This window comes from Myotis brandtii, unplaced genomic scaffold (assembly GCF_000412655.1).
Source record: "Myotis brandtii unplaced genomic scaffold, ASM41265v1 scaffold79, whole genome shotgun sequence".
Classification (NCBI taxonomy): Eukaryota; Metazoa; Chordata; class Mammalia; order Chiroptera; family Vespertilionidae; genus Myotis; species Myotis brandtii.
Window position 1 is genome coordinate 4,400,646 of NW_005371173.1, and position 72,089 is coordinate 4,472,734.

Sequence of the window (72,089 nt, forward strand, 5' to 3'; positions counted from 1 at the left end):
TTTAGTAAAAAAGAAGCTATGAAATGTAGAATTGGAAAAAAACAACAACCATGCATAGATAGACTGATGTTCAGAACTTGGCCAATGGTTTTTCTCAGGGTGGTGAGATAATGGGTGAGTAGAGGTTAAAACAAAATATTTGTCTTTTTAGTCTTTTCCAAATTTTCTGCATTAAGCATTCATCCAGAAAATTAAGCACACCTCTGTGACCTGCCTTAAATCCTCTTTTATTCAAACTACTGGCGTGGCCTCAGCTGCCCGCAGGTGGAACCCTACCATGCCTTGCTCTTCTCTGAGAGCAGAGAATATAGAACCTTAGCACTCCATAAGGGAACCCTTAACCAGTGGGGGTGGAGCCATTAGATAAATCCTCTAACCCGCTCTCCCTCAGGTGCACAAATGCCAACAGGAATTTTTAGGGCCCCTCAGCAAGTCCAAGTAACTGACCACTGCTGTCCACATTGGTGACCTGATCATGGTCGCACTTGGACACCAGCACAAGAATCAACTTTGGCATCAGCCTTTTCTCCTGTTTCACTCTCCCCAGTCCCTCTCTCCTTCTTCCAAATAAAGTTTCTTCTGCATGTTAATAAACTCATCTTAGTCTCAGATTTTGCCTTTGTGGGCACCCAAGCTAAGATATGCATATATTAATTTCATCACAGTAAAATGCAATAATACTAAAACCATTTGATACAATTGTCATACAAATAAAATTAAAGTCTCAAAGCTCTAAAGCACATAGATAACAATGGCACCGGCATCAGAGGTTTTTTAAGTGGGATTCTTTTATCGTGTAGACTTTTGAAGCCACAGAAAAACTTACACAACATTTTGCTCCTGAACTAGTTTCAAACTATTCCTTAGATTATGTAGAAACCAGGTCTGCACTGCTTCTTGAAATGGTGTGGAGATTGGTGAGCACATGAGACCTCCTCTCACCTCACAGAGGAGCCACTGCCTGTAGTTTTAGTCTCCAGATGTCTACCCACTGAATAGCTTGTAGGTATTGGAGTGCTAATAAAGACACAGCTCACACAGGCACTGGATGGAACAACATTGTATTCACAGAGTGAAGGCACAGAGCAAGACTGGCTTCAGCAGGGTGCTGGTCCCCATGACCAGCAGGTCTCACCTCACGGCCAGTGCAGGGAGATGTTCTGCATACACCCCTCTTGTGCTACAGGCACAGGACCTCAGTCCCGTCACACGGAGAATAGATATGAATGGGGTCAGCCAGCTGCCATATGACACACACACTTAAGCAGAACAAAGAAATGCATATCCAGCCCAGTACACACACAAATATTCCCAAAGGCATATGCTCATCACAGGCTGTGGGGCTCTTTATCTCTATAATGAAATGTTCTGGGCATATTTGAATGCAACCATGCAGGGGCTGGAAAGTGCATGCATGTCACTGCCCTTCCCAAAAAGGATTCTGTGGTTTAAACCATGACATAAACAGGACGCAATCCCACAGCAGCCATGAAATAAAACTGGCCTTTAGGCTTTATAATCTGTCTAGGTGAACCTTTTTGTATAGGTCAGTGGAGTTATTTTTTCACAAGAGTACTACTTTATGGGATTAGAAAGTTCTATTCTTTTTCTAATGACCTCCTCCTTTCTGGCAAACCTTGATAACCTAATTCAGTAGTGCACAAAAGAGGCACAGGATTTACCATTAAAATTGATTAATGGCAGTCATTTCCCACGTCCTAGGGAAAATTAAATTTATAGATATCATCTTTTCCATTTTAAATATTTCTGCGACAACTTTGGCCTGAACCTCTGGCACCTGGTATCATCAGTCCCTACTAGAATATAGTATCTGTGGTATCTGATTTAATGCAACCAGATATTTATTATACTATATACTGATTACCTTTTGATGCTCTTCAAAAATGTCATTTCTTTGTGTGGCTATGCCACCTGAAATTGGTTGAAACACTATCCTATTAGAGCATATTTTAGCTGCTGTTCATTCTATTTAGCTTCCTAAATATCTGCGTGAGTATTTTGCCCCAGTACTAATGGGAATAAAAACGGTGGGCTAGAATCTGGCCAAGATTTATCTTCAAGCCTTCTGACATAGAAACATCAATGATGGGAGAGAATCATTGATTGGCTATGTCCTGCATGCCTCACACTGGGAATTGAGCCTGCGACCAGGTTGTGTGCACTGACCAGGAATCGAACCTCCCGGTTCATAGGTAGATGCTCAACCACTGAGCCACCACAGCCAGGCAAGCCTTCTGACTTTGAATCCTATTGTGTTTCCTCTTGTTTCCTCTAGCACAGCGGTTCTCAACCTCTGGGTCACGACCCCTTTGGAGGTCGAACGACCCTTTCACAGGGGTCGCCTAAGACCATCGGAAAACACATATATAATTACATATTGTTTTGTGATTAATCACTATGCTTTAATTATGTTCAATTTGTAACAATGAAAATACATCCTGCATATCAGATATTTACATTATGATTCATAATAGTAGCAAAATTACAGTTATGAAGTAGCAACGAAAATAATTTTATGGTTGGGGGTCACCACAACATGAGGAACTATATTAAAGGGTCGCAGCATTAGGAAGATTGAGAACCACTGCTTTAGTTGGAGCTCTAGAGAAAGATCTAGAGAGGAGCTGGCATTCTTGGGATGCAGCCCCACCATCTTCAAGTCAACCCTCTGAGCCTAGTCGTGATGGCCTCTTTCATAATCAGGTAATTATTAAAAGTGATGAAATCATGATACAGTGCAAATTGAAGGGTAAATTCTGCAGCAAAAACTTACTTCAAGAGATGAACTGATGCATTTGGGTGAGAAGCTGTCTGTCTTAAGAAGCTTGAGGTTATGCAGGAATGATACATCACAGAACTCGAGAAATCTTGAGGCAGGAATTGTCCAACTGAATGAGCTATGTGGAATAGGTATTCTTCAAGAGAGCAAACCAACCAGTCATGTATCTAAGGGATTATGAAAACAAGTAAGGGGGCAAGTGGACTCTTATTCATAAATACTGCAAGCGCTTCAGTGATTTGTGCTCTGGAAGCATCCTGCACGTAATTTTTCATTACAGCTAGAGCCCTTTCTTCAAGTCAAATTCCAGAGGAAGATCCAGCCAGAGCCATTCTTTCTGAATTGAGAGTGTGGAAAACTGAAGGCCCTGTCATGGTTAATTTTATGTGTCAACTTGACCCATAGAGTGCTCAGAGATTTGATTAAACGTTATTTCTGGATGTGTCTGTAGAGCTGTTTCTATATGAGAGTAACATTTGAATTGGTAGACTGAATAAAGCAAATTGTTCTCCCAGATGTGGGTGGGCCTCATCTAATCCACTGAAGGCCTGAACAGAACAAAAAGTGGAGAAACGGAGTCTCTTTGTGTCAGACTGTCTTCAAACCAAAGACAAGCTGTCTTTTCCTGCCTTCAGTCTCAGACACACATTAAAACTTGGACACTCAGCTCTGTTGGCTTTCAGCTCTTCAAACTCAGGCTGAAACGATATCATTGGCCTTCCTGAGTCTCCAGCTTGCTGACTACAGATCTTTGGACTTCTTAGCCCCCATAACCATGTGAGCTAATTCCTTATAATAAATCATTATCATATTTGCTCTATTTTTTTCTGGAGAACTCAGACCAATACATCCCCTTAATCTCCCTCCCAATTTCCTCCCCATTTATCCTCTCCAGGAGCTAGTATGAGTGCATTTAGGCAGATTTCTGGATAGAAAATCTAGCTCAAAATGTGATAAATTCCTAGAATATATACCAGTCCTTCATGTCAGAGCAGCCTCTGGCATGAGGATTACACTAGGATTTACTGATCTTGGCTCATATATCTTCCTGGATTGTCTTTGACCACATGTCAACCCTGGAAATTATTTACATCCCCAGAGTTTAGACTAATCCCCAGTTTTCTTCCTTTCATTGCCACACTGCTTATTCACCTGTCAGATGGCAACTATATTTCTTTTAGCTCCAAGGAGTCTACTTGCTTTGAACCTCCTGTGTAGATTACAGGGTCTGAGAATCTTAATTTCTGGGAATTCCACAGACTCCTTTTAACCATTGGTGAAATCTAACCACAGCTTTTCAATATAGTCTGTCTTTTATGTTTCTTTAAATCTGAACTATCACTAAGTAAACATAAAGAGAGAGAAAATGAGTCCACAGCACAATTTCCCCAGTGTCAGTCTCCAAGGATAAACTCAGATTGTCCCTATAAAGTTCAGAACCCAGAGGTGTAGAGGAATAATTTCCTACTTTTATGGGTAATATTAGTGATTGGAAAGGGAGGGTTGGACCCTGTTGTCAAACCAGAACCCTGGGCATCAATCTGACTCCTCCCTACCTCTTGTACCCTGCATGTAAGCCATCACAAGGTGCTGCCAGTTCCACCTCCTAAATATCTCCCCAATTCCCCTACTTTTATCTGTTTCCATTGTCACTGCAGGGAAGTCACACCTCACTTAGGGATTAGGTTCTAAACAGTTGAGGCTAATGTAAGTCATGTATAGTTATGGTTACCCTTGAGAATATCTCAGGAAGGTGCCTCAGAGGAGACAGACATACTGTTTCTTAGCAAATCCAAGAGTTAGTTTTCCCTCTAGTGTTGGAGCAGATTTCTGTTTCTTCAGTTGAGCACTAAGAGAAGACATTGATTTATATTTAGGGGCCATATTGGGTGTAAATATATACACATATGAAGGCTAGAATAACATTTAGCATGTTGAGATGCCTGATTTGGGACTTTCTCTGGGACACACACTCCTTTTATGGATGGTGGAGTGGAATGGCTAGCATTACTTAAAGTGCTCTTTCTCTATGTCTTTTTCTTTCTCCATTAACTCCTCTCACTTTGTCACTTAGAACACATAATTGAATTCCAATAAACATAACAAAACTCCTCTGCGTTTAGTTTAGGGTACCAACACCTTTTGTCTGAATTATAATGACAGTCTTCTAACTAGACTCTCATCCTCCAATATTATTCTTCTCTCCTCCATTCACTACCTTCCTGAGGAATTCTGCTACATTGTAGTAGAATGGTAGCTCAAAAGCACAGATTTGATCATGACTCACCCTTATTTCCCTGTATAAAATTTTCCAACTGAACTGGTTGCACTCTCTAAAATGGCAATACTTTCCCTTGCCTTTGGGCCTTTGCACATGCCCTATGTTTCCACCTTTGCCTGGCTAACTTATCTTTGTTCTTAATATAGCAACTTAGACATCATCTCCTCTGGGATCTTCCTTGTATATCTATAGCACTACCACTTCCCTGCTGGCTAAGCCTTTACATTTTTAAACCACAGTTAGCAGTTCAAGGTCCCCAGTTAAAGCAATTATCCCAATTAAAGCAATTACTTTACATTTTCAACACTTTAAGGAAAGTGAGAGACTTAGAAGCAATTTTGTTACATGAGACCATGCTGTTAATATATTTTCCTATAATACCAGCTAATTTACAGGTCAACAATAACAATAATTATTATTATTGCAACATCAATAAGAACAAATATTGATGTTTATTATATATATGCCAGGCATTCTTATAAGCTACTTATACTTACATATAATAAATATATTCATATATATTTTTTTGAATATGCACAGAATTGCTATTACATTTTCATATAACAAACGGAGAAACCTGGGTCGCAGTGAGACAAGTTAACCTGCTTTGCAAAGACAGAGAAACATGCATTCTGCAATTCAGTAAATCCAACACAGCCAGTCTTTCTTCCAGTGTTGGAACAAACTGGAGAAACCAGGATCCAAGCCTAAAAAGTCTGTTTCAAGAACTTTCTAACTCATGTGCTTGCACTCAGCTCCTCTCACTTGGTTAGACTAACTTCTGGTACAGACTTAAGTTTGCCATTCTTTCCAGCTGACAGTTACCCACTCCATTTGCTAGCTGCTCAATGGAAATTCATGCTGCCTTGAACAGAAAAATATTTTTTAAAGCCTTACCCTTGAAAGACATTAAACAAGCATGAATCAATTGCTCCATATGCCCATCCTTATCATTACTGTTTACCATAACCAGGGACCCTTTACTACAACAGTCTCTCTTTAAAAATTTTTTTTGTTGAATTCCACCCACAAACGATGCTAAACATTACCCTGGTCTCCCCTGATCCAGGCATTATACTATTTGTATTCATTAAGACAGAATAAGGTTTGTTTTTTCCATATTTATCACCAGTTTGACTTTCATAGCTGAGGCTTACTCTGCTATCAGCAAAATTCCTGGTCTCCTTTGGAAGTTTTCAAAGAGAAAATCCAAGAACACAAATGAATTCTGGCAGCCAGAAGTCCTTAATTTAGTGTGCAGGTTTCAGTGAGATGAGAGGAGCTGTATTTTAGGATAAAACAATTAGATAACCCTGAATTAAAACTATGGTGCACTCATCACATTCTTTTCGTGGATTCATGTGCAATGTAAATGTAGTTGACATGATTCAATTAAATATTAAACTCCTGATGGCCAAAGCTAATCAAATAATAAAATATAATATGCCAGTCATATTTACAAAAGTTGTGCAGAGCCATTGACCCTGAAAAGGACATCTTACCTCTAATTGTGCATTATGGGCAATGTGGCCCCTGCGAATCATAAAGAATAATCATTAAAATGCTAAAATAAGATTATGAGTTCAACAAAAGGTAGGGGCTCTTTATTCTGTTTTATGAGTAAAGACAAGGAGCATAAATGGGAACAAACTATAGCATCATTTTATGGTCTGTTGTGTGGCTCCAACTTTTGGACCCTTACTTATGACCAAATATCTGTAATTCCTTGCACATCTGAACAATCTCATTAAGGAGAAAGGTGTCATGCATTCCTCTCTGGATTTTTCTGCTGAAGTAAGTAGAAGTCTTTAGCTTAAGAAGAATATGATATGCATATCCATAATCTCTTCAATTTCACACCCCTGCAAACTGCTCACATTGGTTGGAAACCACCAGTATCAGCCAAAGTTTGAGATGTGCCTCCCAGGTGCAATGACACATGCTGCTATGTATAAGGATGTCTTATAGGCCATTTCTCTCCAGCACTCTGCCACAAACATGCCTCAAGGAAAAGAGAAATCTGGCAGCAAACAGTCACCTTCTGGAGTCTGCCTAATGTTATGCCTGGGTTTGTATACAAAGAAAGACCTTATAGCTTTTCTCAGAAGTGTGGTCTGCCTTTGGCTTATACTTCTTCATTGGAGGAGACTTTCTTTGGTTCCCTTGCATTCTTCCTATGATCTTAGATTCAAAAAGAATAAAGTTCTAAAATTTGGAACAATAAATCCTTCCCATCTTTCAGATTTGGCTGAAATCTAACCTCTCTATCCCCTAAGCTCCTGATTATTATACACTCCCATTGACCTGCTGTTGTTTGTACTCTGTTAGAGCCTTATTCATTTTTCATGTGTTTGTATCTTATCTTTTCAACTAGACCACAACCTCCTTGAAGGCAAAGACTGTCTTCTACAGTTAGGCATCCCCACAGTCTCTAAACTCAGCACCTTACACATCATAGGCACCTGGTTTTTACCTTTAATGGTTAACTTATCAGGAAGAGTCACTGTTTGACCATAAGTATAAGTTCCAAATTAGAGCCACGGTGCCTTAGATTAGTGCACATCGCTCACCTAGGGAAGTTCTTAAAATGTGGCTCTGGCACAGCTGATGTGGCTCAGTTGGTTGAGTGTGGTCCCATGCACCAGGTCACAGTAGATTCCTGGTCGGGGCACATGCCTGGGTTATGGGCTTGCTCCCCAGTAGGAGGTGTGCAAAGGCAGCCAATGGATGTTTCTCACTCATCAATATTTCTATCTCCCTCTCTCTTCCTCTCTCTGAAATCAATGAAAACACATTTTTTAAATGTGGCTTCTGATTCCTAGGACTGTGCATTAATAACTACCCGGGACTCGGGGACTGTGCATTTATAACTACCCGGGACTCGGGGACTGTGCATTTATAACTACCAGGGACTCGGGGACTGTGCATTTATAACTACCAGGGAGTGCTAATGCCATCAGTTAGGAGATCTCACTGTGAGGAGCAAGATCTTAGACATGAAGAAAACTAGACATGAATAAGTCATTGGGGAATTATTTCTTAGCTTTTGCTGCTTTTGCTGAGGCAGATGTAGATCATATTTCTGGTTAATTTGATTCTACCCAGGTTAGAGACTTTCAGAAATGTTCAATAACCAATTAACAGTCGTCTAGACCATAATAATAGCTAGTGTGGCAGGGTAATTACTGAGGTACTGATGTACTGATTTTCCCCTTTATTTCTCATTCATTTGTTCTGAGCAGGTAGTCGAGCCCATTCAAATTCTTTGTTTCAGAGATTCAGAGATGCCTAAAGACAGGTGGGTTTTTTTATTTGTTTTGTTTTGTTTTTCTGTCTCTTTTGAAATCTGAGTGATTGAAAAGATCATAGTAGGCATTCTTTGGGAGAGAAGAGGAAAAAAGGAAACAGGGGAAACTTGTCCCCAAGCCTGGGAAGGAGAGGGAGATTTGTGTATTTAATTAATTTAAGAGCTACTTGGAAGTGTGCAGAACACCTGCAAGATGCAATGGGCAGGCTGGGTGCCCGGCGCTGGGCTCCCACGCTGCCATGAGCCTATGCTGTGGATGGCATGGAAGCCACAGATTTCCGGGAATATTTGGACCCCAGTAATGGGCATCTTAATAGCAGCCTGGGTGGACTGATGCTTGGAAGGGTCTCCAATGCTTTGTCACTATATAACTTCTCACACCCCCTACCATCACACAAATGCACCAAATTCATTAATCAATTAAAAATGTAAAAGAGAGGCCTAACTGGTTTGGCTCAGTGGATAGAGCATCAGCCTGCAGACTGAAAGGTCCCAGGTTTGATTCCAGTCAAGGGCATGTACCTGGGTTGCCGGCACATCCCCAGAAGGAGGTGTGCAGGAGGCAGCTGATCGATGTTTCTCTCTCATCGATGTTTCTAACTCTCTATCCCTCTCCCTTCCTGTCTGTAAAAAAATCAATAAAATATATTTTTAAAAAATGTAAAAGAGAAAAAAGAGAAGAGGAATCACAATAGTGATTTGCAATAAATTTTTTTTCAACCTAGAAGATGGAGTTTGGAACTGGGTTTAATTTTACTTTAAAGAAATAAATCAAGAAGCTAGTTCTCGCTTAACCACGTGTGTGAAGATTCAAACTTGATGAAACATCTAGTAAGTGATAATTTAAAAGTGAAATTAAACCATGTCACCCCCTCACACACATACCTGTCCCAGCTCTCTACCCACCTATGGCTTCCTATCCCATTTAGAATAAAATCCAAATTCCTTTCCAATTCCTTTCCATAAACTAAACACTCTACAGTACATTATCACTGTCCAGGATGGTAGCCATTGGACACATGTGGCTACTGGGCACTTAAAATGTGGCTGGTCTGAATTGAGATATGCGGTAAAAAGAAAATGCCTGCCAGGTTTCAAAGATTTAATACAAGAAAAAAAAGAAGGAAAGAAAGAAATACGTACATGTCTGGTTAATATCATTATAGGATTATGTGTTGAAATGATATGTTGGGCTAATTTCACATTTCTTTTTTCTTTTAAAAAATGTAGCTGCGAGACATTACAAATATAGCTCACATTTTACTTCTGTTGGACCACACTCTAACCAAGGAACTGCCCTCACAAGACCTCACTTCCCTGCTCTCCCTCCACAGTATCCCAGCCTCACTGAGCCTTGGGGTCCCCCAGGCTACAAGGAGCCTGGCCACAAAGGCCTGGTGCCTGCATCGTTGGCTCTGTCCAGAAGCTGTCCCCCTCTACCCTCATACTGCTTGGCTTTCTCTTTCAATTTCATTCGGCTAAGACTGCTGAAATGTTAGTTCTTCAGGGAGGCATTTCCTTACTATCCTATCTATGCCACTTCATCCTTCTCTGTGCCCTCTAACCTGCTTTGCTTTTTTTACATGGCACCAGTTGACTCGTTTGTCCATTGCCTGTCTTTCCCCACTGGGATGTGAGTCCCTCCTCTGTTTCCTTCACTGACACACCCCCAGGTGTGATAAATAAATAGTTATCATATTTATTTATCATATAAATATTTACGATACATATTTATTGAATGATTGAATGAACAGTTACTCAAAGTGAGCACTTGCTATAGACTAGTGATTTTGCAGAAAGCATTGCATACTGTTTTTGTATTTGTCACAGTATGGGTATAAGTAAATACTATTATAATCCTAATTTTACACAGGCTAAAAATCAAGTCTTAAAAGAGTTCATTTTAAAAGCTTAGTGTGTTCCCAGTTTACATATACTTGTTTACTTAATCCTAAGAGGTGGGTACCATTTTGTCTATTTTTACAGGAAAGGAAACTGAGGCACAGGAGTTTTAGTAACTTGCCTAAGGCCTTGCAGTACGCCAGTGGCAGGAAATAGAGCCAGGAGAGTCTTGTCAGCAGGCCTGGACTTTGGGAATAAAGCGTTAATTTTTCTTCCTGTTGTCACTCTTTCCTCTTTAAACACCTACTGATGAATGATGAAAATTCTAGAAATTAACACACTTCAATCTATTACTGTCTTTTAAAAAACTTTTGAATGTGCTCCATATTGTCTAAAAGGATCAAGTCCTTTTAAGTTCATCCTTTCAATGTCCTTTAATGTTATTCCCAGTTAGGGCTAACTTGTTTGTCAAGCCTTATCTCCCATCACCAACACATCTGACCTTTTTCTGCAATCTGGCTGCTTTACTCACTGCAAGAAAAACATCATTTGTATGTTCCCACCTTTGCACTATTACTTTTGACATCCACTTCTTGATGTACATTTTACATTCTTTAACACACATTAACTCATATCAAACTCATCATTTCTCAGTCTGAAATGTTATCATTCCCATAAGCACCTATACCAGTGGTCGGCAAACTGCGGCTTGTGAGCCACATGCGGCTCTTTGGCCCCTTGAGTGTGGCCACGAAGTTTCAATCACACTGTACTTGCGTGCCCGCATGTGGTATTTTGTGGAAGAGCCACACTCAAGGGGCCGCAGTTTGCCAACCACTGACCTATACCAAGCAGAGTTTGTGTAACTCACTCATGAAATATCTCCTTAGATTCAACTGAGATTTCTTGCACTGGGTGGTAATTCCTGTTCCATTGCCAAGTATCTCTCCTGGAGCCACACACCAAATGAGGGTTCCAATAAACATAATTTGGGGATTACCTATATTAATAGATAGACCCCAATATCAGAAGAATTTCAAAATCAAAGGCCATATCTAAATTTAAGAAATTGGCATATTTTTACCTCACATGTACTTTTATTTTGTTGGTAATTTATTCATGAAATGTTCCCCTTCTCCCCCCACTACTTTCTGTAACAAGATTGGAATCCCAGCAACCCTATTAAGGATTTGCTTTTCTTCTCTATTCTAACAGAACTGAAAATAATTGGTGGGTTTTCTATAGAATATTCTTCCTTTTGCCCTACCACCCTTTATACAAATGAAACAGTTGACAGTTCAATCTTACAAATTTGTTTACTTAAAGAAACTAAAGAGAATTTACAAATAAACCTGTTCAATGGCCTTTTTTTGTTTCACAGAAGAAAAAAAGTAGAGCTCAGGCTAGACACAAAGCCAATGACAAAATCCAGAATTTGAACTCATATTTTCTGACTTCCAGAGCATATCAGATGCTACCTTTCCAACTCTCATCTTGAGGAAAAAAAATAGTGCTCTACCAGCTGACGTTTGATGGAGCATCTAAATTTGGCATATCATATATAATAAAAGACCAGCGACCATAACAGCATAACAACCAGAATGACCAATCAACCAGTCACTATGAGATGCATTGACCACCTCTGGGTCCCTCCCCCCTCCCGCAGGCTCCAATCGCTGGAAGGCCAATGGGGAACCATGGGGGAACAGGGGTGGCAGCGGGGCAGGACTGGGGACTGGCAAGCAGGCAGAAGGCAGACCTCTTGGTCCCTCCCCCTGGCCCGCAGGCTCTGATTGCTGGATGGCGAACAGGGTACCATGGGGAACCAGGGTGGGTGGTGGCAGGGCAGGACTGGGGACTGGTGAGTGGGTGGAAGGCAGACCTCTTGGTCCTTCCCCCCGGCCCACAGGCTCCCATTGCTGGATGGCTAACGGGGAACCATAGGGAACCAGGGTGAGCAGTGGCGAGGTGGGACTGGGGACTGGCCAGCGGGCAGAAGATGGCCCTGATCGCAGGCTAGGCCTAGGGACCCTACCCACGCACGATTTCATGTGCTGGCTTCTAATATATATATATTCTGCTTGGACATTGGATTGTAACTCAGCAGCCTTAGTCATTTGCAGTCATTTTGCAGTTTATAGTTTATGACAAATTTCCACATATATTATCTAATGTGATGCTCACATAACATTGGGATGTTGGGGTCAGCAACTCTAAAGGCAGAAGTGAGGTGGAAGAATGTGGATGCACCAGACATGGCAGTCTAGGCATTCCCTGTCCTGACAAATGTATCTCTTTGTGAACCCTTGAACAACAAACACATCAGGTGCCTATTTTGTGGGGGCACATGGTACTACCCTCCAGTGTTTAAGATAAAATAGACATGCCATGTGACAGGTTATGCATATGAAATGTCAGATCATGGTTCTGCAGCTCAGCAGAAGTGAGAGCAAAGAGCTGGGTCTCACTGTCAGCTTCTGCACAGAGGGGAGATTTGAGCATTACCATGGAGCACGGCAGGATTTCCATAATAGTGATGCCCAAGTCAAACATGCATATTCATTTTTTAATATAAAATCTACATAGAGCATCTTATATTCTTTTCCCCATTTAATCCCTTTCAGATCCTGACCCTTTAAGTAAACAGTTCTCTTGGGGTTCAGAGAGCCAATGTAATCTCTGAGTATTACCCATTCTAGAGAAAATTCATTTGAATGCTGGCTCCCTCTATTAAGGTGAAAATCAAATTCTCAAGAAGTAGGGCACAGGCTGGGGAAGGAGAAGGAACTGACATTGCTCAGTGTGGCCCAGAGTCCCTTGGCTCAACTTTGTCACTCTAATGAGGCAACCACCTTCTACAGGCAGTAGTTTTAATCAATGGAATGCAGCTTAATTGTGCTAATTGCATATTAAACTGGTGTTAGGTTATCAAAGTGCTGAGTCAACTATCAGAAATGGGTTTCTTCATCTTTTACCAGCATGAATTTTGTTTTATCATTGGATTGAAATGCTAGAATAAGACGACACTTTGCAAAGATGTCAATTCTATAAGTTGAGGTGTTGAAAAAGACTTTCAAAAAGTTTATTGCAGAATAAGTATCTATATATATAAAAGGCAAAGATGCTAAGTGTCTGACCATCCGACTGGTCACTATGATGCACACTGACCACCAGGGGGCAGATGCTCAATGCAGGAGCTGCCATGACATGCACTAGCCATTTACAGAGAAACAGCACCGCAGACCTGGAACCCACAAAGCAACACTCAGTTCCCCTAAGTGAGGCACAGGCCCCACCACCATCCCAGAGCGACAGCCCACCAAATGGCAGCCAATGCTGCTGAGACCCCATGGCGCAAAATGTGGCCCACAGCCCAGCCGTGGCTGTGGGCACCAGGTAATGACATCACGTAGCAACACCTGGCTTCCTCTCCCTAGTGACTAGCCTTCTTGGACTTTCTTCAGCCCAGGAACATGACTTGCTTTATAGCCAGGTGCAAACATTTTATACTTTAACCAGATATTTGTGAAGAATTTTCCTGTGCCTCATCTCATTTAATCCTCACAGAAGTCCTGGAGCTGGTAGATAGGAGACTCGGCGGAATCCTATTTTCTTTTCATTAGCCAGAAAAAGATTTAGAAAGTTTAGAAACTTGACCCAACTGAAAAGAAGAAATGGTGGACCTTGAAAATAACTTCAGGTTTTCTCACTGTGAAAAATATAGTCAAACACTGATGCAATTAAACATTTTACCCTTTGTTCTCCCTGCATGATCTACAATAATGATCTGCTTTGTGTTGATATTTACTGCTGTGTTGCAGGCAATTACCTGAAAGATAAGTTGTGGAGCTTCACTAGGCTGGTAAAAGTTTAGCTAAATCAGAAAGCAGGTCTAATTAAGCAAATTTATTCTATATATATAAAAGGTTAAGTTGACTCATGCTTGCACGATACATATAGAGCTCTCACTGGCGCCAGTCACACTGTGTGTTTCCATCTGTCATTGTCAATCATGAATTTGGTTGACACTTCTATTATAGAGAAAGGGCGAATAGCAATATTAAAATATTTCTTCTAATTAATTTCCTTTCAATGTGCACAGATTCGTGCACTGGGCAACTAGTCCTTTATAAAACTGGAGGAGTTTTATAGTAGTCTGGAATTGTTACATCCCACTTCTCACATTGATTCAAATTCTAGTTACAGATTTTAAAACTTCACAGCGGCAACAAAACATTAAAGGAAATAAGCAGCAAACCCTTATTATTGTATTTTAATATTCCACATGGAACCACCACATAAAAATTCTATAATATATTTGACCTTTATTCTTCAATTTGACCCACAGGCTCTATGTACTCTCCTGCCCAGAAGTGGCTGCTCCTGTTGACATAGATATTAAATGGCTAGCATTAGGACTGGTTTCTATGGTTGCAGAATAAAAGATAGATTTTCTATTATATTTTCTAAGCAAGTGGAACAGCCAAACCTGTTGGAGAAAGTCCAAATGTTGAATCCAAATAATAGAGCCAGGAATTAAGATGGGTTGAGGAACAGAACCAAAAAGCTGGACCTGAATGAATATGGGATTAAAATGAGAACAGATCAGATGTATGGTGTGCAGGTGGCCTAAGCTGGCTTGTATGTCCTGAAGCAGAATAGTCAGCACAGGATCCAGCATGAAGAATAAGCTCAGGTAATTGCATTGGTGATGGTTGCCTTAGCCAGGCTCAGAAGTATTGCCTTGGATGGCAAATAAGCACTTCTTTGTAGATTGATCCTTGAGAAATTGCCATGAAAAAGTCAGTTCTTGGTCATAGGAGGGATGAGTGAGATAACAGATAAGTGAGTGAGATTCCATCACCCACTGAAAATAGGTCACAATGGCCAATTTGTGGATTAAGAAACACACTCTTACTACACTCTCACTATGGCATGGTTTCACTTTCAGCTCAGACCCACTACACAGGTGCAGTAGATTCAAACATGGAGGCCCATCTTGTTCAGAGAAACACCCACAATCTGGCCAATCTTCAGTTATTTTATGGCAAGATTTATGGACCAGTTAGTGGTATTTTCAACCCTAAATTAAGAATTTGGTTCCGATGGAAACTTTAAAAATCACACTACTCAGGGATGCATATATTCTTTCAAATTAGTATTATAATAGGCATGATATGGAGGCAACCCAAATGTCTATCAATAGACAAGTGGATAAAAAAGTTGTGAGATATATATATATATAATGGAATATTACTTGGTCATAAAAGAAGAATAAAATCTTACCATTTGTAATAGCATGTATGGGCCTAAGTGAATAAGAGAAAGATAAATGCCCTATGATTTCACTTTTCCTTAGAATCTAAAGAACACAATAAATAAACAAATGAAATGGAAACAGATTCATAGATACAGAGAAAAGACTGATGGTTGCCAGAGGGGAGGGAAGTTGGGAGACTTTAAATAGTTGAAAGGACTCAGATGTACAAATTGATAGCTACAAAATAGTCATGGAGTTGTAAAATACAGCATAGGTAATAAAGTCAATAATATTGTAATATCTACGTATAGTGACAGGTGGGTACTTGAAATGTGTGTGTGGGGAGGGGGAGTCACTTTGAAAGTATATAATTGTCTAACCACTATACTGTATACCTCATACTAATACAAAAAAATATTGAATATAAACTATAATTGAAAAATAAAATTTTAAAAATCATACTACTTAGTACACAGGATCAGTGATTTACTAAATAGAATACCAGGGCTTTGCAACAGTTCATGAAGCTTCCCAAGAGCCTTGCTAATTACACTGAAGCAATGAGGCTGCCTGTCCTTTCTTACAAGTGTGATGTTGAGACTGTAATACAAGGACATTAAAACCCCAGTATAAAGTTCCCCCATTCCTCTGCCTGCCTTTGAATCTCTGACAAAACACAAGTTATGGTAGCTGATTCCTTTGTCATAGTAAGTTCTAACTAAATAGCCTTTGCTTGTTCTCATTTGGATGGTCTTTATTCATTCACACACACTTTTCAAACCACAAAGCCAGACTGTAATAATCAAGGGGTAAGCTGAACCATTATCACCCCAGTATCTAAAACAGTATCTGGTTCATACAGACATAATGAATGAATGAATGAATGAATGAATGAAAACTGACAAAGCAAGGGCTTTTCTTGTAAGAAGAGGTCATTTAGGTAAGAGAGTTTCAGTAAAATGCAGCTCTTCATGAGTTGACTATGCAATCTAGCTCTGGTCACTAAGTTCTGGGAGCAATGGTATGGAAAATGGGTATTACTTAGAGGTACTTAGTGGTTACATGGATTAGCTCATTGCTATTACCCTGCCCCATGCTCAACTTGGAAATGAGGACACATTGCTTTCTGGCTGTTGAATTTTAAGATCAACACATAACAGATCATATCACAGATATGCAAATTAATAAGTTTAAAAAGGAGACTACAGAAAAATGAAAACACAAATTACAAATTACAAATTGTGTAAATTTCTCTCAAGGAAAAGGTGCAGATTACTATGACAGGGCAATAAAGGACTAAATTTAGATTAATGTCAGGGAAGTTGCCTAACGAAATGACTTTAAAGCTGGAACCAGCAGAAGTAACTATAACCTGATTGAAAATATTAACATATATAACAAACTAGAGGCCCGGTGCAAAAAAATTTGTGCACTCGGGGGGAGGGGTCCCCCTCAGCCCGGCCTGCGCCCATTTGCAGTCCAGGACCCCTTGGGGGATGTCCACCTGTTGACTTAGGCCCACTCCCCGGGGGATCAGGCCTAAGCTTTCAGTCAGACATCCTTCTGGCAGCCAGGGAGCCCTAGGGGGATGTCCGACTAAAGGCTTAGGCCCCCAAGGGAGCTGTGATGAGGAAGCTGGGGTGACAGAGGAGCCATGCTTTCCTGCCCCACCGCCCTGGGTCGGGTCGCACACGGGATGCCCGCCACCCCGGGTTGCAGATAGCAGGCCCAGATGGCGACGGGGCAGGCGGGATGGCGCTGACCCACCCTGCCTGCAGTATGCAAATTAGCCGCCATCTTTGTTGGCAGTTAATTTGCATGTCATGCTGATTAGCCAATGGGAGGCGTAGTGAAGGTACAGTCAATTACCATGTTTGTCTATTATTAGATAGGATGAGGATGGGTGTGCTCAGCCATGGAAGTAAAGAAATGAAGAGTAACAGAGAGATTTTGCAGTGTCCAGACTTTGGGGTCAGCAAAGCTGTCACCAGCATGGCTGGTGGATGCAAATTTCCCCTGGCAAGATTCTCATTATCATGAATAGCCAGCTCCTTTAGCCTCTTCTATTAAACCTTAGCCTCCACCATTAAACTTTCAATTCATCGCCATTCTATTCTGAATCCATGCCACATTTTCTATTATAATTTGGATTCCCATGTGGGTCTGCATGGAGAAAGTACACATTGATCATGTGAATGATGAGTGGTTTCTGATTTCTAATGGTGGTGTCTCTTGGCTAACTAATAAAGTAACTTCTGACTATAATTTGACTTTACATTAATATGACAATGGGGAGAGTGAGGCAAATATATATTTTGTTTCCTGTGCCTTTAAGTGTGTCACTGCAGATTAATAAATAAATTGGTGTTCTGGTTTCTGCCAGATACTCTGGAGCATTTAGGTTAGCTTCATTCAAACAGCATCTTGGGACCTCATTCTCATGAGATCCCTGCAGCCTCTCAGCAGTCAAGAAGTGTTTAAGGCAGGAGGATAGATCGTGGGACACAGTGATCTCTTGAGAAGTCCTATCACTCATCAGGTGATGGCTACAATTTCCACCTTTCTCTCCAGCACATACTTCCTTGACTACCAGTAAAACAATGGGAGTGAAAACCACATTATATCTGTTTCAATAGTTATTTAGTTGACATTGTAGATGCTTAAGCAGAAATTATATAACCACTTGTCACCTATCAAGATGCTTTCCAGACTATTAGGTGATGTATGACCTAACGCCACTCCAGCCTCTGAATGAATGAATGGTTGAATAAATGAATAATGATGTACTTGGACTCAGGATTATTCCTTCCTGCTGATGATTGAGACAAAATAGGTGCTGACATTTTCATTCCTAAGGATGAATTCTTCATATAACTGAACATTCAGCCAGGACAAGTTTCCTCATGGTCTCTCAGAATATTCAGACACATCAAGATCCTATCAGGGAATACAGCTTGGACCCGAACTAGCTTGCAAACTACACAGGGATAAGACTAAATAGAGAAGGTGAAGACCTAAGCCTGGGAGGGAATAATACTATTTACAGAGGAAGAGGCAAGGTTAGATAACAGAGACAAAGGAAATAAGACATTGAGAGGTTGGCTGAAGGCACATATAAGGGGTAAGAACAGAAAATTGCTCTATGGTCAGAGTTTAGTGTCTGTTAAAGGATCAAGAGTTAAGATGAGAAACCCCAGTTTCTTGTTGGAATGTTGGCATGGTGGATGATTCATGTGGCAGATGGTACAGACCGCTGAATTTCACTTTCCTAGAGTAAAATTCCTAGGGCTTGGCTGTGTTACACCACCTCCATCCCTGATTCAGTAAGTGGTAGCTTTTATTACTGAAAGTGCTCTGTCTTATAATGTGTAAGTGGTAAAACAGTATACCTAATGCAAATAGATGGGTATAATTAATCTCATATGGCACATGAAGAGGAAAGAGATGCCAACACAAATCACCACCTCCTGGGGCCTTGATGTTTTGCTGCCCTTGGAATCAGTGACACAGATTTTGTTATAGGTGAAACTGCAAGATAATGAGGTCCTTCTGGTGGATGGTAACTAAGTCCTCTTGGAAGAGGTCCATTCCGACCACATGACACTGAATTCCACATGCTAACTGGTCATCTGTGACTATGGTGTATTTTAATGGTGTTCATCAATTTTAAAAAATCCATTTAAGTGGGTAAATGTATGACTATACATTTGACTCTATTTCTGTTTCCAGTATATGCCCAAACTTGACATATTAAAACTTTAAACAACACTGGTAATCTTCCAATTTTTAGAGTCAAAGTTTATGTAGTTGAGATAAGTAATTGACTACAGGTTAATGCTGAAGTTATTTAGATTGTAGTAATAATCATAATCATAATAATAACTTACATATTTGGAATGCTTACAATGTGGCAGGTGGCTTTCTAAATGCTCCAGGTGCATTATCTTTAATTCATTCTTGCAAAAACATCAAGTAGGTACTTCTTTTTCATATTAAGATAAAAAACTAAGCTCTCACCAGTTTGGTTCAGTGGATAGAGCATTGGCCTGCAGAGTAAATTTCGATTTCGGTCAAGGGCATGTAACTCGCTTACATGCTTAATCTCCCACCCCAATTGGGGTGCGTGTGTGAGGCAACCAGTCAATGTGTGTCTCTCACATCGATGTTTCACTCTCTCTGCCTCTCCCCCTCCTTCCACTGTTTCTAAAAATCAATAGAAAAATATCCTCGGATGAGGATTAATAGGAAAAAAAAGATAAGAACTAAATCTTCACTCTTCTAAGGATGTACAATGATTGAGTGTTGGAATTGGAATTTGATTCTAAGCCTATGAGACTCTAGCGCCCCATTCTTACTGCTACTCAATATTGCTCCTTTTTCTTAATAACAAAACTAAAACAAATATCTCAAATCTGATTTGTTAGCTCTAGATCCCATTACCGAGAAAAGGAAACAGAACAATTTACAATCTTCTAGGTTTAATGAACAGCTATTTCTTAAACATCTAGAAATTTTTTGGCAAAGATAAAAAGCATAAGAGATGATCTCTGATCTCTGCCTTGAGAAGGTATAATCTTGGAAGAAAAAAAGTACCCACATAAAATAATAACTAACATGAAAAAAATGAAGAGAATTAATGGGGAAAATAAAAGTATAGGTACAACATTCCAAATCCCTGAGATGATGGGATTGTAGGTGGATGAAGTGACCAGCAGATTTAGCATAGATGAGACTTGATCTCAGTCTGGGGGAAAGATGGCATCTCCATTAAACCCTCTTTGTCTTAATAGAGATGCACTCTAGATTTGCACATACAAATGAACCACATATTTTAAAAATGTGAAATAAACATATAAACCTAAAAGGACAATACAAAACGTAGATGTCTGTCTTGATGAATAAACTGAACACAATATAAAGAAATCACACATAACTAGTTCCCAGAATTTCCTCATGTGTTCTTCCCAATCTGAAACCAAATAAAGCACTTTTGATAAACTTTTTATATGAAAAAAAAACTACCAATAAAGGCCCCAAAATTATATTCCTGGCAGTTTAGTGTTGTTCTGAATTAGAATTGGCTTCAGGCAGAGACAAAACAAAATTTGAATTGTGTCTTAAAAAAAAACAGAAAGCCTTGCCAATAATCAAGCTAGTCTCCACTTAACTAACCCTGCATGTACCTCCCAATGAATAACTGATCAACAAGGAGTTCTTAAGTAACTTTTCAGATGTCGCTGATTGAAACATCCCTCAGCTACCATGACAAATAGGGCAGAATGAAGTGAATGGTAGGCATGTGACACAAAGGTAGCCAAGCCCATCTTGGCAGGACCCTCCCATTCAGCAGCAGACCCCTGAGGCTGAATAATCCTAATGAACACAACTGAACAAAAGTTAAGCCCACTCCTGCTTGAGGCAACTCTAATCCTCCCCCAGCTGGGGCTCATTAGGTTTAAGGACTGGAACAGTCATATTTTCTGAAACACATAGTAACAAGAAAAGCCTAATTAGAGAGCAAAGGACAGAAAGCCTTGCCAATAATCAAGCTAGTCTCCACTTAACTAACCCTGCATGTACCTCCCAATGAATAACTGATCAACAAGGAGTTCTTAAGTAACTTTCCAGATGTCGCTGATTGAAACATCCCTCAGCTACCATGACAAATAGGGCAGAATGAAGTGAATGGTAGGCATGTGACACAAAGGTAGCCAAGCCCATCTTGGCAGGACCCTCCCATTCAGCAGCAGACCCCTGAGGCTGAATAATCCTAATGAACACAACTGAACAAAAGTTAAGCCCACTCCTGCTTGAGGCAACTCTAATCCTCCCCCAGCTGGGGCTCATTAGGTTTAAGGACTGGAACAGTCATATTTTCTGAAACACATAGTAACAAGAAAAGCCTAATTAGAGAGCAAAGGGTAGAAGTTTAGCAGCTCTAATAAATATGATGTGCCGAATGCATTATCTATTTGGCAGAAAACAAATTATGGAGTAATCTGCAGTATTCAGACAGTCTAATTTATGGCAGCTCTTTTAAGGAAATGCTTTAACCCAGCATTTTGAGAGTATAAAGCACATCTTAACAAGTACAAGCATGATTTTCTGGAATGTAAAGAGACCTTTAAAAAATGGGAATTTTCTGGAATATATTGAGACCAATGAAATGTGTTTTAAAGATTAATTAGTCCACAAATACTATTCTAGCAACTTGATATTCCCAAATGATGGGAAAAATATCTCTTCATATTTTTTTTCTGAAGTAAATGGAAAACTGTTCATTGGACAATTGTTTTATGGGACTCTTTTGATCCTTGATCACTGCTGCTTAAAAGCCTTCAGTTGTCTCCTGTTGTGCTCAGAAACCCAGAATCCAGCCCTCGCATTCCATACCTGCCTCAACTCCCAGCTACTAATTAGGCTTCAGCCAGAGTGACTTAACTTTCTAATGCTCTGCCAGGCTACTACTGGTCTTGGGATCTTAGTATTGGCTCCTTGCTTCTGCCTGAAAAGTTCTCCCACAAATCTTGTGTGACTGGTTTCTTATGGTTCAGTTCCCGTGTCTCTTCTGCAGAGGTGTCTTCTCTAACCACTCTCTATTCAAGGTTGTCCAAACTCTCTTGTACCTTCATCTGATTTCCTTCACAGCACTTATCACCTACCTGAAATTAGCTCCGCTGATTACTTATTCCCTGTCTCTCTTATTAAAGTGTAATTTGATTGAGCAGTGACTTGTCTTGCTCTTTTCATCTTTGATCTCCACTGCCAAGAACAGGGCCTGGATGATAGGTTCCCTCCATCCTATATAATAAAGAGGTAATATGCAAATTAACCCTCATGCCCTCACAAGATGGCCGCCTACAACCAGGTCAGCAGGGGGGGGTTAGTAAGGGACGACCAAAGGACTGAACAGCAGGCTGAGTGGGGCGACCAGGCCGGCAGGGGCATTAGTGAGGGACGACCAAATGACTGAACAGCAGACTGCATGGGGCAAAAAGGCCAGCAGGGGGCACAGTTAGGGGCAACCAGGCCAACAGGGGAGGCAGTTAGGGGTGACCAGGCCGGCAGAGGGGGAAGTCAGGGATAACCAGGCCAGTGGGGGGGAGCAGTTAGGAGTGACCAGACCGGCAGGGAGGGGGCAGTTGAGGGTGACCTGGCCAGCAGGGGGGGCAGTGAGGGGCAATCAGGCCAGCAGGGGGTGGGCAGTTAGGGGCGACCAGGAAGGCAGGCAGGTGAGCAATTAGGAGCCAGCATTCACAGATTGTGAGAGGGATGTCTGACTGCCGATTTAGGCCTGATCCCTAAACCGGCAGTTGGACATCCCCCGAGGGGTCTCGAATTGGAGAGGGTGCAGGCTGCGCTGAGGGGACCCCCCCCCCTGTGCACAAATTTTGTGCACCAGGCCTCTAGTATTAATATAAATATAAATAAGCTAATAAATAAGTGGAGAGAAACAGGTAAGTTTCGGTTCCAGAACTATGACACACAATTCAATGTCACAAGGTATATTTTAGAAATGAAATATTCTTAATTTACATAGAAAAAGTCGTACTGCAAGCAATATCATCGTTGTTTGTATCATTGTATCAACTTTCCTATGATTGAAAAATGGACTGCAAGTACATACTGTCTTTCTCTAGCCAGTGGGAACATTACGGTTCAAATTGGCCTCTGTATTTGTTCAAGCCAGGACACATTCAAAGTAAAACCAAAGTTAGAATTCAATGATTTCTAAAACTCTAAATTTATCTCAACCCTGGATTGATCAATTATTTTTTCTGACTGAAAATACACAAAATAGATATAAATGAAGAAACCTTCACACAATATCACAGTGACTCTGTAATAAGAATAATTTGTAAATTTTATCTGAATTATTAGTTTTTTAAAGTACTTGTTTTTATTTTCTTAAAATCAAAGTGAGCATTTCCTTGCCATCTATTACAATATATGCAAATAAAAATTGAATCTCATTTCAACATTTTTTCTACTTACATTATCAAAATGACTTTCAATGATTGAAGGATAATCAATTGTCCAGATTAAAGTATAATTACTGTGCAGTTGGCTATTTACATGATTGCTATAAATTGAGACATTACACTAATAGTGTGCTTGATATGCAAACCACATTTGTCAAGTGTCTAAGTATAATATTTTTCATCATTATATTATGCCATCTTAGTGATCTCAGGGAGAGCCAAATAATGAGCTACTTCTCAAATAACTAAAACCAACTCCAGGGGCTTATTCTAAATGTTACCATGTTGGTGTCTTGTTTTGTTTTTTAAGCAGACCTCCCACAATATTTCAATCACAGAGGTGACTACTATTGGTAGTTACAGGAAGGCTCTGGAGTATTTATCCCTCATTGTCTGTACATGGCCAAACAGACCAAAATAAGAGTTGGCATTTTTATTGCTTTCACAAGAGTTAATGAAAATCATTATTTGTTTAAAGGGTTTAATCCCTTTCGAAATCCAATAATCCATATCCAATTTATTTTGTAAGTCTTTCCCCTTTGCCTCCTCAACTGGACCTGATACTGGATAATGTTACTATGGATACACCTACGTGCTTCTAGTTATAGTCAAGGTCCAATTCTCATTGTGCCTTGAGGGGAACATGTTTCTGCAGAAGGTTTAGCTTTTGCTCATTTTAGTACATCTCCTGGTTGGAGGTCATAGCTACCTGCAATTGATTTGACCATTTTAATTCTGTGGAGCCTCTAACAAGTTAGCATGACCAGTTAGCAATGGAACAATTTGTTATCTTATCAATAGTAATGATTTAAACACTTAAATCAATTAAGTGCATGTGGATGTAGCTGATGGCTTTGTCTACCTTAGTGATTCTTGGACTCCATCATATATTTCCTTAATTAAACAATATATCACATACTCTGGATTTCATGATGACAGTCTTGTTTAAAAAAATTATTGTAAACAACATAGACAAAATAATTTTCACAATTAAGGAAAAGTATTGTTAACATTTAGGTGTATATCTATGAATCTAAACAATTATATATGGTTTTACACAATGAGGTTACATTATACATAATTAACTTGTACAGCTTTATTGTCAGTGAATGCATGACATTCTCTTATGTGTAGGCTGTAAATTGTTTAAGCCTCCTTTTTTTGGGGCGGGGGGTAGGGGGACATTTAGGTTGTTTCCATACTTTCTGTTGTTTGTATTTTGCTTTCATAAGCAATGCTGCAAGAAACTGAGACCTAAAGACTCAGAAAATTGGGTGTTTGCATTTGAAAATAAAATGTCCCAGTGCCCTGTTGGTGCTTGAAAATGAAATGTCCCAATGCCATGAGAGAAATCAATCCCTCAGTCTTAATGAAGCCAGTTTTTCCACAGATTGTGCTGGCCAGGCCTCATGCTTTGTCTGCTGGAATTGTCCCTGCCTCTACATGCAGACTTGTTTTTTCTTTAAAAAAATATTTTTATTGATCTGAGAGAGAAAGAGAAAGAGAGGGGGTGAAAGAGGAGGAGAGAGAGAAACATCGATTGGTTGCTTCCTATACATACCCTGACCAGGCATATGCCCTGACCAGGAATCAAATCGGCTACTTTTCAGTGCATGGAATGACACTCAACCAACCAAGCCTCACTGGTCAGGGCTTGCTTTTAACTTATTTTATCATAAATTTGGGCAAGGTATATGGAACTTGGCCTCACCTTTAGAAACCCAAATACCCAATACTTTCCTGATAGGGTTGGATATTGGGAAACATTTTCTGTATAACCCCCAATTCTAAAGGACTTATACGGTGGGAACTCTGCCAAAGCTTAAGGACTTATTTCCACATTTGGTCTTTTCAGCCTTGATTTTTAAAAATGTGGTCATTGAAATACTCATTCTCTATCCCTTTTCTTCTTTCCCATGACACATATTATATAATTATTATACCTCCAAACCTGTGGGGTACTCACTCTTCAGTAAATCAATATTAATAGTAAGGGTAATTGTATAAATAAAACTTTTTCTGTTATCTTCTACATTATGGGGTACCAAATGTCCCAAGATTCTAAAGAAAGGCTCTAAACACCTATCTGTGAGATTTGCTAAATTAGCAAATAAATAAATAAATAAATAAATAAATAAATAAAGAACACACACATACACACACACACACACACACACACACAAACACCTTAATTTGGGTGCTCATGTAACTTATCCCAATGAGGACAATTTTGAGAGTGAATGGGGGACACTATTAATAATTACACTGGCCACATGCTGTAAACCAGAATACATAGCCACTTTACCCTTAAGCCAACATTCACCTCTAGCTAAAATGAGAGACAAGGAGAGGAGTGCTGTTAGCCTCCCCAAGGGAAATTAGGGGCAATCCAAGAATAATCAGGACATTTATTTTTCTTGTCACCTGGTGACTGCTGAGAGAAAGGAACTCTCTGGTTATAGGTGAATGGGTAGCCCTTTAAAAGGTATGTCTTTGTCCTACCCTTCCTCGGAACTGGTGAATGTGACCTTATTTGGAAAAAGGATATTTAAGGGTGTAACTCAGGTTCTTGAGATGAGATCATCCTAGATTACCAAGATAGGTCCTACACCCAAGGACAAGTGTCCTTATACATGATAGAGAGGAAAAGATACTAACAGAGAACTCCATATGAAGATGGAGGAAAATATGGGAGTTATGTAGCCTTAAGTCAATGAATGCCTGGAGCTACCAGAAGCTGAGAGAGAAAAGACTCCTAGAGTCTTTTGAGGGAACATGGTGCTACTGACACTTGATTTTAATATTCTGCTTCTAAAGCTGTAAGAAAATAAGTTTCTGTTGTTTAAGACATAAAGGTTGTGGAAATTTGTTGCAAAAGCTTTAGAAAACCCACCCCAAAATGGAAAACAGAGAATTCTTGGGAGATTATTGTTCCTTGAAATTTGGGGTTACAGAGCATGGTCCCTGCCCCTTACAATGCCAAGGTGAAGGTGAAGTCTGCAGTCAGAGCCAGCTGCACTTTCAGAGGGCAGGGCAAGGATGCATGTGTGTTCTTTGGACTAAATGAACACTTCTGAAGAAACCAGGTTAGACTTGTACCTAAAGAACAGCTCCCCAAAATACTACTTTCAGCAATAAAGGAAAACCAGGCATGTACTGCTAGGGCCAGAGCTGAGGAAATGTTTTAGTTATCTACTGTTGTGTAACTAATTATCCTCAAACTTAGCAGCACAAAACAGCCAATATTTCATACCTCACAATTTCTAAGGGTCTTGAATCTGAGAGCAGCTTGGCTGGGGGTTCTGGCTCAGGGTTTCTTATGAGGTTGCATTCAAGCTGTCAACTGGGGCTACAGTCATCCAACCTCACTCACATGGCTGTTAGAAAGCAGCTTCAGTTGCTTCTTTATAGGTTTTGGGGGGTTTTTTGTTTTTGTTTTGTTTTGTTTTTGTTTTTGTTTTACATGGCAGCTGACTTTTCTTGGAGCAAGTAATGATAGTAAGGGAGAGATCAAGATGGAAGCCTTATAACCTAATCTCAGAAATGATATGTAATCATTTTCTTCCATTCAATCCCAACCCTGGGACAATGTGGGAGGAGATTGTACAAGGGAGAACACCAGGAGGTGGGGAACAGAGGGGCAGATATAGGAGGCCAGTTGGAGAGTGTTCCATAGTCAATCACTAAGAGAGAATTACAGGTAGCACCTGCCAAGTGAAAGTGCTTTCTCCTCTTTCTATATCTTCTTGTCTTGTCCCAGAGGGAGTTAGGAGGAATAGAGGCAGTTGGAGAAAAGATAGAACAAAGAAACGAACAAAGATTGATAAATGCCCTTTGCTTCATTGCTGGTCAGCAAAAACACAGAGGGGTGGGATAGTAGAAAAGTAGAACTTTGGAGTTTGATGAAAAAAATTAAAGTTTTTATTTTGTTTACTTTTTTTCATCCTTTTTTTTATTAAGGTATTACATGTGTCCTTATCCCACCATAACCCCCCCTGACCACCCCAACTTTATTATGCAAAATTAGAGAGAAAGGTATAATGCAACCAGTTTCAGCAATTGTCAGCATTTAGCTTTCCTTCTCTTATTCATGAACCTGTTCTGTTTCCCTTGCCATTTTCGTCTTTTCTCATTCCCTACAATTTCTTAACTTTTTCTAATAACGTAGGCTAGAGCCCTTCCTCTCTTCTGAACTTCTGGTAGGTTTCTGTAGAGACTGGAACCCAAGCCCTAGGATCTCATGAAGAGGTGTATGCTGTTTTTTAGAGGATGTCATTTAATGTCATTATTGACTGTTCAGGCTCTCAGAAGGGACATGGAAGAGGGGAAAGAAAGGGCCAGACCAGAAGATGGACATGAAGAGGCAGAAGCAGCCTCTCTGGAATAAAGAGGGAAGGTTATGGGCCACTCATGCTGAGGGCAGTTCAATGCACAAAGCTGCTTAAGGCCTAAGAGAGATTTCATAGTCAAGATGACAAGAGAGATCAAAATAGTCTGTACAGTGAAAAGAATCAAGAAGTAAAAGTCAAGAGTGGGTGTTCATCCCAGATCTACTTATAATTTGCAATGTGACCTAGGTCAAATCATCTGTATGGTCTCCAGGGCCTTCCTTTGCAAAAATCAGTAGGAGAAATTGACAAGTTAATTACAAGTTCATCTAGAACAGTGTCTTTCAATTTTTTAAATTATCAATGTTATTATATTAATATTATTACCATCCTGAGGAGACTTTTAAATTTCTAATTGCATCCCCCATGAAATATTAATACAGATGGAGAACATATTTGCTTAAGTACTATATGCTTATCTATTGACATTTATACATTAAAAAGATATTTTTACCCCTCAAGAACAAGTTTTCTTGGGGGTGATACTCCCATCAAGAAGGCATAATCTAGAATTTAAAAGGTAGAAAATAATGTGAAAAAATACAGAACATGAAAAACTATGAAAGACCACCCTTCCAACCTAACATCAAAGCACACTAAAAATTACATTAACTAAAAGAGTGTGTTGTATAGCAATAGACAATGGAGAACAGCATCTTGAAATAAACTCACATATCTATGGAATATTTAGGAATTTATTATCATCTCTTTGGCATTTCAAAATTAATATTTGAAGTCTATTTTGATGGAGATGAGTATTGATACTCTAGCTTTTTTTCTTTTCCATTTGCATGGAAATTTTTTTCCCATGCCTTCACTCTTAGTTAATATTTGACAAAGGAGGCAAGAGCATACAATGGAGTCAAGACAGCCTCTTTAATAAATAGTGTTGGGAAAATTGGACAGATATGTGCAAAAAAATGAAACTAGACCACTAACTTACACCATACACAAGGATAAATTCAAAATGGATAAAAGACTTAAATCTAAGTTGTGAAACCATAAAAATACTAGAGGAAGCCATAGGAAGCAAAATATCAGATACATCTTGTAGCAATATGTTTACGGATACATCTCCTAGGGCAAAGGAAACTAAGAAGACAATAAACAAATGGGCTATGTAAAAAGCTTCTGCACAGCAAAAGAAACCATCAACAAAATGAAAAGGGAGCCCACTGTATAGAACATATTTGCCAATGATACATCTGATAAAGGGTTAATATCCAAAATATACACGGAACTCATACAACTTAACAAAAGGAAGACAAACAATCCAATTAAACAATGGGCAAAGGACCTAAATAGACACTTCTCCAAAGTGAACATACACATGGCCAAAAGACATATGAAAAAATGCTCAAAGTCACTGATCATCAGAGAGATGCAAATTAAAATAACAAAGAGGTATCACCTCACACCTGTCAGAATGGTTACTAACATCAACAAATCAACAAATGACAAGTGCTGGTGAGGATGTGGAAAAAAGGAAACCCTAGTACACTGCTGGTGGGAATGCAGACTCCTGCAGCCATTATAGAAAGCAGTATGGAGTTTCCTTAAAAAATTAAATATGGAACTGCCATTTGACCCAGTGATCCCACTTCTAGAAATATATCCTAAGAAACCTGAAACACCAATCAGAAAGAATGTATACACCCTATGTTCATAGCAGCACAATTTACAATAGCTAACGTCTGGAAATAGCCCAAGTGCCCATCAGTAGATGAGCGGGTAAAAAAACTGTGGTACATTTATACCATGGAATACTATACAGCAATTAAAAGAAGAATTCTCTTACTCTTTGAGACAGCATGGAGGGACCTAGAGAGTGTCATGCTAAGTGAAATAAGTCAGTCAGAGAAAGACAAGTATCACATGATCTCACTCATATGTGAAATCTAAGTAACAAAATAAATTGATGAACAGAGTGGATCCAGAGACACAGAAGCATGGAACAGAGTGTGGAATCTCAGAGGGAAGGCTGGAGAGGGTGGGTGGGAGGTAATCAACCAAGGATCTTCTATGCATATATGCATGGCCCATGTACACAGACAATGGGGTGGTGATGCCCTGGGGCAGGGGGTGAGGGCTGACTGGAGGGGGGGGGTAAATTGGGGAAAAACGGGACATATGTAATACTTTCAACAATAAAGAATTATTAAAAAACAAATTAACAAACAAAAGCAAAAATAAACAAGTGGAACTACATCAGACAAAAGAGCTTCTGCACAGCCAAGGAAACCATTTAAAAAAAAAGTGAAAAGCCATTTATGGAATTGGAGAAAATATTGGCAAATCACATATCTGATACACAAAATATACAAAAAATTCATAAAACTCAATAGCAAAAAAAAAAAAATCCCCAAACAATTTGATTTTAAAATGGGCATAGGATCTGAATAAATATTTTTTTTTCCAAAGAAGACATACAGATGACCAACAGGTACATAAAAAGATGCTCAACATCATTAATTATCAGGGAAACGCAAATCAAACTCACAATGAGGTATCACCTCACACCTGTTAGAGTGGCTAATATCAAGTGTTGGTGAGGATGTGAAGAAAAGGGAATCCTTCTGTACTCTTGGTGGGAATGTAAATTGGTACAAACCCTATGGGAAAAAATATGGTTGTTCCTCAAAAAATCAAAAATAGATAGTGCCCTTGGGGGTCCCAGATCTGTCTCTTGGCTTCAACAGTGTTTGGACTGAACAGACCCAGAGACACCCCTTCTTCCAGCCTCTGGCCACTCTCCTGTGTCTTATCGAGTCACCACCTTCAGAACCACCACCGGGACCAGCCAACACACCAGGGTTTTTCTCTACCCTAACTCCTTATTACCAAACAACCATTAGCTCCCAAATTTGTCAGAATTATTCCACCGAGGTGGAGGCTGCCATCAACAGTCTGACCAACCTGCATCTCAGGGCCTCCCACACCTACCTCTCTCTGGGCTTCTATTTCCACTGAGGATGTGGCTCTCCAGGGCGTGGACCACTTCTTCCTGGAGTTGGCAAAGAAGCACGAGGGCTGCGAATGTCTCTTTAAAGATGTAAAACCAGCATGGTGGCCGCATTCCCTTCCAGGACGTGCTGAAGCCTCCCAAGGTGAGTGGGCAAAACTCAGGACGCCAGGGAAGCCGCCCTGTCCTTGGAGAGGAGCCTGACCCAGGCCTTTTTGGAGCTGCAGGCCCCAGGTTCTGCCTGCGCAGACCCTCAGCTCTGTGACTTCATGGAGAATCACTTCTAACCACTTCCGGGTGAGGAGGTGAAACTCATCAAGAAGATGGGTGACACCTGACTCACTTCTGCAGGCAGCCAGCCCCCGAGCCGGGCTGGGCTGGGCTGGGCTGGGCTGGGCTGGGCTAGTATCTCTTTGAAAGGCTCACCCTTAAGCACGATTAGGAGCCTTTGGAGCCCAGAGGCCTTTGAGGGGCCCCTCTGCATTCCCCTGGTGTCTGGCTTTTACCTGAGTCTCTCCCTGAAACTACTAGCCATTCTTTTAACCACCTGAAACCCTCTCCCATGCATTGGACCAAATGAAACAATAAAGCTTTTTTGCAGGAAAAAAAAAGACTGTGAAACTATTAAGAAAGTGATGTTCCATTTTAACTGTTAAATGAAAGAAGCAAGTCATATAGCAACATGTACAATACAATCCCATTGATATAAAATACATTTTTAGAAACTAGGTTTTCTACATACTTTCCTATCTCTACATCTGTCCATCTATCTATCTAGTGAAGCATATTGTGTCATGAACCCGCTCTGTGACCTCAGGCAAGTTGCTTAGCCACTCTGTGCCTCAGGTTCTCCCCTCACCCCCACAAAGAGGATAATAATGGTAAATGCATTACAGGATTTTGTGCAGATTGTATGAGTTGATCTAGGTAGTGGTCTATAATTATGTCTGGAATTTTTTTTTTTTTATGTCTGGAATTTGTTAAGTGCTACTAGTATAAATTTTATTATTATTATTATCTCTTTATATTTAATAAATAGAAAAAAGTCTGGAAAGATATTTACCACACTGTTTGTGGCAATTATCTCAGGGTTAAAGAGGGTGATTGGGTAGAGAACTAAAGTTTCAATTTCATTTTTTACGCCTACCCCCAAAAATCCATTTAGAATTGGTAGAATATTTATGCAGAAAACATATCATGTGATGCTTGTATAATTCTAAAACAAAAATAAAATGTTTGCTATAAAAGATAACCACATTTTCTTTCAATGAAAATCTTCTTATGAATCCTCCAACTCTTACTGGGCTTTTGTTTTGCCTCATATCATCCACTTTCTAATACTAACCCTTGTTCGTGTTCCTATACCATGAGTTACATTTTTTTATGTGAAAGTTTGTCTCCCACATAAACTTTCAGATGAGTAGTTGCCTCCATCATCTTGCACCTCTGTTTTGTAACCCCACCATAATGAATGCACTGTGGCAAGTGTGGGCAATGTCTAGGTTAACTTATCAGCCACCTCTTAAGTCCAGAGATGCAGAAGAGACCAACTCTTTCACACTCAGTTCAGGCATTCAGTCCTCAGGCTTCCTTGACCATACTTGCCCCTTGAGTCACCAACAGACTCCCCATCACAAAAAATCTAGCTGCTAGGTCTCGTATCAACAGCAAAAGTTAACAGTTAACATCTAGAAAATTGCTGTATGTTCTAATTTAGTTGTTATCAACCTTTTTTTTTAAAATATATTTTATTGATTTTTTACAGAGAGGAAGGGAGAGAGATAGAGAGTTAGAAACATCGATGAGAGAGAAACATCGATCAGCTGCCTCCTGCACATCTCCCACTGAGGATGTGCCCGCAACCCAGGTTCATGCCCTTGACCGGAATCGAACCTGGGACCTTTCAGTCCGCAGGCCGACGCTCTATCCACTGAGCCAAACCGGTTTCGGCATTATCAACCTTTTTGCTCTTCATTCCTTTTTACACTCTTCTTTGAGGACACCAAAGGCAATATTAAAAGTGAAAGGTGAGAAAATGTCAAAATAGTTATTAATTTATTTAAAAGTAATGACTCAGGCCCTAACCGGTGTGGCTCAGTGGATAGAGCGTCGGCCTGCGGACTCAAGGGTCCCGGGTTCAATTACGGTCAAGGGCATGTACCTGGGTTGCAGGCACATCCCCAGTAGGGGGCGTGCAGGAGGCAGCTGATCGATGTTTCTCTCTCATTGATGTTTCTAGCTCTCTATCCCTCTCCCTTCCCCTCTGTAAAAAATCAATAAAATATATTTTAAAAATAAAAAAATAAAAGTAATGACTCAGATGAAAATTATTATACACATGTTAACATATATTTTACATAAATATATGCATTTTCCAAAACAAAAACATTTACATTTCTGTAAATTTCTTTAATGTCTTACTTAGGAGGAGACATCTGGATTCTCCCATCTTCCTCTGCCTTTAATCTATTGAGATATCACACCTCTTGAAAACTCTACTGTACATGCATGAAAGACTAACATAGAAAAGGCATATAACATCTTACTATTGTTACAAAAATAAAAGTATTTCTTTATATTATTAGGGAAAGAGTGATCTTACAGAATTCCTGGCAAAATCTCAGGAACCCGTGGAGTCCCCAGACAGTACTTTGAAAAGATCCCACTTTGGGAACAGCTGTTCTAATTGAATTCTCAAAAAGAAGGTGTAAGGTGAACAATATTACTATTCTGCTTTCACAGATGTGGAAATTAATGCCTACAGTGGTCAGGGAAGTTGCCTCAAGTTATTACAGTTCATAAGTGGAAGAGTCTGGATTTGAGCTCAAATCCAAACCAATACTATGTTGTATTGCCTTTACACTAGCCTGTACTTCCCTCCAGATCTTGTTAGCCTGACCACATAGAGGTCGCTGATTGCCCTTGTCTATCTCACCTGCTTAACTATTTTTTATCTATCTACCTACCCACCTACCTACAATAGAGTGACCATTTATAATTCACTTTGTATCTCTCTTAATGACAGTGTCTGGTAATGTACTTCGAATAAACAAATGAATAAAAACATAGGCATTTTTACATTAATTCAAGTAACATTTAGACTAAAAAATAACTTTCAATGGTTACTCAAACACCTACTATGGTCCTAACTATGTGAAACATGATTTCTCATCTTTAAGCTCAAAATAGATGTACCTAGCCTTTGCAATCGATTCTAGAGTGAGTGACATTGGAGATGTATTCAGAGAAAGTACAGATTTGAGGCTGTTTCAATACTGTCTGTGATTTAGAAGTACACCACTGTATTTGAAAGTCCACCTTTTTAGCAAAGCATCATTTGCCTCTTCAGTATTAAGTCTACGTAAGATGGCTCTATATTATTCATTGTCATATGCTTGGAAGGTCTGTTCCCAACCTTTCAATTCAGGCACATAAATATCCATAGGTCCTTTGTGCATTCAACTGTGAACATCAATTATTTAATAGACCTGGAACATGAGTAGTAGGAAAGAAAATCCTTGAGCTCATATATCTGAAAATATTTCATTATGGTCAACCTCATTCAAATGCTAACCTTAAGAAACAAACACTTGGTTTATAACTTTACCATGAGTTGACTATTGAAAGTGATACTTTGCAGTGTTCTGAATTGTGATGTTCTGATGTGACCCACAGAGGGGAAACATGGCGTTTCTCAAGCTGGAGTTTTAATCAGGAGAACCACAGTATAGCCAGGCCATTGCTTTACTCTAATGTTCTGAAAAAGAACACGTGAGTGTGTAAAACACAAAGACAGGATACGGAGGAAAAAGTGGAACATTTCTGTGCTTACTTTAAATTAAGTAAACCTACTAATTCACTTTTCCAGGTTATTCTCAAAGAGTGTCCTGATTTCTCTCCAGTCTTGTCCTCACTGCCAATATCCTAAGTCATTTTTTTTTTCTCATGTAGATTTTTGACCTGCAGGTACTCTTGAGTCGGTGGGAGTTTTGCTGCTCTTCAACTTGTCTTTCGGACAAGGCAGGAGCAAAATGGACCACGGTCCAAGGTGAATAAACCTTGGGTAGAAAAAGTGGATCAGTCAACCTCAGAAGAGTTTATATGTACAAAAGTTGCCATACCTTACTCATTACAAACCTTCCAACCCATGCATTCTTACAGGATCTCAGGACAGAATAAAAGCCATTAAGGCAAATGCTTCTTACCTGGCTGGTGTTGCTCAATGGTTGAGCTTGACCTAGGAACCAGGAGGTCACCATTCGATTCCCGTTCAGGACATATACTGGGTTGTGGGCTCGACCCTTGGGGCGGTCGGGGGTGCAGGAGGCAGCCAACTAGTGATTCTCTCTCATTATTGATGTTTCTCTCTCTCTCCCCCTTTCCCTTCTTCTCAGAAATCAATAAAAAATATATTAAAAAGAAAAGAAAAGGAACTGCCTCTCCCTTTCCTGGAGAAAATGCCTCTCTTGTCACAGCACATTGCCTTCATGGAGCCTAAAGCCAGATGACTCAGTTCCATTTACATCACCTTCATCACCTCCTGTTCTGCAAATTATAAAAGGATGGCCATAGTTCATTAAGGGTGAGCAGAAAAACCCTCTAAATGCCATTCATAAAAAAGATGGAGAGGAACTAATGCAAGAGTGTGAAGAACTAAAACATGTTATTTGAAAGAAAAAGCTGGAAAAAGCATCATTTGTTGAGGATGTACTATTAAATGCTAAAAATTAATCAGAAAAAATAGGTAAGTGAATTGTAACTATTCTATGACGGTAACTCACTCAAATTTAAATAATCGAAGGAGAGTTGAAAATAAGTGGATATTTTTCAAGGAAATATTCATATCACAGAAATGTAAATTATTTATATTAGTAGTTTTACCTTATTGCAGGGTGGCAGACACAGTAATATCTTTGAGAACAGTTTTTCTCTGAGCAATGTGTTTTGGAATGAAGATTGTATATGGTGAATAATGTGACCTTTAATACACTATTATCTGCCTCATTGAAGTTCAATTAAATATTTCCAACTAAAATACCAATTCTGGGAAAAATTACCATATCCATTATGAAACCTTCTCACTTTCTAATTTCAGTTGTCTGGAAAGGTCTGAGCATACTGTGTTTCTAGTGTGGCCCAGAGTTTTGAGCCATTCAATCTACTCCCTATGGTGAGCGAGATTTCAGTTGGCTGCTCATGGCCTTCTGCTTGAGCTATATACCCAGACACAATCCACACACACATCTCAGCCTGATTTCTCATGATTTCAATATTACTTTGTGTTAGTTTCAGGTGTGCTGCACAGTGGTTAGACAATTATATGCTTTACAAAGTGTTCCCCTGGTATTTTCAGTACCCACCAGAATAGCACATCATTATTACAATACTAGAGGCCCAGTGCATGAAATTCATGCACTGGGGGAGGGAGGGGGTCCCTCAGCCAGGCCTGCCCCTTCTCACAGTCCGGGAGCCCTCAGGGGATGTCCTACTGACAGCTTAGGCCCACTCCCCGAAGTCTGGCCTCCCTCTGCCGGAGGTGACCAGCTGATCAGGGAAAGGCACCGGCCCCATCACCCCCTCGCTGCTGCTGCCTCTGGACTCCCTCTGCAGGAGGCGACCCAGCAATCAGGGGAAGGTGAGCCTCGGCCTTTGCAGCCACTGCAGCTTCCCTGAGCCTTGCCTGGCCCTCATTGCCTGAGCCCCAGGCCAGCCCTAGGCAAGTGGCAGCTGCCATCGCTTCCCCAGTATTGCAAGTCCCCACCCCATCCTCAATGCTGCAAGTCCCCGCCTACCCGCGCCTGTTGCGCATGCAGCCTGCTGATCAATCATTACATGACGGCATCCTGATCAATTTGCATATTACTCTATTATTAGTATAGATTAATAATTATATTCCCTATTCTGTACTCTACCTCACTCTTCTATTTGGAACCTTACCCCCCGTCACATTAGACTTAAGGTTTATCACTGCTGTCCTAACCATGACCTTGTTGCTGTGTTGCTTCAGTGAGACAATCAAGATGCTTAAGTATAAGCAACAGTAATGACTCTGGCTGATTTCAGTAGAAAAAAACAAACCATATTAAAGGTCAATAGACTAGCTCACAGAATTTCTGGGAAGTCTGAAGACTTTGAAATTATGCAATGAAGGCTAATATTTAAAAAGCATGGTGCAAAATTAGTCTGGTGATGTTGAATATGCTGCTCCCATTTGGTGGTAGGTGTCACTGCCTGTACCAGCAACATTGCTGGTACTGGGCACAGGAGGCTTCTGTTAGAGGTCTTTGTGACTGAGCCAAGGCATAACCTCCATCACTGCCACCAAAGCTATTCAGGAAGCATCAGGATGGCTGGGCACAAAGGCTTCTGCATAACTTTGACCCTTAATTTCTGAATGTCCCAAGGCCAACATGGCTGCTCCATCTAAATGCCCAACCTATCAATAGAAGAAGCCAATGCTGAGTCCCAGAATGTCACCATTCCTTAAGAGGGACAGTTAGACAGGACTAAGGTACAAAGAGTTAAACTAGTTTCTGGTCTATTATTCTCCCCAGTTTTTCTTTTCTCTCAATTTCTCTTTTCCTTTATTCTATTCCCTCCCTTTACTATAACAATTAATCACACTTCTGCTGGTAAGTGATGCAGCAGGCTTCAGTGCCCATAACTTAATCAAGACAGCAAACCAGCCAGTCCTTTCATTAGGATTTCATTTCAAGAGATATTCTCAGCATTATATAGCTCTTCTGCTGAAGCAACACTAATGAATTATAGTGTCGAACTCTTGTTTCTTCTTGGCAAAGCTTGAGTTTGAAGGTGATAAACCTCTATATTTTATTCCCCTAATCCCCATGGTGACAGCAAAACCTTGGAAGTGCTGGTTAAGAGAGATTTATGCATTTCCTGAATGAATGTATCAGTGTTCCAGAATGACAGTTTTCTCTAGAGAATTTTAAAGTATCAACATGCAGTTCATATATACATGCAATGGATGAAGCAAGGAAACAGAGGCAATGACAGGGAAGAAGTGGATACTTCTAAATGAACTGTATTAGTCAGGACTTTTTAATTGCAAGTGACAGAAACCCAACTCAAAACAAGTTAAGCAAAAACTGGAGTTTATTGATTTACATAAGGAAAGAGCAGGGGTGAAAAGGGACTCAAATGGTATTACTAGGTTGTCCTCTATCTGAGGACTTTCTTTGCTGCTCACTATCGCTTGCCTCAGGCCTTCATAATGGGTACTGGTTATGTGTTATGTATATCTTGGGGGAAGCATGGCTACAGGCAGCCTTAGGTTTACATCATCTCCTCTTAGCAACCCCAGAAAATAAAAAGAGAAACTTAATTTTCCCAGCATTTGTCTAGAAAATCTTCAGGGAAGGACTGATTGGCTTAGCCTAGGTCATATGTTCATCCTGGGCTTATCATTATGGTCCAGGGAAAAAGGTCGTTTTGATTGGGCAAACCTGGGTCATGTTCTTATATCCGTGATCAAGAAGTGAGGTAGTGCCCTAACCAGTTTGGCTCAGTGGATAGAGCATTGGCCTGCGGACTCAAGGGTCCCAGGTTCGATTCCAGTCAAGGGCATGTACCTTGGTTGCGGGCACATCCCCAGTAGGGAGTGTGCAGGAGGCAGCTGATCAATGTTTTTTTCTCATCGATGTTTCTAACCCTCTATCCCTCTCTCTTCCTCTCTGTAAAAAATCAATAAAATATATTTAATAATAAAAAAAAACAAGAAGTGAGGTAGTGTAATTGGAAGCCTCACTAAAACTACTTAAAGGAGGGGGAGAGTGGTTGTTTAAAAGAAAGAGGATGCAGTTCCAGAAGATAGGGAGTAAGAGACACTGACTCAATGAAAAACAAGATGTCTGCTCAGGGGTGTGCTAGTAAAAATTTAACCTCCATTCTCCTCTCCCCCCACCCACACACAACATTCCTGACTTGTATGTAGCATTTGCCTATTTCTGTAGAGTGAATATCACTACCATGGCCAATATCAAGTTACCCATTTGACATCACTGAATATTGAGTTGGAAAGATAAGCACAGTAGCATCTCACTTTATAGGTGTTTAAAAAAAAAAACACCCTATACAGATACAAAACAAGTAAATGACCTCAAGGGCATAGATCCTAATAAAATGCAGTAAATTAATTAGCGGTCATGAATTGAATATTTACTACCTTTGTGTGGGAAACCGCTTATTGTCTTCACTAGCTGATAAGTGTAGACAGAGAACCGCCCCCCCCCCGCCCCCCCCCACGCCGGGGGCCCACCCCTATAAAATAAAACGGTGGTCACAATCAGTGGGTTGACATTAAGAAGCGTTTGTGGGGAGTATTTCATGAAAATCTTACTGAAGAAGTGACTGCTCTACAAAAACAAATGAAAGACTCTGTACTTTCTATTAATGAGCCCATACAGCAGACCACTGCTTGGAATGCAGGGAAGGAGCATTTACACTGGATAGACCCCACCACAGGGTTTCCTGGAATCAATCGGCACCTGATTGGACTAACTATTGCCATCATTGTAATTCTTTTTTTAAATTTTATTTTATTGTTTAAAGTATTACATATGTCTCCTTTTTTATCCACCATTGACCTTCCCTCGGCCAGCCCTACCCCTCTGACCCCCCTTCCCCGGTTCATGCCCTCACCCTCCACCCCCAGTGTTTTGCGTCCATTGGTTATGCTTATATGCATGCATACAAGTCCTTTGGTTGATCTCTTACCTCCCTGCCCCAACCCTCCCCAGCCTTCACATTGTAGTTCGACAGTCTGTTCGATGCTTCTTTGCCTCTGTATCTATTTTTGTTCATCTGTTTATAATGTTCTTTATATTCCACAAATGAGTGAGATCACGTGGTATTTTTCTTTCACTGACTGGCTTATTTCACTTAGCATAATGCTCTCCAGTTCCATCTAAGCTGTTGCAAATGGTAAGAATTCCTTCTTTTTTTACAGCAGTGTAGTATTCCATTGTGCAGATGTACCACAGTTTTCTAATCCACTCATCTGCTGATGGGCATTTAGGCTGTTTCCAAATCTTAGCTATTGTAAATTGCGCTGCTATGAACATAGGGGTGCATATATCCTTTATTTTTAATACAATTGCTTAATTGCAAATTTATCTATAACTTCATTTGTAATAATCGCTGAGCTCAACAATTGGCTTACATATTTCCTGAAAATTTTACAAGTGGCCATACCAGCTGGCTCCAGCACACTACACAAAGATTAAAACAAAACTAGTCAAAGTATGATATAAAAATTAATCTAAATGGTCCCACACACAACGAGGCAACCACAATGGGAGGAAGGAATTGGGACCTCTTTTCTAAGTGAGTTCAGGTAACTGCAGTCTCAGGGTGCATGGTGGCTCCTGGTTCCTGCCTGTGCCCACCTGGAAGGTCTGGATCTGCAACCTCATCTCTGCCCACTTTTGGCTCCACAGGACTGGGAGTGAAGATAGATATCAGAGTTATGCTGTGAGGGAGGAGAGGACCTGGATACAAATAAAATTTTCTTCTACTTCCTTCCCTTCATCAAATCACAGCCAGTCTCCTATTTACTCAGTTGCATGGTTTATTATATTTAATTTTAGTTAATATACATAAAAGGTACTCCACAACAGATAACCCTAAAGTTCACTCTTTCCTTCCATCCTCCCTTCTTCCCTTTCTTCCTTCTTTCCCCCCTTCCCTTCTTCCCTCCCTACTATGTATCTAGAACTCTATCAGGGACAGATTGTAGTGTATAAATATAAAATACCACCCTAACAGACCCAATGAACATATATACATATATTTCTCATACAATACATTTGAAAATGGTGCTATTATTAACAATATTATGTGTCCTATAATTGTCACCATCTGTAGGATATGTATTTCTTATCGCACAGATGGCTTATCTCAAATTAAACATAAATTTCATCTGAAGCAAGAAAAGCCAGTTTCTTATTTTGGGTGGTATGGCCTGATTTTTAAAATCCCACCCTCAGAAATTATTGCACATTGGGAAAGACATCTGGTCACTTACCTGGTAAATATAGGACTCCCCACAAAGTCCACCCTGACGCATGACCACATATGCCAGATTTGCCAAAATAGGTCCTATCAAGCCACAGACAGCTGCTGAGCTGCTCAAATCCTCCTACTTCCTTTATTTTCTAAGTTCCTCAATGTCTTCCTATTTATACAAAGTCACTTTCTTCTCTGGACTCAAAGCAGCCCAAGTCTATGCTTGCTTACTTCATTTATTTATAGGTAAGCATAGAGATTTTATTTTTTTGCTTCTTTTACATGCTATTCTCAAATGCTTTTCCAACTTCAAGTCTATTTCAATTCTTATAATCATTTTCTTGCCATCCGTTTTCCATTCCTGAGTTCTGAAAAGACCAATGGCCAATGGAGGAGCAGTGGAGTCCCACTTCTGGCTTAAGCACTTGAGCCCAACATTCACCAATAAACACTTTAGCTCCAAAGAAAATTTATCAAAGACAAGCTTTGATTTTCAGGATGTGTTTTGTTCTAAGAACCTAAAGGTAAAACAAAGAAATAGTAAAGCCATCTCAAAAATTTTTTTCCCAATTTTCCCTATTATAGGTCTATAAATTTGTTACCTCAAGAACTAGTGGAGAATTCCCCTCTTTTACAGGGTAATCAGTAAAAAATGCCTAAAATTCTCAAGATCTAGGTGGCAAATTCTAAATGCTCCCATGTCTCCACTAATGAAAGAGGTTTGGGCTCAGGCCACTGCTCCAGGGCAAAAGTCATACTTTTATAAGCGATACTACTTTTATTTTTGTACATGTTTTTATTTTTATGCTCCTCTTTACAAAAGTTTAGAAATAGAGGGGAACAAGTTTGATTGGGTAAAACTAAAAGGCACATTTGTTATCAAGGAATAATGGCTATCAAACTGAACCTCCAAGGCCCATCACACAATCAATATATCTCTACTTTATCTTCCTTTCATATTTTCAGTTTCTAGAAGCTATAAATATATTGGTGCAGGAAATGTACTAGAGTATAATGGCCAGCTGGCATTTCTGACCAGAAGCTGAACTGTGCAACCTCATCCCTTCCCCACTGTCATCAACTCAGATAATGTCTCAAGCCTCGGTTATTAGTCCCCAAATGACATTTAATTATAGTTCTAATTGGAAGTCTTATGCTATTCTTCTAAATTGAGGTATGCTCAGTCAAGTTTTTGCAAAATGATTCAAAATCCACTCAGCAGTTAAAGAATGCCGTAACCATGCTTTTGGTGTGTTTATCTCTGTGGTCAATAGAAGTTGCTCATGTTTCTTTTTCCTAAACCTTATCCTAGAAAATTAGGAAATAACTGAACTAGTTTCTTCACTACAGAACCCAAATTGTATCAGGAAAATATCATCTGCTGAAGGATATTTTCTACAGAGATGGTCAAGTGTACACCCAGCATATGCATAACAAAATGTTTGTTGTGAATTCTGTTTTTGATTCTAACAAGGCGCAAGAGTGAAGAGTCTGACATATGGCTATGTAACATGTCACAAGAATTGTTGGATATTATGTATTTACTATTGCTCATCATATTATAGTTTTGTTTTTTATTTTCTCATTAAATTTTTAAATAACTACTTCTTAAGGGTCATAGTGTCCATTCTTTTTTTTTCTCTCATTAAATTGTTCTTATTTAAATTTTTTATGTAATTCACATTTTGGGCTCTTTTAAATGAAAGTTGATGATATAAAAACAGACCACCAGGAACTTGTTTTTAATTTTACATTTCAGCTTTAAAAATACCAAATTATTTATATATAATAATACATTTCCTAATGTATTTTCTCTATTTAAAATAAAGGATGTTATTTTTCCAATGAACTTCTACCACCTAATAGAGGTATGGCACTTAATAGCTACTCAAATACATGCTGAATGACATTTGACAGAATGCATATGGGTTTGATATTTTATAACTATGTTGGCCTGTTATATAGTTGTTTATGGTATCATACTAGTCAGAATAATTAGTGCCAGTTTTTAAATTATTTCTTACTTATACATTGTATTTGTTCTATTAAATATGGATCTTAAGATAAATGAAGGCTAATGTAGGAAATAAAATGCATCTACTAAAATATTGTGAAATAAAAAGAGGGTTCACTTGGTGGGGAACTTACACTTCAAAGGATGAGTCTTCACATTAAATAAGAAAATGTACACTGGAGGCTACCTCTTCCCTTACTCTTTATAAAACATTCAAGAGCTTTTCTTACCACTGACTCTGATATTGGGGAGTCTCAGTTCGCTGAGTCTGTGAAATGAGGTAATAGTCCAACCTATTCCACTGGATTGTTGGAAAGATAAGTGCAGGCATCTATCTGCTTCTTTCTGCCTGGACTGGGCACATAGTAAGAACTCCTCACAAAGCAGCTATTATTTCACTCCCTGCCCAGCCTTGACTCACTTCTGTGATGTGGCATAATCAACAACTGTGGCCAACAGTCTCTCCCAGGGGCCAATGAAAGGGCTTCCCTTGCATCTCTGGTTGAAGATAAGAACAGCAGTTGCTCTGCTATAAAACAGAAAGCTAATGATCTCAAATCAGGACAGGAAGGTTTCATTTTTACCCACGGCAGTACCTGGGCCATTTCATGTGCCTTGAAAGTGCTCAGCTTCTAATGTTTTTTGCTGTTATAAAAGAATGCAAAGGCTAATTAGCCCAGGGAATTCAGGAATATTGTAGGACACGGGTTGCTCTTGTTTGTGCTGGCCCCTGTGCCTGCCATTACGCAGGCATGATTTGGGCTGTGTCCACCCAGAGAGATTGCAATACCCAGCTTCTCACTTTGGCAGCTTTGCTACCAGTTTACAAAGCCAAGGAACCCAAAAGAGCAAAAAGGATAAGATTAGCCCTGACTGGTTTGGCTCAGTGGATAAAGTGTCGGCCTGCAGACTCAAGGGTCCCAGGTTCGATTCGCTCAGGGGCATGTACCTTGGTTTCGGGCACATATCCAGTGGGGAGTGTGCAGGAGGCAGCTGATCAATGTTTCTCTCTCATTGATGTTGATGTTTCTAACTCTCTATCCCTCTCCCTTCTTCTCTGTAAAAAATCAATAAAATATATATTTTTTAAAAAGGATAAGATTATTTGAAGTCTGCTTCTGTAATCAGTAGAGACTTCACAAGAGGGAGGAGGTCTTGTCCTTTCCCCAAACCCACATACACACACAATGGGGCAGGTACAAAAAGACAGGGGTGGATAATTGCCTCATGGCCTTGTCAGCTCCCTGTTGTCTTTGCTCCTGACAGCTTTGGTCGTTTAGTGTAAGAAAGATGAGGTTTAACACTCTTCCTATAAATCAGGAAAGCAACCAGTGTCCCTGAGGGGCCCAACAAAGGTGGAATTAAATTGTAACCCAGCTGTTGTATGGAATAAACTAAAAAGGGTAATTTACAATAGCAAGCATTTGCTTCCAGGAGGACTGTGCTTACCTGTCCTACAGAATGCTCATCGTGCTGCCCAAATAATAATCTACTCTTGTCAAATAAATGACTAGACCATCCAATGATTAATCTCCTCTGATTAATTTGAATTATGGAATGAACGATTTGCCATATTGTCATTTTTCTTCTCTAAATAAGTACCCACCTTGGAGATCTGGTTATAGTTAGACATTAGACATCAGAAGGTAGACTTTGACTCTCTCTTCTGTTTTCATTTTCCTTGGATAGAGGAGTAGGTGGAGGATAGTGCAAAGCTCTGGATTTGAGCTCACACGTCAGGGTTTGAGATGCATATTTACTTATAAATGTGTGATTGTGGGTGTTACTTAAATTCACTGGGTCTCTGGCTCTTCATCTGCAAAGAGAGAGTGATGACTGTCTTTGCCACCGATATTCAAGACTGTTGTGACAATAAAAGTAGCTTAGAAAAACTAGATTTGAAAGAAGAAAGGCATTGGTCATTGTTGTTGTTATTAGCATTTAAGTAAAATGTAACATTCAAATTTCTATTTGAACTCATAGAAATAAGAGTATGAATTTAATCCCATAATTTACTAGCTGAATGATACTAGGAAGTGATCTTGGACTCTCTGGACCTCATCTGTAAAGGAGGGCAATAATAGTGACCGGGCAGGGCTATGGGAGCTCAGGGGAAATACTGTACCAAGCATTTAGCCTAAAGCCAGTTCCCTTTGCCTGTTACCTAACTGGCACTGATGTGGGTACCTAGGATAATGGCAGTAATACAAAGAACAGTCATCTTATAAACATGCAAGGAGCATCAACGGTTCCCCCCACCCACCCTCTGAAATGTCATTTGCCTTCTTTCTCTTGCCCCTCCCTCAAAACCAAATGCTAAATTCTTATTCTGGGTAATACAACTGAACCAAAATCTAAACCATAAAGGTGCACAACAGAGGAAAGGCATAGCATTTTTTAAAAGTTTAATCTGCTTTCTAAATATGTATGAATAAAATCTATTGACCAGGCTGAGAAGCCCAGCTCTATCAGTAACTGTAGGACACAAGTAGACAGTTAAGCACTGTAAATGTGTTTGTTCAGTCCAGTAGATACTATTGACTCTTCATTGTAAGTTGCTGTGGGAACAAACTCAGTCTCTTTTATTTGGACACCATCCTCTATTTTGTTTTATGTATTAGCAGGCTTTGCAAAGAAAAATGACTTTTCATATAGCTTTGCTCTCTGTCATGTTGATGCAAAGAATGCTCCAGCACTAGTCCCTAAATTCAATTTCTGAGTTCATTTACATTTACTCCTAATAAATTTAGCTTATTAGATTATGTGTGCAGTTTTTTAATGGCAGACTAAAGCAATTAACTTAATTCTAAATTTGATTATTTTTATTTTTATTTGGAAGCAAATTTGTAAAAAAACTTATCACATCAGAGCTTCTGGGGGTTAACCATTAATGATATTAAATCAATTGGCTTTTAGATACTTTTCCTATTGGTATGCAATAAATTAGGCCCTTTTGGCACAGGGAGGTTTGGCCTCGTGAATGTGGACTATAATATGTGACTGTGTTCCTGAAATTTAATTTTCTGCTGATCTTGAGTGCTCTTAGAAAATCTTGTTAGCATTTATAAAGCATTTTGAACAAGATATCTCTCTCCTTCTCCTCTCTCTCTCTCTCTCTCTCTCTCTCTCTCTCTCTCTCTCTCTCTCCCTCTCCCTTCCCCTAACTCTCATTTGCTGATACACCCTATGCAATAAAGTTTACATTTGAGTGCAGCTGTGATTACCAAAGAGAAGTTAATTAATTCTGGGGGAAGGGACAGATGGAAAATGGAATTTCTATCAGAATTCCAACAATTTGAAATGGTTGAAAGGATAGTTCATAGAAACTCCCAAATTTCTAGGTTATCTCAAGTAAGATGGAAAGGTGGAAACTGTGTTGGCCTCGATGTTGACAGCACTTTTTTTCTAAGGTATAAAAAACTACCAGGATAGGAAATAAAGGAGAGGCCCCAACTGCAAGTGTTCTGATTATTCTTCTATCTTAAAACATCTTAAGAGTAATGGTATATGGGTTTAAATTGTTCAAATAGCTCCGTTAATGGTGTGCATGTGTGTGGTTCAGTTTAATAGTCAAGGTCTGTGACCTTAATGGCCAATTTTTAGTGCTCTTTCTGTAATTCATTAGAACCTGATGGCATGATGACAGTGAAGATAAGGATGACCACCAAAGCATACATGGATGCATGTTTTCTTTTACCTATACTTTCATCTATAAAAGAAGCTATGTCTTTACTGTTCCCAGAGCTTTTGTTTTTCTATGATTTTGTGTTGACAGTAAAATGTCACTCAGGATACAAATTCTCCCTGAAAAAGGAACCATGGGTAGGCATTGGCATCTGAGGTAGAAGACAATAATGATACCACAGTTGTACTGGAAATAATTGTGATAGTGGTCAACACAGGGCACTCACTACATCTGTGCCCACTGCTTTTAGACTTGGTCACATTCCATCCTTATAATGCCCCTAAGAGGTAAGCACTGCAGCTGCATCTAAAATCCTAAAATCCAAAGAGTTCTGAACTACAAACAGGTTTTACTAGGTCTGTGGCAAACTCACTTAACAGAAAAATCTGACCTGAATTGATGTGAAACCTATCTATGATCTTTATGCCAGTTGGCGTGAACATCTAAACATTTTACTGCAGACATAGTGTAATTATAGGGTATGTGCCCAAACCTCAGTGATGTATCTACAGACAGTATAAGAACACAAGAGTTATCTAACATCTGAAAGCTCTGAAATCTGAAATACTTCTGGACTAAAGATTTAAATGAAGGGATTGTGGACTAATTAAAAGATGAAAAAATTGAGACTTTATGAAGTTTATAAAACTTTTCAAGGTCAAACAGCTTTTACGCATAGAGTCACTTACTCCACATACCTTATGTAGACTAAATTATTATTGGTGGAATTGGGGGGCAATTAGTTAGAGCCACAATCATGTGTCAACAAAGTTAGAGAATTACTTTTGTTTTCCAAACCTTGACCACTACTCTGACCATAACCAAAGATTATAAATGGGACAAAACAAACAAGCAACTCTAATGGCATGCTTTGTGATAGCAAGGGGGCCATTATAGAGCCCACTTGAACACAGTACAATGACAGTACATTCTGGGTATGGACAGTTTCAATTGTTAAATGAGATCCATTTCCTTGTAATTTATACCATTTGTCTTGTTTTTAGCATCTGGAGGATAGAGAGAAGAAAAGAGGAGGTATTGGGTTATTGGGTTTCTTTAGGATTTTTTTATTTCAAGGAATAGAAAACCTACTCAAAATAGCTTACACAAAGAATGGGGGCAAGCAGGGGTTATTAAAAGGGTACAGGGTCACCTTGCTAACCAAATTCTGGACTTCAGATTCTGGAATGTCATCAGTTACTTTTCTCCATCACTTTCCCTGGCCTTTCAAAGTCTCTTATATCTTCTTCTTCCTGAACATCTGCTTCTTTCTAATTTTTATAGACTGGATTCATCTGGCAGGCTCCAGTAACACTGACTCGCCATTATGCTAGCTCTGATCTTGTAGCCAGTTCCACTTTTCCCAGGCTTCTGACTGTAGTTTCTTTCCTTGGGTTTTTGGGAAAGGGAATCTAAGACATGTGACCCCTAGCACAGTTAGTTGGAACCAACAGAGCAGGATCATTTCATACAAACATGATCTCCAAGTGACCATGATTCAGCAGGTGTGTCTCTGGTCATTTATAAAACAGGAGCTTGCAGTGCCCTAAAAATTTTCAGTACTTGTACCAGAAATTTTTCTGGGGACTTTACTTTCTTTAGCACATTTACTTCTTTTTTTTTGGAACAACACAAAATAAATTCACCTCTTTCATCTTACAAATCTTCAACTATCATAGGTGTTCTGAGATCTAAGAATTTCAAATCTTTCACACAACACATTCTCTACTAGTTACACTCCAATTTGCCAGTGTTACAGAAACAATAATATAACTTTACAAATATGCCTTTAACCATAATTGGAGCATCTGTGGTTATGACAAAATAAATATAACTATGTTTTCTGATCATGAAATGCTTCAGATTCTGCAAGTAGTTTCTGGATAGACATTGGCTGTGGTTGTAGACATTTATAGATGATCTTTACAAAATTTTGCATCTGTCTTCGTTTTTTAAATAATAAATGTCTCTGATTCATTATGACAAAAATATAAATGAACACTTTTATGATCAAAAAAGTCTTCCAAGTCTACTTGATTCTCTCTTGCTTAGACCACATCTGTGTAACCACACAACAATCACAAGAGGAAGACTAAGGATGTGCAGTTTACTTTACCTTGTTCAGATGGGCCACAGGCAGCTGCCTGCTATTTCTGAGGCTATGTTTTGCTACCTCTGGACCATGTAGAGAAGCTTATGTGAAATATTAAAAAAGTGTATTGTTTTGGTGTCATCTTATTCTGGCTCAGTCTAGAGATGAATGAACTCTTCAGAACAGGGGAAAAAATTAAATCGCTTAAATGGCCTTGAAAACCTATCTCAAAGAGCTTGCAATTTGTTTCCAGGCATTCCCTTGGCTCTGTTGGGAAAAGCTTTTCTTTTACTCACTTGTTTATTCGCCCAAAGCTGAGTTTGTCATTTAAATCAAAATGATTTAGATGAAGAACTTGATTGGTGAGAATAAATTTACAGGTTTTGTCCTGCACAGAATTATTTTTTAAGGTGATGAACTTAAAAATATGTTCAGTTCAATACTTGTGCTTCTCATTTCTCTTTTTAAATGATGGTGCAATGTTATGTCATTTGCTGGTAAATCACTGCAGCATTTCATTCCAGAAGTGACACGATTTTTAATGATCCAGAAAATGACGCCACATATATCAATCTAAACACATCTCACCTGCACACAGGTACAAGGCAGTGTGGACTCTTACTGGTTTATCTCCCTTTTTTCCCTAACAAATTGGGAAGAAACTCTATTGTTTTAGGTTTTTGTCTTGTTTTGTTTCGTTTTGTTTTGTTTTTTGCTTCAGACCTGTTGGATTGTTTCAAGGCATAAAGAGAGATAAAAAGTCAAAATTACAATAAGTATAATTACTTATGCATGTGTGAGACTTGGCAGATTAGCCTCACTGTGGGGTAGTAGGAATTACATAGTAATAATGATTGTAGTCTTGAATTAATGTATATTGAAGTAAACCTGTAGCATAAAAGACCAGAACAAAGTGTTTCTCATAAATTTAACATACTCAGTTTAATTTCCAAAGAGCCTTAGGGCTAACATGAGCACATGTCAGGGTAGCTGGATGGGGGAAGTTGGTTCAGGAGGATTGCTGCTCCTGTGTGTTGAGCAACCAAAGCATGCATCAAGTTGAAAGTATTGAAATGTGATGTTATGTTTGCCAGATAAACATCAGGGGTCAGCCCAGTGTAAGTGTCCTTTATATAGTGAATATTCTTTAAGGAAAAATATTCCATAAGAGATATCTATGTTCTGTGTGGAGACATAATTACCAAAACATGAAAAAGTTAGAGAAGTTTGTGGGAGATTCTACTTTGAAACACAGTTCCTATAATATAAATGTTTCTTGCCCAAGCAATTCCACATCCACAAATTTCATGAATGTGTAAAAATGCTTTCTTGCATGGATGTTCACTTGAATGAAAAAAAAGAGAAAACAACAGATATGTTCAACAGTAGGGGATGAAAAAAGAAACTCTGGTACATCTATAAAATGGGATCATATGTAGTCACAAAATTCATGATGATAATGTAAAAAATATTTAATGACAATTTATAAAGTGACAAAAGTAAGTTTGTAGAGTAGTGCATATCATATTTTAGCATATTGGTAGATACATAATATGTATTCTATAATATTCATACATGAGTATATGCATAGGTACAATTGTGAAGGGATATTTCCTAAAAGATTAACAGTGGAAATCTCTGGATGGTGAGTTTATAAGTGATTTACCATCTCCACTCCTTCTTAATTTTTCTGTGTATTTATATTTTCTAAAATGAGGATGACTTATTGTTTGTGTAATTTATAAATTTAAAATAAGGAACAAAACAATAAATACATTATGGTCAAATCAGGAAAGTCTCAAGCTAAAATGCCAACAATGTGCTATCCTCAGGGAGTGTACAGTGAATGCTTTGCTTTTATTTTCTCCTCTCACTTGGGTATGTTATCAAAGTTTTCTATAATGTATAAGAGTTTAGAAAAAAATAGTAAAGGTATAGATAGTCTGCATGCCTCTACTTTAAGTGATCTAAGTTTAGCAACTGCTGATAATTAAAGAAATAACGAGTATTAACTGTAAGATCTAAGAAGGGCTATGCTTAGAAGGTATCAATGAGCATATGAAGAAACCTTTGACCACTTGTGTTAGAGCTAAGCCTTCCTCTCAGTCTCAAATTACAAAAGATATTTTTTATGTGACTTTAACTTCTTAAGCAATGGCTCACATACCCATGACTCATTCATTATGTTGGGAGAAGAAGGGATATGAGGTGTGTGAGGTGAGAACAAAAAAGAGAACAAGAAAAAGCTCTTGACCTTGAAGAAGTTACAATATGTTGAGGCAAGATTTGACTACAATAATGATCAGGGATTTATGTGTGGTTTATAGAAATTGGTTATATTAGAAGGGCATAATTAGATAGCATTTCAAAGTAAAGACTAAACAAGGGCATACAAATACAGTACAGACAAGTGTTGGGAAGAGAGGGGGATCATAAACGCCTTAAAGAAGCTTACTGTGATACTAAATCTATTGTAAGAGGATCAACTGGCTTCAGCTGACTTCACCTATCATCCCAGAGAATAGGAGATGGGACAACATTAGGGTCAGAGTCATAGACAATATGCTCAGATCCACACTAATCCTATATAATAAAAGCCTAATATGCTAAGTGTCCAGTCATCGGTCGTACATTCAACCAATCAAAGCATAATATGCTAATGATATGCTAAGGCCACTCAACCACTCGCTACAACATGCACTGACCACCAGGGGGCAGATGCTCTGACTGGTAGGTTAGTTTGCTGCTGGGGTCCAGCCTATCAGGACTCACAATCCAGGACCCTCAGGGGATGTCAGAGAGCTGATTTCGGCTTGATCCCACAGGCCAGGTTGAGGGACCCCGCTGGTGCATGATTTTGTGCACCAGGCCTCTAGTATAAATATAACTCTTTCTCTATAAAGCAAGCATTTACTGAGCACCAGCCTTCATTGCTTTTAATCTGAAGATTTAAAGTAAATGCCAGCCAAAACCTGTATCACAGATTCATTTCTCTAACACCCCTGTTTTAATTTAAGGAACTAAAAAGAAAAAATTAACCCTAAAACAATAACAGGTACATTTCAGAACAGTATCCTGGAATTAATTCATTTATACAATGGTATTTTATACTATGTGCTTACTCAATGGAACAAAGTGCCTATCATCATGGAGCTTACATTCTTGTATGTGTGTGGTGGGATGTGTATAAAAAGGAAGATATGTTTATTATATGTGCTTGTTGTAATAAATGCAATGAAAGAATTGAGGTAGGATTGGGAGGTGGTCATAGAGGGAGCTGGGTATATGATTGCCTGGAAATGTAGTTTTTTTCAATTTATCTTTATTGTTGAAAGTATTGCAGATGACCCCCTTTTTCCCTATTGACCTGCTCCCACCTCCTCCCCAGGTCTTCACCTTACTAATGTCTGTCCATGGGTTATGCATATATGCATATAAGTTCTTTGGTTAGGTTAATCTCTTCTCCCCCTACCCCGCCACCTTACCTCTGAAATTCATCAGTCTGTTGCATGCTTCAATGTCTCTGGATATATTTTGTTTGTCAGTTTATTTTGTTCATTAGATTCCACATATAAGTGAGATCATGTGACACTTATCTTTCTCTGACTGGCTTATTTCCATTAGCATAATACTCTCCAGGTCCCTCCATGTTGTCTCAAAGGGTAGAAGATCCTTCTTTTTTTACAGCTACATAGTATTCCATGGTGTAATTATAGCACATCTTTTTTATCCACTCATCTACTGATGGGCACTTGAGCTTTTTCCAGATCTTAGCTATGGTAAATAGCACTGCTATGAACATAAAGGTGCATATATCTTTTCTGACTGGTGTTTCAGAATTCTTGGAATATATTCTTAGAAGTGGGGCCATAGGGTCAAATGGCAGTTCCATTTTAAATTTTTTGAGAAAACTTCATACTGTTTTCCTTAGTGGCTGCATCAGTCTGCATTCCCACCTAGCAGTGTACTAAGGTTCTCCTTTCTCCACATCCTTGCCAGCACTTGTCATTTGTTAATTGTAGCCATTCTGACAGGTGTGAGGTGAAACCTCATTGGCGTTTTAATTTACATCTCTCTGATGATTAGTGACTTTGAGCATTTTTTCACACGTCTCTTGGCCATCTGTATGTCCTCTTTGGAGAAGTATCTATTTAGGTCCTTTGCCCATTTTTCAATTGGATTGCTTGTCTTCCTTTTGTTAAGTTGTATGTGTTTTTTATATATTTTGGAAATTAACCACTTATCAGATATACTATTGGCAAATATGTTCTCCCATATAGTGGGCTCCCTTTTCATTTTGTTGGTGGTTTCTTTTTCTGTGCAGAAGCTTTTTAGTTTGGTGTGGTCCCATTTGTTTATTTTCTCCTTAGTTCCCTTTCCCTATCCTAGGAGATATATTGACATATATATTGCTATGTGAAATGTCCGAGATTTTGTTGCCTATGGTTTCTAGAATTTTTATGGTTTTACGACTTGCATTTAAGTCTTTTATCCATTTTGAATTTATTCTTGTGTATAGTGTAAGTTGATGGTATAGTTTCCATTCTTTTGCATGTACTTGTCCAATTTTGCCAGTGCCATTTATTGAAGAGACTATCTTTATTCCTTTTGTATGCAAGGGTGGGGACTAGGGTAGGGATAGGAAAACAAATCAGGAGACCCTTGTAAAATTCTGGACAAGACATTATGGTAGTTTAGACTCTAACAGTAGCAGGAGTGAGATGAGGTTAGTGTCTGAACATATTTGTCAGAATTTGCTGATGTAAGTGGGCATTAGAGAAAGATTCAAAGATGACTATAAGGGCGATGGCTTAAACAACTGAAAAATTTGATCTGCCATGTCTTAAGATGACTTTGGGAGAGACAAATTTTGTGTGACTCCTTTAAATGAGGCTACAGATTTCAAGGGCATTTCCAGCCTGTGGCAAGACACATTGGGATGCTTTCTGAAATGTACATTCCGTAGTACTACTCTTACACTCTGGAAGAGGGGTTCCTGCCCAAGGCTCTGCTCTAATCCTCCTTCAACTATACCCCTGGCCATAGGTTGAGGAGTCCATGGGGTCAAGGGATGTGCCCATTTAGACCACCCCCTCTTTCTAGAGCATGTTTCAGGTAACAGAATTCCAGAATTCCTTGTCCAATGGCCCTAAATCCACTTTCAGGGTTTGTGTGAGCTTCTTCCCAGGGTCCACCCTCCTGAGTCAGACCACACCCCAGTATGTGCCCCTCTGTGACAATGGTTGATGTTTTCCCTCAAGGTAGCCAGAGCCTATGGTGCGAAGAAAAGGGGAGGAAAGCAAGCTAAGTGCCACAGGCTAGGGGAGGGGCGGTCACTATCTCCCTGGAGCTAGCTTAGAACACTAAGGAGTCAGCTACCATATCATTACAAAGGTATATTTGCCAAAGAGGGAACAGAACTAATTTTCTTAACAATCCATTAACTAGATTTAGGATATAAAATCTTGAAATGTTACTGTATATGCAGGCTCTAGGTAGATGTGGGACGTTTAAAATAGAATTAACATAGGGTCCTTGTCTTTAAAAGTGTCTCTGGATCACCCAGCTGGTGTTGCTCAATGGTTGAGCATCGACCTATGAACCAGGAGGTCACGGTTTGATTCCTGGTTAGGATACATGCCTGGGTTCTGGGCTTGATCCCCGGTGTGGAGTGTGCATGAGGCAGCCAATCAATGATTCTCTCTCATCTTCAATGTTTCTATCTCTATCTTCCTTTCCCTTCCTCTCTGAAATCAATAAAAAGATATATATTTTTAAAAAGTGTTCCAGGATCAGTCCTCTGCCCCATTAGATACTATTAAGCCTCCTGCCTTGGGAAGCACCCTGAGCATGCTGATCCCACCATATGATAATTGCCTGCTTTATTTCCTTGCTCTCTCACCAGCCTGTAGAATTTAACAGAATGCCAAGCTAGTGGGTAATGTTTATGGGGGACAGGAAAGGAAAGTAGGGTAGGGAAGAAGGAAGGAATGATGGATCGATCATCAAAGTAAAGATGAAACATCATGATATTATCCATAACTGGAGGGACAAACTGATACATGCTCTAGGTGAGGTATAAGTGCTAAGACAGTTCAGCAGTGAAGGTGGGCCTTTAATGCCTCCTACTGGGTGGTTCAGTGGCTGGAGCATACAGCTGACCTTGGATGTCAGGTAACCTCCCTGCTTCTGATCCTCCATCTGTAAAATGGGGCTAATAATACCTCCCAGGGGTGCTGAGAGGATACATGAGATAATATATGCAAAAATTCTTTTACTTTTTCAGAAGAAAGACACTATATAAACCTAAGGTGTTATTATCATTCATTTTAACTCTGGAATAGCATCATCCTGTCATTTTTTGATCCCATAATTACAATACATCAGGTAAGCATGGATTTTAAAATCAAGGGAGCATGACACAATGAACGGAGACATGAAAACTTTGTCACATGAGAACAGCCCTGACAACTTCAAAAGTGCCTTAGGGCTGCATCTATTTCCATATTAATGCAAGCCACAGACATCATTAAGGAGAAAGGCAAACATGTAGTATGTGCTAGACGGTACTTCATTTGACAGATACACAAAAATCGTCTGTTTGGGCTTTGTGGGAATGAGTTCCCACTGGCAATAAGCACTCCTCCTCAAGACAAGGGCGTAAGAGGACTTTTTGTTTGAAGCCCTGAACCACCACTACCCAGCTGAGATAATCAGAGGTCCCAGATTGTGAAGAAAAATTTGAAATCTAGCAACATTCAGTCTCTAGTCCCCTTTTAGATTAGATATCCATGCAGCGCTGTCTTAGACGTTTTTGAATGGCAATTCTAAGAAGCTGTTCATGCTAAGTATTGCAATTTCAATATCTTTTGCTAAAATATATTTTAGAATGCTTAGGTCTAAAATGTTTTCTTTCTTTGTTTAACATCTTTGTTCTTGTCCCTACAAGGACTCACTTATTCCTGTTTAATGGGTAAAAGAAAAAGCACATGGGTAATAATTGGGAGACTTGAGTTTTACCTGAATCCGACGTGATCACAGTTTCCTGATACAAGTGGGGCAACTGGGGTTCTTGGTCCTCTGGCTCAGTCAATAAAGAAAGACAAGGCCCTGTTTAGATCTGTACAGGAGTTGACAAAGTAGGGATTAGAAGAAAAATGGCCTTTCCAGCTACCTTTCCATCTTTCCATACACCATTCCTACCCAATAGTGTTCTTTTGAGTGTCCAAGGTTATTTCTGGAATCACCATCAATTTAAGAAATGATATTGGAAAAAACTTGAGTTGCTTCTTTCTGTCCCTGGTGGAAAGCCTTGTGTGTTATGCAGCTTTAATTAACAGTGAAATGTCATTGTTTTGGATGGAGACCAAGACATAGCCCTTGGGGTACCATTTTGGCATACATTGCAGAGATGCACAGTGATGCCATCCCTGACATCCCTCAGGCAACATAGTAATGCTGAGCTGAAGTGCACATGGGCAATGAGGTGAGGGCTCTCCTCAGAAATCAGTGTTCTCACAAGGACTCTTAGCTCTGAGAGGCAACATATGTGCCCTGCTCTGTGGATCAAGTGGGCCCCTTTCATTCATGTCAACAGCTGGGTATATAATGTGCACTGAGCATCATGCCATCAGAGCTCCAGGGGCTCAGGGGACAAATGTTTCCTTTGGCCCAATTGACTGAGAAAAAAAAATTATTCCATAATGGGTCTGTTGGAGATATACATGGAGCAGAAAGCATGGGGATTTTGCTCACTCCCTCCAACTTTCCTCTTGGTGCACAGTTCAGCAATGCTTAAGTAGTTTTGCATTTTTTAAAAGGGGGGGGGGATAATGGGTCTATTGATACTAATTTTGATTTTTAAAAATTGTTTACTCCAGAGACGGCTCTTGACTAGAAAATCATATTAGTACTAGAAATGACTCTTCATGTCTACCCCATATGGGCAGATCAGAATAAAAATAATCTGATGGTACAATGTAGGTATTCTCTACTGATCCAGATGTGAAATCCTTTAAGCTTGTTATGTGCCAGATACAGTGAAAGAAATGTTTACAAACATTATTTCATGTAATTCTCACAACCTTGTGCTGTAGTCTCATTTATAGGTAAGAAAACTCAAGTGAGGACTTAGTAAATGGCCCAGCTGGAATTGGAAACTAGGACTTATGATTCCAAGTTCAAGATACCCTTTCCACCATGAACAAGCTGTGTAGGAAAAATCATAATTCATTTTGAGGATGCCCCTTTTTAAGGAAATAAATTTTCCCAGCAACTGAAGAACAGATAGGAAGGGGTAGTCATGAGGGAAGAGGCATAAATCATAAATGAAATCTAACTATACCTTGGCAGTCTTGAGGCCAGTTCCTGTTCATTGATGCATCTCCCAGAACAACACACATCGGACTTCAGAAGTCTTGAAAACTATCTAAATTTTTATATTTGGTTTTCTTGAAAGAGTTGTGTATGAGTTTAAATAACACATTACACAGAGACACATCCTAAAATTCCTAAAGACACAACCTTCTGCTGAAAGACTCCACAATAGCATCTCCCACACACAGTCTCTTTGTGTGTGTGTGTTTCTGTATGTGTGTGTTTCTCTCTGAGTGTCTGTCTGACTTTCTCTTTTTCCCCTGATACCACCACACCCATTGACCCTCCCTCTCTCCCATCCAGTCCTTCCTCTCATGGACTTCACCCCTAACTCATGACCCCCTGCTTCACACAGAGCCTTCAGGTAAGTGTTGTGACAGCTATTAATCCCATAGAGAACAGGTCCTGGAATTTTAGTGAATAAAACTCTCCATCTCATTATATAGGTTAATAAGCTCCTAGATGTTCAGATCCTATGAAATATTAATGACATGCCACAGAGGTTGGAGGCTGAAGATATCTTATACTTGGTGCATTAGATCCTTTGCCAGTTGAACATCAATCAGAAATTAAAACACAGCTTTTCCAAACATATAATACAAATTAGTGGGAAAGCATTGAGCTTCAAAATGTCTGATACAGGATGCAAATTTGGAGAACATTCATTGGCACTTAAAGGACGATAGATTTAAAACTGAATATATATCTAAGCTTCCTACTAGGAAATACGTGGCATGTATTGATTATGCATTAAGAACAAAATTGAATAGGAAGTCAAGAAATAAGTTGTAAAGTTAACATTTAGTGATGGCAGTTTTTTTTATAGTATCAGATGTGCAGTAGGTAATATAACTAGAATTACTTTCTAGTCCAGAACTGGGTGGAATCAAGTATCATTCTAGGAGCACAGCTCTCAAGTAGCCCCATCTCCAGCACACTCCCCAAAGCTTTCAAAACAGTGGAGAGGTTTGAACACAAACACAGCTCTCTGGCAGGGGCTCTTATTTTATGTGTTCCTCAAAAAGTAAATGTAGATTTAACTTTTATAGCCTAGTGTCCTGCATTGACCTGTTATGTTAAAAATAGCAACAATGAACATTGAAGAAACCACAGAACAGTTTCTTTTCTTGTGAGGTTTTTCTTTACTCCCTTTGGACTATGATTAGACACTGAATTGCTGCAATATTGCCATTTTGCTACCTCGCTGGTCCAAGTAGCAAAAGACAAGGCCTGAAGCTTTCTGGTAAATTCAAAATTGTGTGGTCAGTGTTCCAGCCTGGAGCGTCACCTTGTCCAGACAAGCCTTCCACATCCTGGTATACGACCTGCTAACAAATGTCCTGAAATAATCCTCCGGACAACTTTTACACCCAGGGCTTGCAGATCCTAGTCAAAAGTAGCAGGTCCTCTGCCATTTAGTACATGGGTTCTCTATCAGGTCAGAGTTCTTCCCACTTCTGCATTTTGGGGAGTAGTTTGGAGATTTCTATGACTATCCAGATTCTTTGTACATTAACAATATCAGATATTAACAATATCATTTTTGTTAATACAGACTTTAATAGTTTTTTGTTGTTGTTGTTGTTAATCCTAACCCAAGGATATTTAGAGGGAGTGGAAGGGAGGGGGAGAGACAGAGGGGAAACATCAGAGTGAGAGAGACAACTCAATCAATTGGTTGCCTCCTCCGTACATGCCCTGATTAGAGCCAGGGATCAAGCCTGCAACCAAGATACATACTCTTGACCTGAATCTAACCCGGGACCCTTCATTTCACAGGCCAACACTCTATCCACTGAGCCAAACTGGCCAGGGCAATACAGACTTTAGAAAATGACTCATTGAGTTCCAGAATATAGAGAAAGTTTCCAGAAAATAAATCACAGGAGGACCAGCAGGTTGTTAAGCCATCACCCTAATCAAAACATGGCCCATGGCCCATGGGCCAGGCCTGGGCTCCACATTCCTAGGTTAGGGAATAATAGTCATGACACTGTAACTTCCTAATGGAGGGATCATAAAACACAGGCTGACTCCACAATTATTCCAAATTCCCTTTTTATTTGCTGCCTTTTCTGAGCTTTCCTTGCAGCTGGAGACAGCCATGGGACACCGTGCTAGGCAATGAAACATGAGCAGAAGTCTCATGGGCCAAACAAGATCTGGAAGATTTTTCTTTCTTAATAAAAGGAACCAGCATAACCCGCATCTGCCTTTAGCATCCCCTTGAATGTAGATTCTGTTGCTGGAGATGCAGTGACCATCCAGGGACCATAAGGGGAATGACAAGACAATGGCAGACTCCAGCTCTGGCATCCTCATGCCACAAAACCAATGCCAGCAGCTGCCTTCTTTCAGGTACTTTATTAGGTAATGATGAAAAGACTTTTTTTAATTAAAAGAAAAAATATCCATAATTATGTGTGGTAATAAATATTAACTAAACTTGTGGTAATCATTTTGCAATGTAGACATATATCAAGTCATTATGATGTACACCTAAAAATAATACAATATTTCAATTATATTGCAATAAATATATATGATATATATATTTAACGTTTTAAAAAATCCCTATCTATTTGGACCATTCTATGATGGGTTTTCTGTTACTTGAGCCAAACACATTCATAGAAACAGATACAGAGCCTTGCCTGGTGCTTAGCAAAATGCTGAACAACCAAGTAGGTTACGTGGGAAAGTGAGAGACCAGGCTTCAATCATTGCCTCAACAGCAATCATTCTAAAAGCTGCTACTCCAATCCCAATCTGCTTCCTGAATTTTAGAACTATGTACCCCACTACCAAAGGGCACTACCAACAGAATGTTGCACAGTATCAAACCCCACTTTTTTAAAAAAATATATATTGTATTAATTTATTACAGAGAGTAAGGGAGAAAGATAGAGAGTTAGAAACATCGATGAGAGAGAAACATCAATCAGCCGCCTCCTGCACACCTCCCTCTGGGGATGTGCCCGCAACCAAGGTACATGCCCTTGACCGGAATCGAACCTGGGACCTTTCAGTCTGCAGGCCGATGCTCTATCCACTGAGCCAAACCGGCTACGGCAAACCCCACTTTTTATCTCTAAATCTACTCCTCTGAGTTGCTAATTTCAATTAATAGTAGCACAGTCTCCAGACTGCTGAAGTCAGGATAGGGACACCATCTTGAACTTTACTCTGTTAGGCTCAGAGTTGCAAAGTCTTCATCAGAGCTACCCTAGCCTAAAAATAAAAGGCCAAAGTGAGAGGCAACAAGCGTTCTTTGAGATCAAAGATTAGCTATTCAGGAAGCGCTGATTCAGGAAGAAACCCAAATAGTGTTCCCATTGTTGTAGGTTTTTGTTTGTTTTCAAATGAAACAGCTTAATTCTCCCCCCAAGGGGCATTTACATGGGTCCTCCCCTCATGTCCTCAGCAGTAGTTTGGACTCTTTAGTTGGAAATGCTTTAGACACAACTCCAACCAGCCCAAGCAAATAAGGGCAATGCTGTGGTTCCCCAAAACCTCCCATCACAAAGGTGAGAGCAGAGTCAGCCCTTGACCCACTGACCTTGGAACAAAACCCCCTAAGAACACGCTCTGCCTGTCAGCCGTCCTCTCTCGGGGCAGGAAGGTGGCTTCACACCGTGGCCACCAGCTTCTCCGCCCAGGAGAGGAAAAGGAGCCTCCTGCCTCAGGTCCAACAAATCCCAGGAAGACGTCAGCAGAAGATTTTGGGGTCCTTGAGGCCAGCCTTTGTGCATATAAAAGACTGTTTTCAGCTACTTGGTTTCTAAGATAAATATTCAATAGACCAAGTAATGAAGTTTTTTTTTCTTAAGCTTTTAAGTTCAAACTACAAATCTTATTATTCTATCTATAAATCTAATAATATTTTAAGAGGTACTTTACAATTTTGGCAATTAAGTTCTCTTAAAGAGTCTAAATCGCATTTATAAATGTAACATAGACGACTTTCTTTTTAAGTACTTCAAATGCTTGACTAACAAGCAAAGCTTTCCCAAGTACCTAGGCAGTTCTTATAAACCTAATAAATTAAACTCTTAAATATCGTGACCCCAAAAGTTCTCTTAAATCTTTCAATACTGTTTACAAACTTATCCAACCTCTCTTGCAACTTTAAAGCTTTTTAGTCTGAAGTCAACCACTTAATTAGTCGTTTAAACTAGAATCACATGGCTAATTATAAGGTCAACCATGCCAGGATCTCTTAAACATTAAAAACGCATTACAAACATTACAATTTCACCGGCAGACATATAGGGATTGTCTTAAATTAGACACAGAAGCATTAAAAGTATGGGTTTTGTTTATTTCATCCTCTCTGTAGTTCATTTGAAAAATGTTCAAGGTTGGATAACACTTACCTGATAAGGAAACCGTTTTGTCATTTGCAGCAAATTGGAGCTACCTTCTCACTAATAACACTTGATAAGGAAATGGTTTTTGTCATTTGCAGCAAATTGGAGCTACCTTCTCACTGGAGGGCACTTTTCATTATGCAGAGATACAGGCAAGACATGAGCTCAGGAGCTGAAAACTTGGACTTCACAGTCCTCACTTTCCTGACAGCCATTGAGGACACTGAGCCTGTGTCCCACAGGGGAGACCCAGGTGGCTACACTAAGTCTCCCGAGAAGAGCTAAATAATCACCTAATTCATCTGTAACTTCCCTCACCAGTTTTCACCAGATTTCAGTCCAGGGATTTCCTAATCTCCTACCTAGATTGTGTTCATCGCCTGGCTGGACTCGGCTCCTCTACGCAGGGTTTAATCCTGGCCTGCCTGCACGAGGGCTGCAGCTTCAAAGGCCATTTAAAAACGGAAGCAGGAGTGCTCTGGCCAGTTTGGTCACTTGCCCACCCACTAGGCCAGGTGGGAAAAGTATCTGGTTTTGCACTTTTTGTTCCTTGGTCCACAGAGAGGGAAAGAAAAGAGAGAAGCAAGGAAGTCACTACTTAGAGAACCACAAGCAGCCTCCAGCAATGGTTCCCCCTTCACCCACCCCGCTCATTCTTTGCCAGTCCGTCTTCTATTCTGCAGCCAGTGGGATTTTTCCCAGATGTGAATATGACTGCGCTCCTCTTTAAAACTCTTCTGTGGATTTTCATCATCTAATGTGTAGATCATGACCAAGGTACATTAGTGATACATAAGGCCTCTGTTGATAAAGCAAGAGGACCCCTCTTCAACCTCATCTCCTCATACTTTCTCTGACATTTCTTAACTTCTGAGCATCTTCTCTACTCATAATTCAATAAATTATATAATTTATTGTATCAGCCATAATTGCTGATTTACAGTGTTCTAAATAGGCTATGACCTTTTATACCTTTTTTCCCTTTGTATATGCCAGTCCCTACACCTACAAAAAAAAAAAAAAAGCCTTTTTCTGCCTTATTTCCTTACTAAATTCCTGTTCATACTTTAGGAATTTATTCCAGGACTTCCCTCCATACCTCACTTCCTGTGAGCTTTGCCCTCTTCTGGGGCCCCAGAGCATCTTTGTGCTCTATTGCAGTGCTCATCACAATGCTGGCAATTCTTTGTCAGCATATCCACTCCCTAATTATCAGCTCCTTGCAGGCAAGTTTATGCCTTATTGTTCTTTACATGCTCAGCACCTTCCAAATACCTGGCATATAGGCAATCTCAATAGAGACCTCTTTTGTGAGGCCTCTGAAACTAATATAACTGAAATGTGGGCATAATTAATATATAACACAATGCACAACAAAAACTCATGACCTTGTGTGTGTGTGTAAGAGAGAGAGAGAGAGAGCTTGAGAGAGAGAGAGAGAGAGAGAGAGAGAGAGAAAGAAATGAACTTGGGAACAATAGTTAAATCAATGAATGACCACAGAACAAGCACAGGCAAATGAGGGGCATGGAATATTCCAGGCTTTTTATATTCCTTCTAAGTAATAATAATAGCAAATGGTGAAATAGTGTTTACTGTGTGCCTGGTGTTAATCACCACACATTAGTTAACTTACTCCTTGCCAAAATCCTGTGAGATACATACTATTTTCCTCTTATTTTTAAAAATATTTTTTGTTGATTTCAGAGAGGGAGAGAGAGATAGAAACATCAATGATGAGAGAGAATCACCGATCGGCTGCCTCCTGCACGCCCAACACTGAGGGATCGAATCCACAACCCAGGCATGTACCCTGCCTGGAAATTGAACCACAACCTCCTGGTTCATAGGTCAACACTCAACCACTGAGCCATGATGCCAGACTATTTTTCCTCCTTTTAAAGAGGAGAAATCTAAAGAACAGAGAGGTTATGTAACTTACTCATGCCCAAATATATACAGCTTACCTGTTTGAACACTAAGTGGCTTACCATAAGATGGGACCAGGTAAAAACAAGCCAATAAATGAAGATGACAGAATAAAAGAGTGAATGGAGAATCCAGGAGAAGATGCCTCCAAGGAATGGCTTTTGCATGAGAGAATTTATTAACGTTGTTTTCTGTCTGTGGTCTTACCTGAATGAACCCCATCCAATGGCTAATGGACAAGGTCCAGATCTTAATATTTGATTAGATCCATTACAATAGCCCATGCTGTCTTCTAATCGGTTTGACAAAAGCATAATTAGCAATCCCAATCACTCTCACCTAAACAATAAGATTTATATTAACTTTAACATAATTAACTAGTTTAAACTGGAATACTATTACATCAGCAAAGATCAGCCTCCAGCTTGTTGTGCCCTTGGCTGACCTGCAGTATCTCCTCAAATACGTATCTTTTCATGCCTTTGCTGACTGTCACTAGTGGTTCTATGTCTCACCACCAGAGTCAAGCTAATAGGGAATGTCAAAGAATGAATGGACCCATGTTTCCTGACTCTAGGCACTCCTGTCTGTTTCTTTGTTTGAATCGGCTTTATAGTTTCTTCTGAACTGAAAGGCTGTTACTCCAACTGGTCACTCTTTGGGTGGTCAGTCCAAACTATTGACAGGTCTGTTAACAAGGAAGAAGGGAACAGGAAAATGACTCCTGGCTGGACTTCCTGTAGCAGGGCATCTCTGGGATGGGTTTCTGCACTTGTGACATCAGTTGGCACCATGAACTGACAGGTGAGGCTATGAATTAAGATTATAGAAAGTGAAGAGAGAATTAGTGGAACAACACCTTTCTGTCTTAATCATGTTCTCATACATGTTCCTATTGACTTTTTAGTTTGAGAAACAAGGCCATTTCCTTTGTTACAAATACAGGATGGATATGCCTCCATGAGTTTTTAGGATGATAAATGCCGTGTGTGTGTGTGTGTGTGTGTGTGTGTGTGTGTGTGTGTGTGGGGTGTTTGGAAGAGGCTGTGCAGATTTCTGTAATTAATAAATGTTTTAAACTGGTAACTGCTATTATGTTTATATTAACCCTCCCTTCTTAATATTGAACAGATTCCTTTATGCTTATTAATTAGGGTCTATTTTGAAAGTATGTTGCTTATAAAACTTACTAAGATATATCGGGCAAATATTTTATTCTCTTTAGACCCTCAGCCGTGTCATCCTATCTAATAAAGAGGGAATATGCTAATTGACTGCCCTGCCCTCAAATATGGTGGCGCCCACAGCCAATAAGGAGGGAAAATGCTAATTGACTGCCACGCCCTCAAAGATGGCGGCGCCCACAGCCACAAGATGGCCAGCAGGGGAGGGCAGTTGGGGACGACCAGGCCTGGAGGGGAGGGCAGTTGGGAGTGACTGCACTGACAGGGGAGGGCAGTTGGGGGTGATCAGGCCGGCAGGGGAGCAGTTAGGCATCGATCAGGCTGGCAGGGGAGTGGTTAGGGGGTGATCAGGCTTGCAGGCAGAAGTGGTTAGGGGCAATCAGGCAGGCAGGCAGGCGAGCAGTTGGGAGCCAGCAGTCCCGGATTGTAAAAGGGATGTTGACTGCTGGTGTAGGCCTGATCAATCGGACATCCCCCAAGGGGTCCCAGATTGGAGAGGGTGCAGGCTGGACTGAGGGACAACCCACCCCCCCGTGCATGAATTTCGTGCACCAGGCCTCTAGTCTATAATATAAAGGTTGAGGCAAATCATCTCCATGCTCCCTTCTAGCTTTCCAGTTCTAGAATGTGAGATGATCAATAAATACTTGTTGGTGCATTATAAATGTCTTCCATTTGCAATACTTTTGACATCCAGGGACTAATTTGTTTGGAAATAAGACTCTCCAGGGGAAGAAAGAAAGTGTGTATCATACTATTAGCATTTGGTTACTTGCTGATCTGTTTCTCTGGCTGGGTCACAACACCAAATCAATTGGCAGTAAAGGTAACCAATAATAAGGCAATTCTTCTGTTAAAGGAAGATTAAAGTGATGGATGACAGTCTCACCCACTTTTTCCAGTCTGGGCATGCTCATTCACCTGGAGCAGGTAGCATGTTTGTTGGAAAGTGCACAGTTGGATCTCCACCCAAGGCCTCCCCTGGAATAGGCTAATGTCCTTCTAAAATTCAATCCTCTCATTTAATTTTCTAATTAACTTAGATTCATTGTTGACCCTCTGTTCACTAGAAACCTTTGGCAAAAATTGTAATGGCTTGCAAAAGGGTCTCCTAACATGTTAGACACTTCCCTGGTCATTGTGAAGTGATTACTTTGTTTTATTGGAGAAGTGTTTCTGATTATCCCCGAGTCTGATTCCAGGGACAGAAACTAAAGGGCACAAACATTTTTCTGGATTATGAGCCACTGCCTTCATTAGCTTGGCTGCCCTTTCTGTTCTGGACTTCTGCTTATACACTTCTCACAGCTCTGACACCTCTGTTCAATAAGTCTTGTCATTCTTGGCTAATAAAATTGGTCTTATGCCAAACTAACCATTCTCTCAAATCCTGGGTGTCCCATCTCATCACATCTTCCTTTTATCACTGAATCAAGTACAGTCCTGCTTGAGCAATGTTGTATATGAGTTTCTTTGTTCTGTCCTACAAATACAAACCTCTTCCAACATAAGACTGAACCAATTTCTCAATTATGATTTTGTTTCTTCTCACTTTCCTACAGCTAAGGAAGGTTCTAAGATTTTTGATATGTGTTTCTATTTATTACCTTTGAACATATTCAATCACTAAAATAATTCTTATTCTCTATAAATGCATCAATGTGCTTAAGAACCTCATCTACCTCTGGGACATTCTCCTTCTTATTAGGAGTATTTCAGTCTGCATTATAGACCAGATGTTCAACATCCCATTTGGCTTCCCCCATAACCCTATGAGCCAGGAAATCTGTGTTGCTTAGTCCCTTTTGCTATATTTCCCATTGGATTTTTAATTAAATTTTATACACATACATACATATGTATAAAATGCTAAATGTGATATGATGCATTTTTGTATGTTTTTTGTTTTTGGTTCATTTAATACAGAATTTGTTGCTCTCTTTCTTTTTGTCAGCTTTCTTCTCCCCCCGTACTACTCACCATTGTTCTCACTACATTATTCCCTTCATCCCAACTTCTGTATCTCATTTTAACCACATAATATAGATCTTCCTATATTTTCCATATTTATGTAATTGTATACAAACATGAATATACATATATAAATATTCAGAAATAAAAGTTGTATTAGACAGAGTCTCAGAAGGAAACAGATGATAACTTCCAATTAAGATAATTCAAGAATAATCGAATAATGAGATTATTTATAAAAGTGCAGACTTTTCCTATCAGAAAATAGGATTAAAGTTATAATCCAGGGCTATTAACATTCCTAAAACTAATGGAAGGGGGAGAGGAGGCAATTGCCAGAAATAGGACAGCCATATACAAAGGGCTGTCTTAAGAGAAGGTGTGATATTAAGACACTCAGCCAGTTCTGACCTCCTTCTCCTGCAACTTCTTCCAATTGGCTGAACCTGACCAGAAGTAATTGGTTTCAGAAAGCCCATTGGTCTGGGCCATAAAGACTGGCCACCCAGGGTGCAGATTGGAAGTGGATAGGGTAGAGAGTGGGTATGCTGGAGAGGAATGAAGACATCTGGTTTAGGATTGTTTGTGTTGTTGTTATTATATATATTAAAAAAAATATTATATATTATATATTATAAGGTATGTGTGTGCACACGCACGTGTACTTTTAAGTATACATTTTTATTTAAATACATTTTGCCAGATTGCTTTCTACAGGGCTCTTCACATTAACAAAGTATATGAGTATACCTCTCTCCTCATCCACTCCCAGAAGTAGGTGTTATGGTCTTTCTAATTCTTGCTAGTCTTGGGTAAAGTGATACCTCATTGTTACTCTACTTGGTATTTTCCTAATAAATATTGAACTTGACTATATTTTCCTGTGTTGGTTGGCCATGTGGGGAACCATCTGGACTTTAACCCACTGGCTTGTTTGCTGGTAGCCTCTTTTAGGATTGTGGTTGTTTTCCGATATTTGTGTCCAGCTGACCATGGCTGCCGAAAGCTCTGTCCATTTCTGTAGTGGATGCAGTGGTGATGTTCTTTATTTGTCCTCACTCTTGTGCTTTTCACCTATTGGTGCTGCTTTTCTCTCTGGTGTCCATGAGCAAAGCTGAGGAATTTATTCTCTTTAGTATGAGAACTGGTGTTCTGGTCAGAATTCCTTCTCAAAATAGTTTTCCTTCTGAGCAGCGTTAAGTATGGATGTCTCTGCGAACAGTGGCTCCAAAGCATTGCTTACTGACAGCCACTTCTCTTACTAGTGCCTTGTAGGCTATTATATGACTTTTATAGTGCTAAGTTATCACTTACCTGAAATGCATCCTGTAGAAAATAAGGAAACCAATGTTTTATGCCTACCTATTGTGTCAACCTCTGTGCCTTTATCACTTCACTTAACTTAATGGAGATCAAGGCATAACAAACACTAATGTGCCAGTTCCAATTTAACAGGACAGGGTAGGGGGCCTGAGACTCTGCATTTCGACCAAGCTTCCAGGGATACAGATGCTACTAATTGGGTGACCCCCATTTAGGGTAGCCAGAAGGTAGATAACAGAGGTGTCAGTAGACTGAGCAGAATATAAATAGATTAAGGTGTCCTATAGTTAGTTAATCACAGTCTGCCTGTGTCTAAACTTCTGGAATCAAGCTGACCAGTGTGCTTGTTTTTTGTCTCCAGAACTGGAAACCTTGTGTGATGGCATCAGTTTACTTGTTTTTTCTACAGAAGATTCTAAAATCCTCTATGGCAGAGGCTGTGTTTTGCTCATCTCTATGTCCCTGGCCTTACACAGTGCCTAAAACACAAATGTTTACCAGAAGACAAGTGGCAGAGTTGCACAATTAAGCAAAATGTGTGAGGCCTGACATAATCTTCAAACTTGACTGTGCATATTAGAGGTAGCAGGAAAGACGCTTCTAGCACATGGCACAGAGTAGAGAATTCCTGAGCTGGAGCTCTCCTAATGTAGAATGTCACTTTGCTGTGGGTACCTAAACTACTTCCCAGATCAGTGAATCACTGAGCAACTAGGCTCATAAAATAATTTATGGTAATCAACCTAAAGCAGAGGCACAGCTCAGACTCCTTAGAGTAAAAGAAGGCAAGAGGATGGAAATGTTGTCTGGAAGAGCATTGATTGGGCATCTCTCTGTGCCTCTGGGCACCTCTGGGTACAGAGATGAATAAAGTAGACAGGGTCTTGCCTTCATGCAGCTCACAGAGAAGCTCACATAGCAAAGCAAGAACAGGATAACAAAATAAGAACAGCCACTTACTAAGTGGGCCAGGTCTTGTGTAAGGACTGGCACCTCCCATACATTATCTTATCATATTTAATCTTCACCACAGTTCTGTGGCAGGGGGCAACATCCTCTTTTTTAAGATGAGAACAGTGAGGCTCAGATATGCTAAGTAATGTGGGCAAATCACACAGGCAGTGAGGGTCAGAATCAGGATTTATGTCAAGGTCCATCTGATTTGTTTTAGTTTTCATTCAACAAGAATTAATTCAGTGCCTGTGTTAGAGTAGGCAGTTGGTTAGATATTAACAAGAGAGGTGGGAGTGAATGGAAGCAGATATCGGATTAAGCCTGATTAAGTAGGAAAAATAGCTTTACAGCTTCCCTGGGGAGTAACCAACATCATTCCACCAAACAGAGCAAAACATTGGACTAGGCAGGAAGGATGGCTTTTCAGTCACACTGGGGAGTCTGCCCAACTAATGATGGCGAGGGAGAAAACGGAGAGGGAATTCCTTTAACTAAGTGCATGCACAGTAGAAGCCAAGATGGTGACCATTAAAGGAGGGTGGGGCAAAATCCTGGTAAAATTTGGGGAAAAGATTGGATAGGGGAAGGGCAGGAAATCCTGATAAATCCAGGAAAGAGATTGGATAGGTGGAGGGCACAAGCATAAACTCAGGAAAATCCAGGAAAGAGACTGGATAGTTTAAAGAAAGCCTGTTCTTTCCCAAACCCAAGGAAATATAAGGAAGCTTAACAAAGACCTCGGGGGCAGCTACTGCCCTCTATCCTGCCTGCAGAAGGACCATGACACAACAGGAGAACCCATTTATCCGGTAACACCTGCTCTGGGCTTGGTACAATGACCATGGTCTAAGTTCCAAGACCATGTTTTTTTCTACTATAGCGGCCACCTCTTATTGTTTCTCCCTTATTTTTGAATAAAAGCTCAATATCTCTGAGTGGTTTTTATCTACATATTCAAATGAAAAACAGAGAGAGTGGGGGAAAGAGTGATACTAACTAGACAGCTCATATCCCTAACCACTTTTTTTCCTGAGGAAAAATAAACGATATATTGTCAGGTTTGTTTATATAATCAGGTACCTCATTTGAACCAAGTTATGTGGATAAAACTAGAATTGCCAACTCTCACAAAGGGTTAGACACTGTATCGTGTGTGTGTGTGTGTGTGTGTGTGTGTGAAGTTTCTGAAACCTTTTGAGAAATATTATCTGATGATAATGTAACACTTACTGAATAAGTGAATAAACTTCCTTGGTTTTTGACATCAGTAAAAGAGCTAAAAAATATGCATTTTCTCAGTGCTGTGTGGGCGCACAGGCTCATTCTCTCTTTGGATTGTGCCATGTTATTAATTAGCTGCTCTCTCCCCATCTCTGTCAGTGCAGCTTGCAAAGAGTGGTAAACTATTAACTTCCAGTGACAGGAAGCTTAAATAACAACCCTACCCTGGTTGCAAAATTTGCAAGTTGAATTCCAGGAGAACAATTCCTTTGTATGGCTGAGCCCTGCTGGGGGATTAGCAGGCATGGTGCAGGAAGACTCACTCAGCCCTCTGGATCCTTTACAACCTGCCTTTGTTTTGTGAACCTTAGGCCCAGCCACCAAAAAAATGATGACCCCATGTTCTCCTCTCATCTTTCCCCAACATGGCTGGGTAACCACGGCGATAAAGAGGGCCTGTGGGAGGAACAAAGCCAACCTGGTGTTTTGTTCTGTCACTGTTTTTATTCAGTGGCAAAAAGCTTTATAATAAAGCAATATAGTTGGAAACATCAAGTCAATGCAAGCTGTAGGCAGCTCAGGGGAGGAGAGGAAATTCTGTGACTCAAGGAGACACTGCAAATCTCTCCAGAAATCAACCAGCTGAGAAAAGGAGCTGATTTTAAAGTCACCCATGTATTCTTTTTTTCACTTAATCTTTATGGAACACTGTTAATTAGCTGTGACTATCTGTAATTATCTCAATATAGGAAGGGTAGTAAGTATTGAAAAAGGCAATCTCAAAAGGCAAATATGGGTTTCATTAGTTTTGAAGTATGGTAGCAATCATCTCAGGTAGAAACTATAGTTTAACTTTAACCCTGCTGTTTGGCTTCTGTACTTATTTGCTTTGTTTAATAATAGAAAGTTACTTTGATTTTCTGAACTTATATATGCTATCCCATTGATTGTGATCTTACTGGTTATCGAAGCACATTCTTCTGTACCTGGGAAACAGGACAGCACGATTATCCTAAATTGCCTCAGTGGCCACAGATAATGCGTTCCGGTTGACTCAGTGGTCCCAAGACCAGGACAGCACAATTACTCTAAATTGCCTCGATGGCTCCAGATAATGTGTTCCTGTCAACTCAGTGGTCCCAAGACCCGAGGGCTCCAGATAATGTGTCCTTGTTGACCCAGTGGTCCCAAGACCCGAGGGCTCTAGATAATGTGTTTCTGTCAACTCAGTGATCCGGAGACCCAAAACTATAATTTAGCTAACATGCTTAAGTCTGTTTCTGTAAACTGCTTTTTGCAAACCAGGTTCCTCATTCCAAACCCTGGGATGTAATCAATACCTTTGTGATCTTTGCCTATATAAATCTGATGTTGGGACTAGGGAGGGCACTATGAGATTTGGGAGAGCAAAATGCCCCCTCATAGTCCCAGATTTGCAATAAATGTGACTCTTTAATTGGACTTCTTGAGGTATCCTTATGTGATTCGCAGGGTACATTTCAACGGTTTCAAGTATATTATTTTAACTAAAAAGAGGTGAATATGGTGAAATCAGAAATATTGTTAACCATTGACACTGTTGTTCATGCTCCAGATTAAAGTGGGGAGTTAAAGTGATCTTTACTGGAGCTTCCTATGTGCTCAAGATTCCTGGCAGTCTCTTCTTCTCTGTTCCCAGATGCACTTTCCAAAATGTGAAACATGTTTTACTAACTCTATCCTCCAGTCTATTAATCAGTCCAATATTTATCGAGGAATTATATTCTTTAAGTTGGGGAAAATACGTACAAAAATACAATATACTGTCATATTCCCCCTTAAAGAGATTATAATCTACTTGGGATGTATAGGGTGTGTGTGCAAATCTTAATCAGAGTTACTTAGGAAACCATGAATTGACTCTAAGTTGAGCTTTATTTGTGCAATAATTTTTACCCTGGACTCCCACAAGAACTTGAGAACATACTCATCAATTGCAGATAACAATAGAGACTTAAACTTATCATGTCTCTTGGAATACTAATTTTTAAATATGATTTGATCTTTCATTTGGAAATAGTGGCAGAATTAAGTTGCAAAAAAGTTCCAATAGGTTGTAATAATAGGCTAAATTTAACATGGT